Here is a 72,089-nt window from a genome sequence, read left to right as displayed (position 1 = left end):
GGATCAGTAGTTCCTATACATGTATTATCACAAAGTGACACCTTATGTGACATGAATCAACATAATTATTAAACACAATTAAGACACATTATTGTCATACAACTGCACTTAGATTGCCTGTTTCATTTTAGTTCTAATTATAGGTATGGTACCAATTTATGTCAGTTATAATATATGGAACATGAGTGCAGTGGTATGAGAGCCGATTAGCTGTGTCACTTCCTTTATGATTAAATATCTTTTAGGTATAGTACCTATACGTTTAATAAACAAGTTATCCACAATTCCTAAATGCGGCGCTTCATTTTTGCGTAAAAAAAAAATATATATATATATATATATATATATTCACTGAAAAAAACCATAGGTTTCACACCAGTTATAGTTAGGAATTAGCATTTAAAAAACCTATTAAATTCACTGAAAAAACCATAGGTTTCACACCAGTTATAATTAGCTGGAAATTTTACTGATATAAAACCATTGAAATTCCCACGTTATAGTTAGTCGGACTCACTATAACTTGCGCGTGCAATGCACTGCTGATGACATCACATATTACATCACTCATGACATGGTCAGTGACATCACTCATGACATCACTGATGACACCATCCTTGTGACACAGTCACAGACCTCCTCTCAGTGTAAAGTAACCCTTGAGACACATATTCAAAAATAGAAACTGAAATTTTTAAAAAATGGACATACCTATATCAGTTACAACAAGCAATTCTGTACTTCCACTATCTATGTACACATCCATTCATTCACCAACAGTTCTATATAGTCACTCATACATATACTCACTCATCATATGAAGAGATACACCTATACATCCTGTTACACACCGACATTCATCCAAAAGTTACTCACACACATATTCACACGTGCAAATAAACTATTGAACAACCATTTATTTGAATATAGAGTTATACACACACTTCCACCTTACTTCTATTGAAAATTACACATATTTATTCTCTTAAACAATCACTTATAGAAACACATACTTATTTAAACAGGAAATCTTACAATCTCTTACTCTCACATATACTCACTTATATACATCAATATTCATATATACTAGATTAAAACATATGTAGTTACTGATAAAGACACTAGTGAGACAGTCATTCACTCACTAACAAACACATATAGACACTCATCCACCCATACAGTCCTGTACATATGCTGTCTTCAAAACACATACAAACAAAGAGTCAGTCACTCATGCATCTATGTGCTAAGTAATACCCCCACCAAACCATATAGACACTCATACTGATACTAATAAAAATATCAAATAACCCATATACATACGCATGTAGCTACTTATCAACACATGTAGCCACTTATACACAAAGTGAAACACTAATATATGTATTTAAATATTTAAACATAACTCACTAATATTTATTTTTCAGAAAGACACATATTCACTGGATGGTGTCATCAGTGATGTCATGAGTGATGTCACTGACCATGTCATGAGTGGTGTAATATGTGATGTCATCAGCAGTGCATTGCACGCGCAAGTTATAGTGAGTCCGACTAACTATAACGTGGGAATTTCAATGGTTTTATATCAGTAAAATTTCCAGCTAACTATAACTGGTGTGAAACCTATGGTTTTTTCAGTGAATTTAATAGGTTTTTTAAATGCTAATTCCTAACTATAACTGGTGTGAAACCTATGGTTTTTTTCAGTGAATTTCAAAGTTTTTTTTAATGCTAATTCCTAACTATAAGTTTCACTTTATAAATAAGACTGTTAGCACTCTAGTTGTTCTTTTTAACACTCTGGTACATTCTGTCATTGGGCTACAGTTGGGCTACATCTAGTTGAATTTTGGGCTACATTTACAATTTTTGATCTCTGGTGGCCATCTTTGGGCCACATTGGGCTACTTTGGGCTACATTTGGGCTACATTTTGGCTCTAACATATATTAAGCCCAATGTAGCACAATACATATTTTTATAAAGTTAATTTTTTTACAAACCACTTCAGAATAGGGCTACCTGTCTCTACAATTATCCCATTTTTTTTTTTTTAATTTTTGGGGGGAGCGCTCCCGGAGCGCGCCCCGGAGTGCGCCCCGAAAAGCGTATTTCTGAAAAGCGCCCCCGGGCGCGCTCCGGGGAGCGTCTCGTAAGCGTCAATATCGCAAACGAAAACATGATCGTGACGTATCGCGTAGCCGCGACCGCGTGATACGCACGGCGTAAGCGCACCCGGAAGTACTCGAGCGAATACGATCGCACAACGTAAACTTCCGGCGCGCTTACGCTGCGCGACCCGGGCCGCGCCCCCGGGCGCGTAGCGTAAGCGCGTCGGGTCATGTGAGCAGAAAATAACACTTTTCATTGGTTCATAACAGTTTTAGTTTCATAATGATGAAGCCCCTGGTCTTGTGACCTGAAAATAACACTTCTCATTGGTTCAGGACAGTTTTTTTTTCTAAATGATGAAAGACCCCACCTTTTTTCCTTATTCTGACTTTGTCCTTTGACTGAGGAAGACCTGTTTGTTGCTCTCTCTACTTTTTTGCTCTAAATAATGGCTTCATTAGTAGCATCAGCTGGTGCATCTGCCCCACCACCACCACCACCACCACCAAGAGGACCAGCTCCAAATTATATTGGTGGTCAAGAACAGGAGGAGGAGGAAGAGGAAGAGGAGGAGGGGAGAAGAAGATGGCTGCCAGAAGAAAATACACCTTATAAACCCAAACCACACATTATTTGGCAGTTTTTTTCAATTCCAGAGGGGAAAAAAAAGGTGAATGCTCCCAAGGTGACTTGCCTCATCTGCAATGATGAACTTTCACGGGGCAACCCAAACAAGAAATATTCTTTTGGTAACTATACCATGATTCGGCACATGACAAGAAAGCATCCAAACAACTACTCTCGAGCAGAGTTCCGGGAACTGGCCAGTAACCTCCCCCAGTCATCAAGGACCCCCTCCCAAAGAAACCAACCCACTTCCTCGCAACCAGAAACATCTGAGGTGATGCCTTGCATTCAGCCGAGATTTGCTGATTTTAAAATTACTTGTACTGCTTGTGGCAAGCTTATCTCCTATGGGGAACAAAGTATTAAGCTCATCGTCCTTGCAGGTGATAATCACAAGTGCCCCAAAAAGAAATAATTTTTGGGGTTTTTTGTTTTTTTGCTCCAGTTGAGCCAGTTTCAATTCCCTTTTTTTGTTTCTCCCCCTAAAAAATACAAAAAAAAAATATAAAACTGTTTTGAAAAGCCAAAAAAAGTTCAAAAAGTTCAAAAAACACAAAAAAATATAAAACAACAAAAAGAAGAAAAAAAAAAGTTCTTTTTAGAACTACCTCCAATTTCTAAATAAAAACTTCATTTTTTTGAAAACTCTGTCATCTTTTTCCCTCATTTTACGCTCCCCGGTGCGCTACCTGGTGCGCGCACCGTGCGCTTCCCCCGCGCAAAACGAAAAAAAAAAAATATTTTAAATGCCCCGCGGGGCCCTTTTATAGCCCCCACATCAAACCTAGGGGGTCAAAGGGGTCTATCCCTGACGCCTTATGGTCAGTTCCCACTTTGTTTTAGCCGCCTCTTATGTCTCGATTTTACCGAGACACAAGATGGCGACCGCTCTGGACTGTTTGGAATGTTTACAGACACCCGAGAGCCAATCAGCTTTTCATGCGCACCTCGCGTATCGCGCCTGGAGCGCTCTCCGGTGCGCGCACCGGTGCGCTGCTATAGATATATATATTTTTTTGAACCTAAATTACTCAAAATCCACTGGAGCACATATCTTGAGACATAGCAAAGGCACATCGGGCTACCAGTCCCTACAATTTTGCCAAGTTTGGTGTAAATCCATTCAGCCGTTCGGGCTAAAAGTGAAATCGACCGCCCTATGGAAATTAACATGGGGAAAATGCGTTTTGGGACCCCCCTTTTATCTCGGCCCCCGCTTGACGAATCCCCCCCAAACTTTCAAGGAAGGACCGGAGCTCAACGAGGCCATTTTCAGGAAATTTTCAGGCAGATTCGTCAACCGGTGCCAAAGTTATTCCAAATAGAATTTTGAGATTTAACATTGAAAAAAATCCTAACTATAACTACCTACTGGCGACCGCCAGTAGGTATATATATATATATATATATATATATATATATATATATATATATATATATATATATATATATATATATATATATATATATATATATATATATATATATATATATATTCACTGAAAAACCCATAGGTTTCACACCAGTTATAGTTAGCTGGAAATTTTACTGTCATAAAACCATTGAAATTCCACATTATAGTTAGTTGGACTCACTATAACTTGCGCGTGTAATGCACTGCTGATGACATCACATATTACATCACTCATGACATGGTCAGTGACATCACTCATGACATCACTGATGACACCATCCAGTGAATGTGTGTCTTTCTGAAAAATAAATATGTTTTATATATGTATATGTAAAGGTCGATGGAAGAATAAATGTTAAAATAAGTGTCTTAATGGATGTTTTTAAAAAAAAAATGATTGGTTAACTGGCTTATTAAGTGTATCTTAGTGAATACATATAATAGCGAGTATTGTTTAAATATTTAAATATTTGTATCAGTGTTTCACTTTGTGTATAAGTGGCTGCATGGATTGGTGAGTAGCTACATGTGTGTGTATATGTGTTATTAGATGTCTTTTTTTGTATCAGTATGACTGTCTGTGTGGTTTGGTGGGGGTGTTACTTAGCATATAGATGCATCAATGACTGGCTCACTGTTTGTATGTGTTTTGAAGACAGCATATGTGCAGGACTGTATGGGTGGATGAGTGTGTATATGTGTGTGTTAGTGAATGAATGCCTGCCTCACTAGTGTCTTTATCAGTAATTACATATGTTTTAATATAGTATATGTGAGTATTTATGTATATAAGTGAGTATATGTGAGAGTGAGAGATTGTAAGAGTTCCTGTTTAAATAAGTATGTGTTTCTATAAGTGATTGTTTAAGAGAGTAAGTATGTGTAAGTTTCCTTAGAAGTAAGGTGGTAGTGTGTGCATATGCAAATAAATGGATGTTCAATAGTTTATTTGCATGTGTGAGTATGTGTGTGAGTAACTTTTGGATGACTGTCGGTGTGTAACAGGATGTATACGTGTTTCACTACATGAGATGAGTGAGTATATGTATGAGTGACTATATAGAACTGTTGGTGAAAGAGTGGATGTGTATATAGATGGTGGAATTACTGAATTGGTTGTTGTAACTGGTATGGGTATCTCCATTTTTTAAAATGTTTTAATTTATATTTTTCTTTTTGTGTTTCATGGGTTACATTACAGTGAAAGGAGGTCTGTCACTCTGTCACAAGGATGGTGTCATCAGTGATGTCATGAGTGATGTCACTGACCATGTCATGAGTGATGTAATATGTGACGTCATCAGCAGTGCATTACACGCGCAAGTTATAGTGAGTCCAACTAACTATAACGTGGAATTTCAATGGTTTTATGACAGTAAAATTTCCAGCTAACTATAACTGGTGTGAAACCTATGGTTTTTTCAGTGAATTTCATAGGTTTTTTAAATGCTAATTCCTAAATATAACTGGTGTGAAACCTATGGTTTTTTCAGTGAATTTCATATGTTTTTTTAATGCTAATTCCTAACTATAAGTCTCACTTTATAAGTAAGACTGTTAGAGCTCTAGTTGTTTAGAACACTCTGGTACATTCTGTCATTGGGCTACAGTTTGGCTACATCTGGCTGATATTTGGGCTTTTTTTTTGTTGTCTCTGGTGGCCATCTTTGGGCTACATTGGGCTACATTGGGCTACATTTGGGCTACATTTTGGCTCTAACATATATATAGCCCAATGTAGCACAATATATATTTTTTCAAAGTTAATTTTCGTAAAAACCACTTAAGAATACGGCTCCCAGTCCCTACAATTTTACCCAATTTTTTTATTTTTTATTTTTTGCTTTGGTGCGCTCCCGGTGCGCGCCCCGGGGAGCGCCCCGAAAAGCGTACTTTGAAAAAGCGCCCCGGGGCGCGCTCCGGGGAGCGTCCCGTAAGCGCCAATATCGCGAACGAAAACATGATCGTGACGTATCGCGTAGCGTGATACGCACGGCGCAAGAGCACCCGGAAGCACTCGTAAACTTCCGACGCGCTTACGCTACACGACCCGGAGCGCGCGTCGGGTCATGTGACCTGAAAATAACAATTTTCATTGGTTCATAATAGTTTTGGTTTCATAATGATGAAGCCTCTGGTCATGTGACCTGAAAATAACACTTTTCATTGGTTCAATTCTTTTTTTTTTCAAAAGGATGAAAGACCCCACCTTTTTTCCTTATTCTGACTTTGTCCTTTGACTTAGGAAGACCTGTTAGTAGCTCTTTCTACATTTTTGCTCAAAATAATGGCTTCAGTAGTAGCAGCAGCTGGTGCATCTGCACCACCACCACCACCACAACCACCAAAAGGACCTCCTCAAGATATCATTGGTGGTCTTCAAGAAGAGGAAGAGGAGGAGGAGGAAGAGGAGAGGACTTCAAGATGGCTTGAAGAACCCAATACCCCATACCAGCCCAAACCACACATTATTTGGGAGTTTTTTACTCTCCCAGAGGGGAAAAAAAAGTAAATGCACCCAAGGTCAATTGCAAAATTTGTGGCATGGAACTTTCCAGAGGAAACCCAAATAAAAAATATTCATTTGGAAACTACACAATGATACGCCACATGCAGCGCAAACATCCTGTGAACTATTCTGATGCAGAAATGAGGGAACTGGCCAGTAACCCTCCCCAATCAAGAACAAGAAGCTCAAAAAGGAAACAACCCACTGCGTCTGCACCAGAGGAAAATGAGACGATGCTGTGCATTCAGCCACGATTTGCAGATTTCCGAATTATCTGTAAATTTTGTGGGAAGACCATCTCCTACGGAGAACAGAGTGTAAAGCTCATCGTCCTTGCTGGGGACAACCATAAATGCCCCAATCAACCCTAATTTTTTTTTTTCTTTTAGTTTTTTGCTCCAGTTGAGCCATTTTCAATTCCCTGTTTTTTCGTTTTTCCCCATGAAAAATACAAAAAAAATCTAAAACTGTTCAGAAAATCCAAAAAAAGTACAAAATGTTCAAAAAACACAAAAAAATATAAAACAACAAAAAGAAGAAAAAAAACAGTTCTTTTTAGAACTACCTCCAATTTCTTTAAAAAGGCAACATTTTTTAAAAACTCTATCATTCATTTTTCCTCATGGTACGCTCCCCGGTCCGCTCCCCGGTGCGCGTACCGGGCACGCCCCCCGCGCCAAACCAACAAAAAAAATTATTTTTTGCCCCACGGGCCCTTTTAAAGCCCCCACATCAAACCTAGGGGGTCAGGGGGGATCTACCCTGCCCCCTTATGGTCATTTCCCCCTTTTTTTGGCCACCTCTTGTGTCTCGATACTACCGAGACACAAGATGGCGGCCGCTCCGGACTATTTCGAATGTTTACAGACACCCAAGAGCCAATCAGATTTCCGTGCGCACCTCGCGTGTCGCGCCCGGGGCGCTCCCCGGTGCGCGTACCGGGCGCGCTTACAGATATATATATTTTTAAATTACTCAAAATCCACTGGAGCACATATCTTGAGACATAGCAAAGGCACATCGGGCTACCAGTCCCTACAATTTTGCCAGATTTGGTTGAAATCCATTCAGCCGTTCGGGCTAAAAGTGAAATCGACCGCCCTATGGAAATTAACATGGGGAAAACACGTTTTGGGACCCCCCTTTTATCTCGGCCCCCACTTGACAAATCCCCCCCAAACTCTCAAGGAAGGACCGGAGCGCCGCGAGGCCATTTTGAGGAAATTTTCAGGCAGATTCGTCAACCGGCGCCAAAGTTATTCCAAATAGAATTTTGAGATTTAACATTGAAAAAAATCCTAACTATAACTACCTACTGGCGACCGCCAGTAGGTAATATATATATATATATATATATACATATATATATATATATCCTTTCCTTATTGTCAAATAATCACGCTCTCAGGAAATGACACCACAACCAGTAAGGAGTAGAAAAAGGTTGTTTACTTCACAACGCGTTTCACCACACACAGTGGCTTGCTCACGTGAGCAAATATATATAAACCCCAGATCTTCACCACTTCCGATGCTCAGTGAAATGAAGACAGGACCCCAGGCTGTCGCAAAGGCAGATTTATTAACCTCTCAACGGGCGACGCGTTTCGAGCAACGAGTGCTCTTGTTCATATATATATATATATATATATATATATATATATATATATATATATATATATATATATATATATATATATATATATATTGTTGCTTTTCTGGTTGTTGTAAATACCAAATAAAGCTTGCTGAACCGAACCAAACCGCCTTACAACCGAGTTCTAAACCAGGCTGTTAGCTACCTTGAGTAACCTCATCAGAACAGAAATATGGGGCTTGTTTGGAGCATATAATGACAACAGTCCAGGAGGACCACCAGAAACATTTGACACTGATCAATACCAATGGACTGAGATGCCAAGACATGACAAGAATTCTGGGCTAAAACAAGCCAAGTATTAGCAGGATGGAAATGAACATTAGTTTTAAAAAATAAAGTTTTTCCAACAGCTAAGACTGAATGCAGGTCTGTGAAATATTAGACTGATCTGCATAGGCAAGGTGCAAAGGAACACATTAAAAATTAAGCATATTTCTTAAGCAAATGAGGAAGACCATCTTCAAGGAAAAAGTTAACATATTGGTCCTTTTAAAATTTGAGCACAATATTCGCCAACAGAATCGTATTAAATAGAAACTGAAGCAATCGCTATTTTCAGACCAGTATAGGGAGATAGTCCTTCTTTCAGTAATTAATTTAGTATATATTGTTATGAGAAGCGCGAATATGAGATGCTGGCTAACTAGACAAGTGGGTATGGGGTATGAATGGGATCGCCCTCCATTTACCGGGCAACCTGGACCACCTGGCAGGGAATCAGGAAAAGCATGTGGGACTTGGAACTACTAGGTCTAACTTGGCATCTGATCTCTGATTCCACGGATATTTTCTGTCCGCTTTCAGGGGGAGCCGAATTAGTTGGTTTTACTGGGAATGTGCAGAGTAAACTTGGAAGCCTGAGGAGGTATCCCCCCAGAGATACCCCCTACCAGGCTCGGAAGGGGTTCGAAGAAGGTGGTGGTCTCAATCTTTCTATAATATACGTTTGATTTCTCTTCAATCATCTTGATTACTTCTTCTTCCCACTGAGCCTCCCTCGATTTCTGTTTTTCTTGGGATTCTTGGTATCAAAATCCAGGTCTGCGTACAGGATGTCACCCTGTGTAAAAAGATATTCACAATCATTTTTATTTTTATATAAACAAAAAGGTAATGTATTCAAGAAAGGTATGTTTACAAAACATAAGATTTATTGAGTGATTATCCCAAAATGGCACTGTTGACCCTCAACAAACACTACAGCTAAGTTACCTGTCTTTAAACACTTTTTGGCATGTTTGATATTTAAGCATATAAATCTATTACTAAAAGAGAAAACACAGCGCCTCCCAGACGGTGGAGAAAGAACGCTGTAATAAGAGAAAGAGATCCTTATTTAGTACTAGTTTGGGTACATTATTCACTATGATGGTTAAAATACCACATCGCTGACGATCATCGCCATCCCCAGCAGCATCACGCCCCCCTTGTGCACCTTCTTTGTCTCATCCCTGGTTCGAGCTCCATTCCGGAAATATCATTATTCAGAAAGGCTTACTGACCAGAGCCCTGAGTATATCACAGGATATGAGGTCACCTTGAAATCTGCCCCACCACAAGGCTGCTTTAGTATGTGTCCTCTTCAGTTGTGGCTAGTTGTTTACAGTGTGTATACTACGAGTATCTGCTTTACACATCTATGGATGAGAAGCTGGTGGTGTTTATGACTTTAATAAAATAGCCCTGTCCCTTTGTTCCTAGTCTTCTGCAGTCCCTCTCTCCCCTGTTTATGAAATAGGGAACATTACAAATAGAAATGTACTTTAATGCTGTTCATCAGTACTGCTGTGGCATCAGTGGAAGATGTTGAGCAACCCGCCCAGTATTTCCACGCAGCTTTGATCTTGCCACTGAGAACCTTCAACCAGAGATAAGCAGGAAGACCAGAAGCCCTTCATTTTGTATGCTTGGAGTGCCCTCTTGTTCCCTCTCCTATGTGTTGAAGGACCCGCTCACCTCATGGACGTGTATTTCGCTCGACCAGGCAGCAAGATGAGGTAGAACATCTCTTCAGTGGGATTTCTAAGTTAGCATTATGCAATATAGACTCTAGAGCATGGGTTAGAGAGAAAGGCCAGATTTCTTGTGAGTGAAAGACTTAAACCTTTGACAAACAACTGGGAAACAACCTGAAGCTAGTTTGATGCCCTCGGTTCAGTCCCCAAATCATCAAACGTCCTGGGGACCCATTGTTACGTTTGTTGGCCTCTACCAAAGGAGAGTATCCCTTTTGGTGCATTCATCTGAGTTACCATCTTCCATTAAAAAAGATGATTTTCATCATGATGCGGGCTTGAGTATTGCTCTTTCACCATGATTTCATGGTGCCCTGTTAGAAACCAGTCTTGACGTGAATCATCTGAGTCATGCGGTGCAGTACCTAATAATAACAAATGAGAGCAAGTGCCTTTACCAATGCTTCTTTATTGGGAGCCTTACAGTCTGGATTGAAAGGTGAATAGTTGCTACAACCAATTCTTGGTGGGCCAGGTGAATGGAAATAGTTATTTAAGGTACACCTTATTTGGTTTAGAATATGGTACATTAATATAATAAAGAAGAAAACCCTTTAAAGCAGCGTACCAGAAGCAAGTGCAGTTTTGAGCATTTTATGCATCTGCTCATTGCTTAGCTGCAAGTAGCCTATACTGAGTGTGACAAGGTCAGTCATTTGTGGCTTTTAGCTACCAGAACCTTGCATTTTGTGACTACGTTTTGCTTTTCACCATTGAAAGTATGCGTTTAAAAATCCCAGCACGTGAAATGCTGCTGTACAGATATCCAGCCCTGACTGGAAGGGTTGCACATGGCAAAGGGACTCTAGCATCTCCACATGTGTGCATGTATGTAAAATATTTATTTTTGCATTTTTGGCACTGTGTGTTTTCTGGGTGGATCGCTGCCACCTGTTCGGCAGCAGGTTGATTTAAATAATTCACCTACCTGGAATTAGCTTCCTGCCCCTCCAAAATACCTCAAGTATATTAGAAAAATGCTTTTCTATATAATTTGTGAGCAGCTTGTCCAATCATAGGGCCTGATTAGGATGTTGGAGGGACTGCCACCGATAGACTGTCGGTCCCACCGACATGTATCTGAGCGGTCCAACCGCCGCATTATGATGCGGTCGGTCGGACCGCATTGGTCGGAAGGACTGACCAATGCTTCTGACGGGCTCAAGGAGCCTGTCCGACCGTTGGTCGAGTCATAGTTCCAACAATAGGGGCGGTGCCTGCTCAGACAGCGCCGTAGGGGTTGCGATGTCCCTTTCCGACAGCCTTTCCATGGCGGTCCGACCACCATAGAAAGGCTATCAGAGAGGAACTCTGGGGGCCCCTAGCAGAAAGTGAGTGGAACACTCTTCATAGTGTGGGGACACGTGCGGGGATATCCCCCAAATTGTTCCTACTAGGTATAAATGAAGAATGGAATGGGTCCTGACATAAAAACTTTTTGGTGAGTTGGAGCTGCTTCATTGCAACAAGAGACATTACGAAGAACTGGAGTGCAAAGCATACCCCAAGCTTCTCGGAATGGATTAAAGAAATGGACTACTGTGCTGTGATGAATGGAGAGATTTATAGAGGATGAGGATGCCTGAATAAGCACCCTAAAATATGGGATTCATAGGGGGACTGCTATATTTTAGATATGGCATGATTTAAAGTGGGTGGTATTGTGTGGGAGATATATGGGACATCAAAAGTTTAATGATGCTGGTCAATTATCTTGTAAAGAAACTGGTTTGAGTAGTACTTTTAACCTCAATAAAACGTTTATGAAAAATCGCAGGACCCGATTCTGAGTCTGGCAGTCCACGGACCGCCAAACACCTAGGGGCACAGGGGTGGCTATCTCAGAACGCCTAATTACAATTCGGGCAGTCGGACCACCACAGCTCCACCACAGCCGCAAGGAAACCGCCATTCCTTGGAGTGTTGTGGCGGTCAGAAGGCCACAAAATTCCTGGCAGGACCGCCGCATCCTGCCAAGCATATTACGAGTTTCTTCTCCGCCTGCGGTGTCATGGAGGTTTCTCCTCCATGAACACCATGGCAGAGATTAAATAAAGGTGGCCCTGCAGGGCCCCTTGACCTCCTCTGCATGTGAATGCATGCACACAAGTTCCTGCATGGCATGCACTTTTCAGTCCATGCTGCGCAGGAACTTTTTTTGGCATTCCCATTGCGGTGACCATTTTCATGGCACTGCTGTGGGAACATAAAAGAAAAAAGCCTGTCAGACAGGAGGAACCTGTGGCGGACCCGGCATCGCACATCCAAAGTCATAATCAGGTCCTTTGTGTTTTCCTTTTGTCTTCTGGCATTTGCATTCTGACAATTATAATGGAAAAATCTGTGAAGTTACAGAAGAGAAAGGACAAAAAGTACTATATGTGCCATAGATCCTAATGCAGACATGGGAACTCTACAACTTGGTTTGCTAATAAAATACAGACAATATTGGGGAGGAGTTGGCTGCCACCAAGCAAAAATCAACCTGGACCTTATGACAAGTTAATCTGTAAATGTGTTGGTGTGCATGCGTGTTATATTGTGTGCTTATATGTGAATGCGTAAAAGAAAAACCAAAACTATTGTCTTTGATAATACTAGTTATAAGATACATTTCTGAGTGGCTATTGAGATTATTAACTGTTACTATTACATCATTCTATTTCTGAGTTCAAACCTACTTCCACCACTATGTGTGAGTTCTAAAAAAGAAATCTTGTAGCAGTCATATGTACTGGGCTTATCTTACCTGTGTGCCTTCTGTTTGAGATCCAGTTGCAAAAGACTTGCTCTGACAGGTTCCTGAAATAGAAAAACATTTTTGCTTTTAACAGGTTTTTTTTTTTACTGCGTCATGAGACAATGTATTTGGTTTCAATGTCGATGAGATATGCACATTGGTGGTAACATTAACCATCAAGTTAATGTCCATTCAGTCTGTTATAACTTGCATTTTTCAGGATTTTTCTTATAGCACATCAAAATGAAATTGATTGGAGAATAAAGCAGTTCCTCATGGGCTGTGTGTAAAAATGTGTGTAAAAATGTTGTCCACGAAAATTTCATTTTACCAAAATCTGGTTGTCAAAATATCAACAAAATGTCAACTTTATACACATCTATTTTAAAGGGCTAAAGCAGTGATTTCCAAAAATATTGTAGTTCAAAAGATGACATTGTATGGGTAAATATATTTATTTTATTGTAATTAACATTATTGTAAATTAAAGTTAAGTTAATTTATACTTTTATATTTTTAGAAAGTAACATATTTAATGTGTGTGTATATATATATATATATATATATATATATATATATATATATATATATATATATATATATATATATATATATATATAGATATGTATGCAAACAAGTCCGACTCTCAGCCGGCAGGCAGAAAAGGCACTCACTCAGGCAGTGATTTCGCTCATACCAACAGCTTTATTTTGCTTATCTCGTCATTAACCCAACACGTTTCGCCTTCAGCCGAAGGCTTGATCACGGGTGTTGAGCTCTAACATGCGCCTTCTTTTATGTTTAGTGCAAAATTTGAAAAAACAACCATAAGTGAATGCAAGTGCATTTTGGGTGGTATAGTTTTTCACGTCTTTCGACATTACAACTAAGCAAGGTGATGTTAAAGATGCTCTTTGCATACATAGTGCGTGGAAAGGGAATTGTTTGCAAAGTTACGGATGGTCTACACATTAATTCATGTGTTATATTTTTAAATCAATAAGTGTCTCTCTGGTGAGTTAGAGTTGCTTGACAGTTTTTTTCATGAGAGCGGATGATCATGTTCCAATTTATCTGTTCTCTCTGATGCAGACCTTTATATATTTCTTTCTGGCCAGTATAAGTGTTTTAGAGTACTCTGGTGAGCATGATATGTCCATCTATTGGCACTCGGCGCCCTGTGTGCCTTTTGAGTCTCCTGGGTGTTGATTTCTCTCTCTGGTGAGTGAATATGTATATCGGTCTGACAGTTTAGAGATGAACATGTAATTCTTCAGTTTGATTCAGACCTTGTGGCTCGAGTGTTCTGAAGGCAATGATATGCTTGGACTCTTTCTGTCTTAAGAGTTTTCTGCTGTCACCTCCTCTCTCGGATTCCGCTAGTTGGTCATTGCACAGTATCTCAGAGTTTCCCAATTATTATCATGGTATTGGCCAATAATCCAACGCGTTTCGCCTTCAGCCGAAGGCTTGATCACGGGTGTTGAGCTCTAACATGAGCCTTCTTTTATGTTTAGTGCAAAATTTGTTGGTATGAGCGAAATCACTGCCTGAGTGAGTGCCTTTTCTGCCTGCCGGCTGAGAGTCAGACTTGTTTGCATTTCATATCGACTGGTTCTGTCGATTTAAGGAAAGGAGCACCGCACATTACTGAGAGCGCCAGTGCTGCAAAACTGAACCACAACCGGATATATATATATATATATATATATATATATATATATATATATATATATATATATATATATATATATATATCATGTGAACAAGGGCTGCAAAGCCCGAAACGCGTCATGGTTGGTTGGTCCACACAAAACTGAAAAAATAAATCTTACCTGGAAAGAACTCGTGGTCTGTCTCCTGCTTCGCCGGTCCTGTTGGGATCGGAGGTGGTAATGCGGAGTTCCTGTTGATATATATATATATATATATATATATATATATATATATATATATATATATATATATAGCAGAGGTACTGCTGTCAGCTGGCAGTCCATCATTGTATGGAGAGATGTGGTTACTTAACTGGTGTCTCCGGTTCACGCTGCCTAGTGCGGCTGGAAGTAGGGGCACAGAGACTGTTGGACTAATATCTACACTGGGGTTTTACCTGACCTTACTTGGATCCAGCCTTCAATTCAAGACACGCATTCTAGCCAAACAATGCACTGCATGCTGGGAGTTGCAGTTTTTCACTCTGAACTGCCTGAGTGTTCCCGAAGCAAATGAGGTGCAGGTGCGCTCCAACTACTGTGAAGGGAAGAGCAGAACTATTTAAATGACACTGAATAGTTAAACCTTGGTACCCGAGGCATCAGAAGAAGGCCAAGCACCGAAACGCTTCATGCCCAAAGGGTGAATAAACAGCTGCTACAAATTGCCCTGCTGAGTCCCTCTCATTTTCTTTGACTAGAGGAGGTTTTGTGTGATATTTAGCGTGTAGGCATGACATGAAAGGGGGACCCTTCAGTTTAAGCTTCTTGGTCTATGACAAACAACAAGGAGGAGCTGAGGTATCAGATACCAAGAACCGCCACCTGACCCTTGAAAGCGGAGGTACTGCTGTCAGCTGGCAGTCCATCATTGTATGGAGAGACGCGGTTACTTAACCGGCGTCTCCGGTTCAAGCTGCCTAGGGAAAGTGCGGCTTGAAGTAGGGGCACAGAGACTGTTGGACTAATATCTACACTGGGGTTTTTCCTGACCTTGCTTGGATCCAGCCTTCAATTCACTTCGAGCACTGTCAAAATCGAGGCTCAAGGGACACGCATTCCAGCCAAACAACGCACTGCATGCTTGGATTTGCATTTTTTTACTCTTTGACTCCTAGCCATAATATGATAGATAATTGGAAATAAATTTCTTAAAAAACTGCTGTATGTAATTGCAGGTGTAGAATTTGTAATTCTTTCGTGACATACATGAACTTATAGTGATTGCGAGTCAAGTCTAAAGATGGCTGAAGTTTTGAAACATAATGTGTGGGTCCACTGAGTCCTTCGTCTATCTCTGTGTTTGAAATGTAATGAATTAAAAGACGTTGCCTGCGGTGTGTCGGTAACACCGAGGAAGGCAGACGCGTTTGTTCAGGAAATAAAGATCCATTCAACGCCACCCGAGAGTGCTTATTTTCTCCGCAGCAGGTGAAATTTGAGCTTTTATGTTAGAGGTAAGCATCGTCGCTTGACAGCACACGTCCGGGAGTGCTCCATTTTGATGCACTCGGAGCTTGAATATATATATATATATATATATATATATATATATATATATATATATATATATATATATATATATATATATATATATATATATATATATATATATATATATATATATAGTGGGGGGAGAGTAACTTGGCGGCCTCGGTGAACTTAGTGTGCATTCTGATTAAATATGCCGCAAAAGATCGGAGCAGATTACTAGAAGAAATTAAAACAATTGAATTGGAACTGTCAGCACGTCCTGAAACTGATGAAATAAAAAAACTATCCGACATAATGAATGATCGTTTAAGGAAGCATGAGAAACGAATTAAAATCCGCAAGGCAACTAAATTCACTCGTGATGCGAATGATTACCGCGATGGCAAAATCTTTACTTTCTCAAGAAAGTATGATCCAGTTAAGAGGCAGGCTTTCAGTAAAAAGAACACAAATACTAACGTAACTGCAATGCCTAGCACTAGCATGCAATCCAGCACGCAATCCAGGAATTTACTGACAAACTCTGAAAGTAATGAAACCATTGAAACAGTAAGCCTTGACTCAGATACGGATTCAATCAGAAGCGATTCCAGCAATAATTTAACCGCTTCATCTTCCTCATGTTCAGATTTAAACTTGGTAGGACTGGCAAAACTCAACTTGCAACAAGAGATGGATTTTGTTGTAGAGGAGAGATTACAGACTTTGTGGCCGAGGCAGCAATTAGCGCAAACAAACAAAGGAGGAACAAGCAGAGAAAAGAAAGGCGCCGCAAGCGGCAACAACGGCAACAGTGCCCAATCTCAAAACAAAAAGAAAAAAGCTTGGGTGAAACACCGTTAGTTGATAACTCCATAATAAACCTCTCCAATGTCACTCTCAGTAAGGCGGAAGAACAATTATTATCTTTGGGACTAAATTACTGTCCGGTCCAAAGTTTTAATTATGCCATGACTAGGGTTGACTTGTTTTGTTACATAAGAAAACTTAAATTGAGAAAACATTTTGCACTAAAATCTACCAAAGAGACCTCCTGTGCAAGTAATATCTCTGATGAGGTAGCTAATGACAACATCAATGCACTTGCAGCCTCTGACGTGCACACGTTCCTGGATATCAATGATTTAAACAGTTCCACCTATGACTCTGAAGTTGACCCTGATGTTCCTACACAAGCACGATTGAGTAAGATCTCTATCTTACAAAAGGGAGCAGGGCTAAGCCCGTTTAAAAGCAAATCTAAATACGTACCCTTGATGCCTAAAGATGCCATCGATGTGTTCCTTGACTGCATCACTAATGACCTTAAAAAACTGTACATACGGACCAACACTAAGTCCAAAAAGAAAATTACACATATGAAAAGAGAATATGTGAAGTTGATAAATAAACTTGGCGAAAATCATGAAATAGTGGTGAAAAAATCAGATAAAGGGGGTAATTTAGTCATCTGGCCTAAGCAGGACTGCATCTTAGAGGTCAAACGTCAGCTGAATGACCCCCTTTGCTATAAGATGTCTACCCAGAAAGAATATTCCAACGCCAAAGGTAAACTACAACAGATGTTAGCACAGTGGAAAAGAGAAGGACTCATTTCTTCTGAGGAATATAAGTTTATGCATATGGAATTTCCTATCATGCCAGCACTATATTTAATTCCCAAAATTCATAAAGGTGTAGTACCGGTGCCCGGCAGGCCAATAGTTTCTGCCATTAAAAGCATGGGTGAGAAGGTTGGTCAGTACATAGACTTTTTTCTTCAAGACTTTGTTAAGAATCTTTCTAGTTATGTACGCGACACCAGTGATTTTTTGGTTAAAATTGCAGACATTGAATGGGAGGAAAATATGTGGTTAATTTTGCTGGATGTTGAAGCGTTATATACTAGTATTGATCATGCCCAAGGCCTGAATGCTATCAAATTCTATCTAGCCAGGAGACCTATAGCTTATTATGAACATAACAACGTTATTTTGGGACTCATTGAGTGATGTTTGTATAATAACTATTTTACTTTTGGTAAAGACATCTATAGACAATTAAGAGGAGTAGCGATGGGGGCCTGTTTCTCCCCCAGTTACGCGTGCTTGCACGTCGGCTGGTGGGAGGAGCAGGTCCTCGCCGCACTACATTCGACCTGGATGAATAATCATGTAAAGTGTTATCTAAGATATATTGATGATATCTTTATTGCATGTAAAGGCACCAAAGACGAGGCACTACTATTTATTGAAAGTATTAATAACAACTCCATGAACCTTAACTTCACAGCACACATTGATAAACAAACTATGCAGTTCTTGGATGTAGAAGTCTATATTGCTAACTCCAAGTTAAATACCACTTTGCATAGGAAACTTACAGCCGGGAATGCTACCCTCCATGCGGCTAGCATGCACCCTAAACATACCATTGCAGGGATACCGTATGGGGAGATTCTCCGGCTCAAAAGAATATGTAGTTCTCCCTCTGATTATGAAAACTGCCTAACGGATCTGTTGGCACGTTTGAAGGTCAGGGGTTATTCTGACATCATTTTGAACCAGGCAGTTGAGAAGTCTAAACTCAGATCCAGACAGAGTCTTTTTCCCGAAACTTGGTCTGAATTAGATCAAGAGATTAGCCCTGGATCTCGAGAAGATTGCCCACGTATGATTACTGCCTTTAGTAGTGAGGACAGAAAATTGAAAGCAATATTAAAAAAGAACTGGCCTATTGTTCTAAGTGACCATGTTTTGAACACTAGGTTACCGGCCATCCCCACTATCACTTCCAGACGGGCCAGAAACATGGGCTTTGCTTTGGATAAAGCTGCCCCTGAATTAAAATCTAAAATTCCTTGGTTAAAACCGTTTAGGGGTTTTTTCAAGTGTTCTAGCTGCCGTGCATGTAGGTTCGGCATAAATACTTCGCACTACTCCACTTCTTTTGCTGTGGAGCCAAGACCGATCTTTGGCAATTTTAATTGCAAGAAAGACCATGCTGTTTATGTCCTGACGTGCACCTGTGGGTTAAGATATGTGGGAAGTACCAAGCTCCAGGTGCACGTCAGGATTCTGCAGCATCTACGCGCCATTTTGCACAATGACCCGGCCTACCCAGTGGCTCGCCATTTCAAGAGAATTCACTACAATGATCTCTCTTGTTTGAAATATTTTGTGGTTGGAGCCATACCCCTTCTTAAAAGAGGTGGGGACCGGGAATTACTATTAAGACAGCTTGAAACCAAAATGATTCTTGAACTGGATAGTCGTTGGCCCAATGGACTGAACAACATTGAGGAAATGCATAATTTTTATTATGATGCTTTGTCTTACCTTGTTGTTCTTTCCTTATAAGAGACAAGCACACTACATTAATTACTCAATTCCTCTTAGCTAGGTTCCCTATTTCGAGGTTGAGCTTGAGTCTGGATACTCTTACATTTACTTCCGTCCTCCTACTTCTACATTAAATACATACAGTACTTTTTGTATCTTTGTTTATCATGTATTTATTCCTCTATGGGTGTATTTTTAGCTATATATATGTGTATTTGTTTTATGTATTTTATACATATATATATTGCAATATGAAATGAGACTTGAGTTAATGGTTCGTATTTATTCCTTGATATTTTTCTATTGACTGTATAGTTAGTTATAGATGAATTCGTGATTATTTATTAAATTGTATTCTTAGGTATATATGTATATATCTTACTGTATATGTATATATATTTTTCTATTACGATTCAGGTGTATTTATTGGGCTTTTAACAACTTTTTGATATTTCTATACTATTTATTGTTAAGAGATGAATTGTACTCATGGATGATATACAGTCTACTGATCTCAGGGATCTGAGAAGTTTCTTATATCGTGATGTTTTTATCTCTTTTATGATGAATGGTATTGCACTTTATTTCTCGCACTCTTTGCACATACATTTTACTTTCACTTAGCACTTTATTGTCTACTACTGTTTTGAGCTAGATTTGCACACAATGTTAAGCCTATGAATTGCAACAGGCTTACTACAATGAGGCTGTATTAATTGGCACATTGTTTACATCTGAGGTATTTCTTATTATTGATTCTGTATTTATACAGTTAATTTCTTTTGAGTTTTATGTTGTGTATATATATATATAGATCATTAATACCTTTGTAGGATTTATGCCTAATATTTGGATTCATCCAGAAATACAATTTTGTGCTGATCATACTGCATTAACATTCAGTGGTAGTATTTTCTCACTGTTTACTTATCACATGATACATGATGTCACTGTGAGGGGGTGTCTCTCTAACTCTGCATAAAAAAGCATTTCGTCTATCTCCATGTTGCAGCGTGATCAAGGGCATAACTTGCCAGAAACGCGTAGCTGATCTCTGTGGATATAATGAACTACTTATGCTGATTCGTTTGTGGTCCGTCTCCCTTGTTTGCTGGTGTGCGAGGCTGTGACCTGAGACGCCTAGAAATTCGGAGGAGCTACATTGGTATATATATATATATATATATATATATATATATATATATATATATATATATATATATATTCGTCCCACATGTGCCACACAGAAACCGTTGAACTCATAATGACGGGTGCCTCCAACGTGAACATGGCCTCGCGAGTAAATTCAAACCACAAGTTCCATCGGAACGAACTGGAGCACTCATCAGGTTCTGCACAGGTAATTTATTTGACATCCAGCAAATGACTTTTGGGAATTCTCCCTTTCTCAATGCTGGTTAAAAATAGAGGATGTCACATTCAAGTTGTATACATCTTGAATAGCCCCCATTGGATAAACATATCTGGCAACTAAAAGAGGACTGCACCAATTCCTATCAAATACTTATTTTCAAGCTGCCATATTTGCCTGTGTTGTGAAATATTTGAAATCACAGTGGAAATGTCACATATTGCGTTACAGCCATGTCATTAATGATGTCACTGGTCATGTCATGAGTGATGTAATATGTGAGGTCATAAGAAGTGCATTACGGGGCCATGAGTTATAGTTAACTCAGGTATTTTAAATTTTACCTGCTAACTATAATGTCCTTGTAAGCTTTGTTTTTTTAAGTGAATTTATATGGTTTTTTAACTAGTGATCGCGTTTGCAGAGCTGTGAAGAAATGCGGCTTGGTCTCTGACCAGCTCTCAAGAATCCTGCTGTGTAGGACTTATAGGAGGTAGCAGGAGGGCTTCTTGGCACCTAAGGTCCCTCAGGAGTAACAAGGACTTTCCCCTACCACTTGAACAAGTGAGAGCATAATGATCTCTTGTGTTCAAAGTGGAACACACTGTTTTTTAAGCACCTGGGGGTCCCTGTGGGACACCTTCAATAGCCCTGAGGGGTCAGGGTGTTTTTACCCTGCCTCCTTTTCTTTTTTTAAAAAGTTTTTTCTTTTGACTCGGTTCAACTGAGTCACAAGATGGCTGCCAACACTTCCTGGTTTCAAGTGTTGGCAGCCAATCATATCTCAGGCACAATATCGGTAGGGTTCATGGATCCACAGCGGCCACTGTTGTATATCTGAGAAATCTTTAAATATCTCAGGAACTACTGAACGGGTTTACAGCATTTAACAAAAAGAGTGCTTTCTGGGCCAAGAGCTACCTTTCTGCCAAATTTGGTGTAATTGGGTTTTGGGACCCCCCCCCCCTTTTTCTCGGCCCCACTTAACAAGACAGCAGCTGACGTGACTGGCCCATTAGTTTTGAAAATTTAGCGAAGATTCGTCAAACTGCAACAAAGTCATTCGGAAATCAAAAAATGCTTTTCCCATGGAAACTAGGTCCTAACTATAACTACCTTCTGGCAACCTTAAGTAGGCTATATATATATATATATATATATATATATATATATATATATATATATATATATATATATATATATATATATATATATATATATATATATATATATATATATATATATATATATATATATATATATATATATATATATATATATATATATATATATATATATATATATATATATATATATATATATATATATATATATATATATATATGCAGTTCACTTCCTTCGAAAAACCGGGACACTCAGACTGCGGTGCACACCAGGGTCAAAGGCTCCCTGTCTGTATTACGTTTCACCACACGCTCAAGCCATAGCGTGAAATGCACTCGAAATCCAGTATTAATCACCATCAAATTACACCATCCAACAAAGTTCGTGGGTATTCAGTTTATTCCAGCATGGAAAGACAGTTCATGGAACTAAACCCCCAACGCGTTTCAGCGATTACTCGCCTTGGTCACGGGTCCGTATTACTGTCAACAATATTTTAAAATTTGCTGTTATTGTAAAACAAAAATGTAAATGGTCTTCAATATTTTTGTCCACAATATTTTTGTAGTCACAGTACTTTTAGCATTCATCATACTTGACAGAGGGCGTACAAAATTTAATTATAAAGGTTAGAGAAGAATAATGTGAGGAGGCAGCAAATTAGACTGTTTTTACGACATTTGTTTTTCACCGAACACAGGATAAGCCTTGCATAAGCCTTTTGCAGTAAAAGGCCTCAATACCCAGAAAGGGCCTAATTAGTAGGCTAATTTTTCTTCTTATGAGGTGAGTAACAGCTGTTATTTACAGCTGCAGAAGGATGACATGTGAGAGAACACTGCAGATATGTTTTTATTCACCCAGAGATTTTGACTGGTGAAAACAACCAACATTTCTGGATGAAACCCCGCAGCAAGGTGTGAAATTTCTGTGGGAATTGGCAATTCTGGTTCTGATTTCAGTGGTAACTCAAGCATTGAAATTTTGTAGCACCTGACCCCGTAATGTTTACTCTTACCCCTTGAATTGGAAACTCTGGATAGTGAACTTAATAGGAGAATTCCCAGGGCATTCAGATGAGGTCTAAAATGAGTCCCCTAAAATGTCACTTCTATGTAAAAAGCCTCAACCAAAATGTGAATGTTTGAAACACAGCTGCAAGGTGTTTAAGCATTGAGGGCTAGATGTAGGAAGCGTAATTCCGGTCGGTAACGGCCGAAATTACCGAATTTCGGCCGTTACCTACCGGAATTAGGCTACTGAGATGTAGGTGCCCAAATTGCTAATTCGGTAATTTACCGATTTGGTATTTTAAGGAATCGGTAAATTACTGATTCCTTAAAATACCGAATCAGTAAATTACCAAATTAGCAATGTAGGGAGCACTCAAATGAGTGCTTTTCCCTTTTTGGGATTCGTTATTTACCACCAACTACAAGTTGGTGGTAAATAAAGAAAAAACCCCAAAAAGCAATTTTTTGCAATTTGCTTCAGTGCCATGTTGCAGACATACATGCCCTTAGGGCATGTATGTCAGCAACATGTGCACCCATACACAATTGAGGGGTGCAACAGGGTTTCAAAGTGACACCCTGCCACCCTTCAATGTTTCCCCCAATTACCGAATCGGTATTTCCCGATTCGGTAATTGACATTCATTCCTATGGGCCTCCAAGCCCATAGGAATGAATGGCAATTACCGAATCGGTAAATACTGATTCGGTAATTACCGAAACTTACCGATTCGGTAATTTTTACGGTAAAATTACCTACATCCCATTTGCCTGTTCTTAAATACCGAATCGGTATGATTCGGTATTTAAGAATTGGTAATCTGGGATTACTTACATCTGGCCCAAAGTTTCTACAAATGTATGGTACATGGAACTGCTGTATTTTTTTTATTCAATTTACTTGTCAATTTCAAATATAGCCTAAAGAAGCTAGAGAAGACTACACATTGGATGTTAAAATGGAGGGGCGATTTGTCTCAAGGTTATGTATGGATTTTGATGATATACATAGAAAATAGTAAGTAGGTACCATATATTCAGAGATTGATATTGGGGTTAACAATGCCGGTTTGCTGCAGTGGTGCTGGTGAGGCCGGGGTCCATTACCTTTATCTGAAGTGTGGTGAAGCCTGTAGAAGGTAAATGCCAAAGTCAGCAGCAAGAGGAGGATCCCAGACACCAGGGGAGCAGTGCATTGACTGAAGTCAACATCGAAGAGAGCTGGGAAGGATACAGAAAATATGTTACGTCAAATTTTCCTCAATGTGCAAAAGCCTGACGCAGTCACCTCCGAAGTTCCTGATGGATTAGCAGGGTGATTGTTAATAGGGCTGGGCAATTTTATTTTTTACCCATGTGTAGTCTTGAAAAAATCCAAACATTTTTCCAGCATTTCTAATGTGTACTATTGTGTTTTTTTGCTTGAAATAGAAAATGTTTTGTTGGAACTGTAAAACTGGATGCGTGCCGCGGCTGCATGCTATGGGTGAGCCATTTTCACCTCTTGGCACTAGAAACTGAACATGCAATATAATGATGTACTAGATTGTCTGGTTTTGTAAATGAGTTACAGTGTTTACATGGACCGCCTACCATGCTTGGTACATTCCACAAGTTCTTTGGGTATTATGCATGGAAAGCAGTTTACAATGTTGCTCAAGGCCTTTAGGTAGCACAAACATGGCAGTGTACAGCTACTTCAGCTTTAGGGAGTTTAAACAAGTTGTTCTTAACTTGTGATCTTGGGACCCCTGGGCTCGCAACGGCTACTGGAGAGGTCTGCAACTGCTTAGTAAATGACGTTTTATCAAGCTAATAAAGTATATGTAAATGAAAAAGCAAAAGGTCAAATTGGAAACTTAAAAATGTATTAAGTAAATGGGAAGGATTTTCCAATTGGAGGTGAAAGATTAAGTTGGTGTCCTCAGATTGATTTGCGTGAGCAGTTCAAATGCATCACACAGAATATAGTATGGACAGGGAGTGTCCTCAGTTGAATTTAGAAAAGACCCAACCATCACATTAAAATTAAAGTTTTGATTGTTTATCTTTGTGAATTAAATAAAACATTTCATCATTATTTACCTATTTGTTTGATGAGTGCTTGTTTCTGTATTTTTGTGTATTGTTTTGATGTTCAAATCTCCAAATTGCTTAAGCCAAGGTCCCCTTCTTCCAGTAATGACTCAATGGGGATCCCTGGATACCAGTAATGATTAGTGGGGTTCACAGACTCCAGTAATGCGTGGGGATCCCCAGAAGTGAAAAGGTTAACAACTACTGCTCTAAACATTCAGCATTACAACAGGTAATAGCGACATTCGCAAATTACTAACAAGGAGTAGAAAAACAGAGTGAGCATCAAGTTGTGAGTGCATGGATGATCTGAGGCATGGGTTCTGAGTTCTTGAGAAGGTTCCTAGTTTAGCAACAGAATGTGAGAGAAGAAACAGCTCATGTTTAACCTTTAAATAAAAACATCTCTGAGAGATCAAACAGAATCTGAGAGAAGCAACAGCCCACGTGACAATGAAGAGCTCCAGGTAATAATCCGAAAAAGATAACATCTCTGGTAATGAATTAAAGTCAACTGGGTCATCAGTAACTTTTTCCTCTGGAGCACTACACACATTTCTGGAAATTACATCAGAATTTTTCATGAATAAGGAAATAAAATCTACCTCTGTAGTCTGCACTTCTCGTCACCACGCTCTGAGACGAATTGAACTGGACATTACAGGACACCTCTCCTCTGGTCCAGTTGTCCGGGGAGATGGAGATATGACTTATAAAGGTGAAGTCCCCATATGCGTCTCTGGTCAATCTTGTCTGCCCTTCAACTGAGTTCCCAGAAATGTTCCAGGACACCCAGACTGGTCCGGAAACAGCCCTGACCACACAGGCCAGGGGGACAGGACTGCGCAGCGCATTCTGCTTGGGTGGGGCGGCCACAAGTTCCACCAAGGTCCTTTCTGTGTAACTGTCTGTGAAGGGAAAAGGGAAACACATCATTACCGCATATTATCTGGCACAAAATACCTGCCAAAATGTAAAATTACACAGAATATAGTTAATGAAACAAACAAGCAATGGATAATGAGATCCCTTTAGAGGTGTCATTCACCTAAAGTTTACAGCAAACTCTGAGGGTGAGTTAGTGTTCAGCTGACAGAGTACTCCTTCACAAACATAATGGACTACCCTGTCCTTCAAAAAGACGGACCACCCACCCTATTTAGGGTTGGGATTGGGAACACTGCCATCTTTCTGTCGATGGGTCTACCGTCTGCTCCTTTCCTTGAAACCTTCCTCTGATTGCCCAAGGAGTAGGGTGCATCAGAGGAAGGGCATTACACTGCCCACCCTATTTTGGAGGGATTGTGTGAGGTACATTTTTTGTATCTGAAAAAAATAAATAATGACCTCACAGACCCAGGGAAAACCCTCCCTGGGAGTTGGGTTTATTAGTCTTCTGTTTTTGAATATCAAACTCCAAATTTGGAGAGTTGTTTTGGGAAAACAGAAGGTTGTAAAGCTTGGAAGACAGTCATCAAAACATAGGGCAGTCATCCATCAAACCTTGTACCTTGTTAGGAACCGCCATGAAGTACAGAGATCACTGATCAGGACCAGAGGTGAATTCTATTCTTGATGGACTGCAGCTTGTGAGGGTTACAGCCATAATGTGCTCCGTCACCCTGATGGGCAGAGTACCAGCTAGTAAACTCTAAACTATAGATCTACCCTCTGCCCCACATTTCAAAATCTCTCTCTCCTCAGCTTTGCTGACTGTCTTGCAAATGGCTTTCTATTCAGCCATTAACTCCCATTCTTAGTCTTGTAAGACCTTCGTGCCAGTGCTTTAGTTCGTGCTGGTACTGAACTACCGCTGAGGGAGAGGGGGAGGGGTCTTGTAGCTGTGAGGTTGATTACTACTGTAATATACACAATTAAAGGTACCTCACGGAAAATAATTATACCATTTTTGCCAATGAAGATCCAATCAGTTAATAAGATGATCTACAGAGTAGTTATCAATTATATACAACGATTTTATTTTTTAACATATATATTTTTTGTATAGTCTAACGATATCATATGTCACTGAGAATATATTCATACAAATTAGTAAATGAATTCAAAGGCTTTTTGGTACATGAAAGAGGTGTGAGCTGTAACCAATCTTTGGCAAGAATTGTATGATCATTTTAGGGAGGTACTTTTCATTGTGCATATTAGTACCGTGCTAACCTCTTCTGTTTCCTCAACTCGTCTCATTTTACATTTCCTTCCTACCAATGGATTCTTTCCAACCCACTGCTGTTTTGATATGAGTATTAAGAATGCCTTCTACTCCACGCCCCTTCCTCTACAATGTTGCATATAGTCCATGGGCTCGATGTTAGCCATATTGCATTTATTCTTGTATTTGTCTTTGAAATGCTACTACCCACTTGTGTATAAGACATATTCATATCTGCATTTGTCTACCCATGTTTAACGTATTGTGCAGGGCAAGTCTGTTTCCGTTGTGGGCCTGTTTCATTCTAAACAATAAGATAACCAAATTAACATATACGTCTGGGAAAGGTCAGTTTGCTTCGTGGGTCTCAGTGAATTAGCATAAATACTTTGAAGTTTACAGTATAAACTGGACCAGGGGACTGTTTCACATCTTGGCATATGACTTTTATTGTGATTTAACCTTTTCAGAAGCGGCAAATATAACTAAGGCCACGTTTAGATGCACCTTTCCAGTGTAAACATTGGTACAGAATTGAAGACCGATTTAGCAAAGTTTGGGGATGGATAAGACTATGTTAAAATTGTTTTCAAAGGTGTCTAGCTCTGGCTGTCTTGGAGGTATTATCATTTCAAAGAATAGGACCTGATTGCAAAAATAAATCCCTTGCATTCTTAGAACATGCAGTCCCTGACTGTGGACCTTTCAAAACACAGTTAACATCAAGAAACATCTCACAAGCCTACCGATTTCTTAGGAACCAATTTTTCTTATTATTACTGCGACAGCATCCTTTAGTTGTCTGCCAAGCAACACAATTATATTGGAAAGACCTATTTTATTTGTGAGCGGGACTGTTAAGAGTAGGAGACAGAGACAAGCGTAGGTTCAAGCTGGTATTTATTTCTGGAAGTAATCTCCGATTCAGCACCCACAGTCAGAGCCATCCAGTCCTGAGGAAGCCAACGTCCAAAGTGAAGTTCGAGGAATCCTCGCAACTGAAGGTCTGGATTCCAGAACCATGGCAGAGATCTCTCGTGCTTGCAAGCACGAGAGAACAAAGTAAATAATAAGCATATAACATCTTCCCCACTAAGAAGGGAAACAAGGAAAACATACAAAAGGAAACATAAGCAATAGCAATGAGCAAACAAAACTTTTATTGTGATTTAACCTTTTCAGAAGCGGCAAATATAACTAAGGCCACGTTTAGATGCACCTTTCCAGTGTAAACATTGGTACAGAATTGAAGACCGATTTAGCAAAGTTTGGGGATGGATAAGACTATGTTAAAATTGTTTTCAAAGGTGTCTAGCTCTGGCTGTCTTGGAGGTATTATCATTTCAAAGAATAGGACCTGATTGCAAAAATAAATCCCTTGCATTCTTAGAACATGCAGTCCCTGACTGTGGACCTTTCAAAACACAGTTAACATCAAGAAACATCTCACAAGCCTACCGATTTCTCAGGAACCAATTTTTCTTATTATTACTGCGACAGCATCCTTTAGTTGTCTGCCAAGCAACACAATTATATTGGAAAGACCTATTTTATTTGTGAGCGGGACTGTTAAGAGTAGGAGACAGAGACAAGCGTAGGTTCAAGCTGGTATTTATTTCTGGAAGTAATCTCCGATTCAGCACCCACAGTCAGAGCCATCCAGTCCTGAGGAAGCCAACGTCCAAAGTGAAGTTCGAGGAATCCTCGCAACTGAAGGTCTGGATTCCAGAACCATGGCAGAGATCTCTCGTGCTTGCAAGCACGAGAGAACAAAGTAAATAATAAGCATATAACATCTTCCCCACTAAGAAGGGAAACAAGGAAAACATACAAAAGGAAACATAAGCAATAGCAATGAGCAAACAAAAGTATTAGTAAAGTAATGCAGAATTATTCTAAAACATAGTCTCTCAATCTGCAGTATAACTGTTTTAAACGAAAAGCCCTTTTTGTAGCCACCTCAGAAGTTTCCTGTGGAAACGAATCGTGAGATAATGGTAACTCTGCGGGGACAGAGGACTGTGATAAAGCAGAGGTGGAAGGGAGAGAGTCTGGAGAAAATTGGGAAAGAGCGGAATCGGTAGCCTCAGAGGACGTAGAGGTTCCAGCAACTGGGTTGGAGAAGGAATCAGCAACTGGATTGGAAGAGGGTGGTTGAGCATAAAGGAAATCAAACCAATCACAATGCTCAGAATCTGAAGTGGCATGTTCCCTGATGACATGGGCTTGAAGTGGAGAAATCTTAACAAGAGCTCGCTTGTTCCACCACCCACTGTCATCAAGAAGGGCTGAGGTTTTACTAACTTGTGTGACCAAATTTGGAGAGGAAAATTTAGATCTCCCTTTTGACACTCTTTTGGGATTCTTGATAAGAACCATATCACCTTTTTGCAAAGGGTGATCAACAGAATGCTTACCTTCATCAAAACGTGATTTCATTGACAATTGTTTAGCACTCACATGATCTTGAACAGAAAAAGAAGAATCAGACAAATCACAATCCTTATGCAACCAACTAGGATTGAGAGCAGAATGAACTCCTCTTTTACGAAGTAAGCTAAAGGGTGAGACCCCAGTTGTGGAATGCGGGGAGGTATTGTAGGCCCACACTTTGTCATGAACGAAAGGCAAGGGGTCAAGCCTAGAAGAAATAGCAGTTTGAACACCCTCCTTAATAATGCGATTACATCTTTCTACTAGACCATTTGAGGATGGTGAGAACAAGGCAACTTTGTAATGAGAAATATCGTGACACTTGAGGAAAGAGCACATTTTCTGAGAGACAAAATGGGTTCCATTGTCAGTAACGATGGACTTGGGAAAGCCCTCGACGTCAAAAACAGACTGTAAAAATTTGATGGCATTGTCAGTAGAAGCAGAATTGCAAAAGGAATAATAGAGCCATTTAGAGTGATAATCAACAAGAAGGATAAGAAACTTGTGCTCTAAAGGCAAGACATCATATGGACCAGAAAAGTCCAAAGCTACTTTGTCCCATGGACCGGCTGGTAGAGGGACAGGGCATAAAGGTGTGGAAAGGGTTTTCCAATGCTTATCAGAGAGGATGCACTGAGTGCAATTGTCAATCATCTTTCTAATGTGAGAGTCCATGGAAGGCCACCAGTAGAATTGCTTGATGCGTTGACAGGTTTTAACAATACCAAGGTGACCCTGATGGGCAGAACGAATGATATGATCACGAACAGACTGAGGGGGAACAAATAAATCGTTGCGCATGACCATATCATTAACCAAAGAGAGTTCTTCTGAAACATTAGCAAAACCTTTAAGCTCAGAGGGTAAGGTTCTACGTTCAGGCCATTTGTTGATAATGAAATCCTTGACTTTGGAAAGAATAACATCATTTTTATAAGCTATATTCCATTCTGCTTCAGAAATAGGTTGACATTCAGCAACAGCATCAATGGTGGCAACAACACACTCAATATCATCATTAACAATAACATCATCAGTTAAAGACATTCTTGAGAGGCAATCGGCCCTGAAATTCTTACCCCCGGGAATGTGTTTGATGACAAAGTGAAATTCATGGAGTTTGGAAAGGAGACGAACAAGTCTGGCAGAAGCCCTATTAGAAGTACTGTCGGAAAGCATGTGCATAAGGGGTTTGTGGTCTGTGTAAATCTTGAACTCCCGACCCCAAATGTAGGATTTGAACTTTTGAATTACCCAAACGCAAGCCAGGGCTTCTCGTTCAATTGTGCTGTACCTGGTTTCAGCAGGAAGAAGTGTTCTGGATGCAAAGGCAACCGTGTGTTCCTTGCCCTCGACCCATTGTCCCAAGACGGCACCCAAACCGGTAAGGCTGGCATCTACAGTGATAAAACACTTGGAGCCGTCGCAAAAAGGATTTAAAGCAGGTGAGTCTTCAATGATTTTCTTGACTTGGTTAAAGACTTTTTGTAAGTCTTGAGACCAAACGAATTTTACACCCTTCCTCAAGAGAGTTCTTAAAGGTTCAACAATCTGTGCGTAACCATGAACGAACCTGGAGTAGTATTCGGATAAGCCCAAGAAGGAGCGGAGAGCATCACGATCCTTGGGAGGTTCAGCATCTCGAATGGCTTTAATTAAAGAGAACTTTGGTTTAATGCCATTGGGAGAAAGGGAGTGGCCCAAGTAATCTAACTCTTGAACACCAAATTTACACTTGTCGTGTCCAACGGTCATGCCGGCCTTTTCCAGGACTTGTAGTACAGTATTAAGAGTGTGATTATGCTGAAAAGATTCGTTGGCGTAGACCAAGATGTCATCTTGATACGCCTGTACGCCAGGGATGTCTTGAAACAGGTTGTCCATTAGTTTTTGGAAAATGCTGGCTGCAGAGGCCAAGCCAAAGGGAAGCCTAAGGTACTTGAAAGCACCAAAGGGGGTGATAAATGTTGTTAACTCCTGGGATCTGAGAGACAAGGGAATCTGGTGATAAGCATATCTGAGGTCAAGGAGGGAGAAGAATTTAGCCCCACCCAAATTAGCCAATAGGTCATGAATTTTGGGAAGGGGGTGGCAATCTACGATGATATTGTTATTAAGGGAGCGTAAATCGGCACACAATCTCACCTCTCCAGTTTTCTTGAGAACTAAGACAATGGGGGAAACCCATTCGGACGAGTCGCAGGGAGCAATGATTCCTTCATCGCAGAGGTTCTTCAGAACGCTTTTAAGTTCGTCTCTAGCGCTCAAGGGAAGGGGACGGACTTTGTGGACAACCGGCTGAGCATTGGGTTTGAGTCGAATTTCATGCTTGAAACCGAGCACTGTACCAACCTTATTTTTAAATAAGTTTGGGAAGGAACTCAGCAAGGTGTCTATTTTGACTATGGGAAAGGAAAGATCTGAAATATCGAAGTCCCCAGCATCATGACTAGTATAATAGTCATGAGGAATATCCCCTAAGGCAATGGGTTGATCAGAACCAGGCTTGAGGATCAAACCCATTCTGGCTAAATCAAACCAACCTACGACATACCTGCCCTTGAGGGCAACATAAACTTTGGTGAAAGTGTATCTGCCTAGGCAAGCAATGTTGGAATAAAAGAAGCCCAACATATCGATGTCCTTTTCGCCAAATGCTTTGAGATGGAGATCTGACTTGGAAAGAACAACTTTACTCCAATTAGCATAAAAGGTAAGGTCAGATAAAATGGTGATTGTAATTGTAATTGTAATTGTAAAAGTACTTGTAAAGCGCGTTTGCTGCCCGAAAGTGTCCAAGCGCTGAGTAGAAGCAGGGAGTACCTGGAGGGGATCTAGGGGGAGTCGGATTTAGCGTAGAGTAGGGTCTTTAGACTTTTACGGAATGAAAGGAGGTCTGGGTTGGACCGAAGTGAGATGGGGAGAGCATTCCAGAGCTTGGCGGTGTTCAAGGAGAACATCCTGCCCCCAGACCTGGCTCGCTTCACTCTGGGAACAACAGCGAGGAACGCCTCTGTCGACCGGAGGTTCCTGTTAGGTTGGTAAGGAATGGGGGGGTACCAGAATCTAAGGTGATGGGGGAACCAGAATCTGCTTTGACCTGGATTGTAATTGTACCAATCAACAATTCACACAAGGGACTCTTAATTTTAGTAAATTCAAGAGAATCACATTCAATTGACAACATAACATCATTAAGTCTGGTGGAACAAGACTCTACATTTTCTTGAAATTCAATATTATTGACTTTAGCGAATCTTTTGCGACCCCTGCAAACAGAAGGAAAATGACCAATTTTCTTGCAGGAGGAGCATTTCTTGCCAGAAGCGGGACACATGGGAGAATTGCCAAGATGATTCCTAGATCCGCATCTGTAGCAAGTGAGAGGTTTCCTATTTGGTTGTTTTGAAGAATTGTTAACAAGGTCAATGGAAGTGAAACCAGAAGCTTGTTCGACCAAATGAACAGAAGGTTGAGATGTGCTTTCTTGTAGAATCTTAGAGGAATAAGTTGCACGTTCAATCCCCTTGGCGATATCAATTGTTTCAGTTAAAGAAGGGTTTTTGCAACTTAATAAACGTTCCTGGATTTTTTTTGAAAAACAAGCAAAAATAAATTGATCTCTGATAGAGGTATCTGTGCTAGCACCAAAGTCGGAAGTAGAAGCTAGGATTCTGAGTTGAGCAATATAGTCTTCTACGCTCTCATCAATGCTCTGTTTACGTTTGAAAAAATTATGACGTTCCAATACAATACTGGGCTCATCGCCATATTGTTTGTTGAGGCGAGCAATGGCTTCTTGGTAAACATTCCAGTTGTCACCAGACTCACCAGCAGGAGAAGAAATATGGGGTAGGTTTTCAAAAACTTGTTGAGCGGCAACCCCCAAACAACCATAAAGAATGGCAACCTTGCGAGGAGGATCATATTTGGTGGCATCGATGGCTACCAAATAGTTCTCAAAGCCTTTGAGCCAGTTGCGCCAAGCAATAGTAGGTTTTCCAGGAGTTTGGAGGAAAGGAGCTGGTGTTTGGAACTGTTGAGAAGAAGCCATGGTGAGATGAGAAGACTAAAATAAAATATGATAGAGTTAAAAATGTTAATGAATGAAATGTTAATGAACAGTAAAGCGTGCCTACCGCTGTTGATAATAAATGACTTTAAAATGAGAAAGTCAATTAAACGTGGTAGGCAGTAAAGCGTGCCTATCGCTGCGGTTGATAGATGACCTTGGAATGAAGAGGTCAAATAAACATGGTAGGCAATGAAGCGTGCCTATCGCTGTAGTTGAAAATAAAAATGAAACACGGTAAAATGTGCTTAATGCTGTTGATAATAAATGACTTTAAAATGAGAAAGTCAAATAAACATGGTAGGCAGTAAAGCGTGCCTATCGCTGTGGTTGATAGATGACTTTGGAATGAAGAGGTTAAATAAACGTGGTAGGCAATAAAGCGTGCCTATCGCTGTAGTTGAAAATAAAATGAAACACGGCAAAACGTGCTTAATGCTGCACTGTAATGCCAGGCGAAGGCTTGGAAGGTCGTCGAAAATGGCCGCCAGCGTCGTCGTCAAGGATACGGTACGACGTGATTTTCCAAGGGCGGTGGGCTTGTCTTGAGAACGTAGCGTAGCGCGCGTGAAGCAGCGCGAGCAAAAGTTAGAATGTTGCGCGCGTGACTGGGCGCGCGTAGCAACTGGCATGAACAAGCAGCGCCAGAAAAAGGGGAGAAATCCACGCCGGGGGCCAGGTGATGGATGGGAGAATGTCCAAAAGTATACGACCTGGACTGGAGTTGAGTTGGACTGGAGGCTGGTTCATTGTTGAAGACGAAAGGTGATCGAGTCTTGGTGAGTCCTGAAAGCTTGACTGGCGGTGGGTGCGGAGAAAATCCCGATAGTCGCCAAAGATGTTAAGAGTAGGAGCCAGAGACAAGCGTAGGTTCAAGCTGGTATTTATTTCTGGAAGTAATCTCCGATTCAAGCACCCACAACCAGAGCCATCCAGTCGTGAGGAAGCCAACGTCCAAAGTGACGTTCGAGGAATCCTCGCAACTGAAGGTCTGGATTCCAAAACCATGGCAGAGATCTCTCGTGCTTGCAAGCACGAGAGAACAAAGTAAATAATAAGCATATAACAGGGACTCAGCCAGACTACCAGAAGCCCTCCTGGACTTCCAGACCCACACTGCACCATTGTTAGAGAAGGCGGGACCTCAGGGCTATAAAGTGCATGCTTGATTCTCACAGCGTGGGACAGAAGCCGGAACTAACAGGGGCCGTGATGGACTTTCAGGCTCACAGTGCATCATTATTGGCGGAGGCAGGACCTCTACGCTAAAAAGGCCGTATTTGAATCCTAGATTAAAACTGGCCAAGACGTGCCCTACTGGGCCCATCAGAGACAGGAGGAGACAGGGCTCAGCGACAGCCACCCCTCTGAGATCTTGGTTTTTGGACTTTTCATTTAATCTAATATATCTTTTACATTTTATAAGAAGTTTTTGTGAGGTCAACAAGGGTAAGAGAAAGTGTACAAGTCTTACTGGTGGTAATGACTGTGCAGCTGCTTCTTCGATAGCTCATTTTTTGAGAGACGTGATGGGAATAATGAACAATGAAATTGCCAGTGTCAAGGAGAGACTCGAGGTAGCACAGAGTGTGTGTATGATGCCCTTTAAACCTCCATCCACTAATAAGACTCTAGTTGTGTAACAAAAGCAAGTTGATGTTATTGAAGTACATTTGAACAAGCCTTGTGTCTCAAATGCAGCTATGTCTATCACCAGTATTACTCCCTCCTCATTAATCCACTTGCCACCAGCACAAACGCAAAAAGAAGATGCAAGAGTTACGCAGCAATAAATGTGAGTGGTTCGGTTAATTCTCTAAGTGCAGAGGACGTTTTGGCTTTATAAGAAAAGAAGACATTTCTACTTTGCTATCTGAGAAATTAAATACCTCTCTACCATCTTTGGAGGATCCCATAATGAATATCTTTCATCCAGTAGCTATTAGATTGAAGTCTCTTGAAACTTCCTTATTTAAATTGGTAGAGTGTAATAACAGCTCTAAAGGTAATCCCTTAAGTGACATAACAAATTACACAAATAGGGATCCGATGGAGAGGGTGAAGCTATAGCAAGCTGTTAGAACTTATGATGAGCAGGAAAGATCACATAGTGGAGAATACAGGGTGCGAGGTCCAGAAGTGTATAAACCTGCATCTGTATTTCCTTTAGAAGCACCTGTTGGTCTGACTCCTACCCATTCCCGCCCAACACTTGTGGCACTGTCATTGCCATTAACTTCTGAGGCTACACTTTATTCGTGGTGTTAAATAATGTCCCTCCCCACTATTTCAACCAGCCTGAGAATTGGGATGAATTGAGAAACATGCCTGCACTAAAGGGTTTAGGATGTACACCTCGTCTCCTTGATGTTATATTTATGTTGCAACGGTTACCTTGCATGGGGTGGGGAAATACAACCTGTCCTGGTGACTGTGTGGTAGAGAACTTTAGAAGTCCTACTCCGGCAGGTCATATTATGCCCTGATTGAATCCCTCTGCTTTACATTATAGCATGAGATTAAAGTTCTTTATGTTGTTTTATTTTTAGAGACCTGCTGATTTTAGAAAACTGGGACCAGTAGCTTCTCTGGTGAAGATGGCCGTGGTTATGGAACAAGTATACAATGTTTGATCCTGTAATAGATTTACTCCTCTTGATCGTATTAAAGAACTCAATTGACAAAGTGCATTGAAGACCAGGAAAGCCAGGATCTGATTGAAAAGGTAGGGATGCTTGCTATTAGCCTTTGAGGCCAAAAATAACAGCGCCTTTAATATTAATTCTGTGTTTTTTCAAGGAATTAACTACTTCTTCAGTTGAGGCTTTGATCCCAGCTTTGGAGTGGATGAGGCATTTTAGCAGCATTTATCATCAGTCACCAGAGGGGATTCCCGCCATAGTAGACAGGGATTCCATTTAAGAGTTTAGGTACTGTTCCATCTCATTTGAGTTGACTGATGTGTGCTCAGTTGTTAAAAAGAGTAAACTTGGTAAAGCCCAAGGCTCAGACGTGTCTTGATGAACATGTAAAAATAGAAAATGGATCTTTGGAGTCCCATTTAATTCATGTTTTAACAGTGCTAGAAGACAGCGATTTTCCATCTACGTGGTTGCAGTCCATTGTAATCCAAATCTTTAATAAAGGGAATAGAGCGGATCCCAAATGGTGCCGACCTATCTCTTTATTAGATTCTACAGTAAAGATGATAGAGAGAATATTACTGGAAAGAGTAGAATTTTGGGCGGAGGGAAATTCTAACCTTTGGATGCTCAATCTGGTTTCCATAAGAGATTGGGTACAGTACTAGTGTTTACATTTGTATATTTGAATCTGTAAGTACACTGTGAACAGGAAGTGGTTTGTTCATCTGGGCTTTATGGGCATTTGCCGCGCATTTGACTGTGTTTACTACACAGTTATGGGCCACTGTGAGTTCTTTAGGCCAATTTTTATATCAAATGTATACCAAACGATAGCTAAGGTCCATTTTTTTCCTAATGGTAAGTGTACAGATGCCTTTAAGATCAAAATGGGAGTTAAACAGTGGGTTGTGTTTGCTTCCTTTATATTTACACTGTCTAATAATGATCTAGAGAAGTAATTGGTTGATGTTTGTTCAGATATGCTACAGTTTGCTGCTCGTCCAATACCTGTTTTACTCCTTGCGGATGGCGCAATTTTAATGGAGGGAACAGGATGTTGCTTAAAAAAATTTATTGATTCCTTTATACTTATTGTGCACCAACTGGGCATTACAACTAATGTAAGTATACCCCTCACAATGATTTGTGAACAGGGGGTTGCAAAGTCACAACCTCATACCATTTGTGGTGTTCAGATTACCAAAGTATGTACTTTTCCGTAGTTGGGGTTCCAAATTGATTCTCTTGGCAAGTAGGTCCTTTTGAGGAACATCAGGAATCAGCAGTTTTGAAATCAATAAAGGAAGTGTTTAAGTTTGCCAAAAAATTGGGCTCCAAACCGCTCAGGGAGATGAGCCCTATTTAAAGGAGTAAGGTTCTTTCTATTGCTCGGTGTGACGCTGGTCTATGAGGCTAAGTAGATTGTGGTGCAAGAACATTAAATGCCTTCTTGAGAAGGCCACTGGCCATCCCGCACAGATGCTCAACTTATCTTTGTCACAGGGAACAGCGCTTAGCCTTTTCAGAGGACATGATTTAACTAATCTTTTACTCTTGTGGCATTCAATATGGTCCAAACCAGAGACTACCTTCTATAGGGCTGTATTTCGTGATTATTACTCAGTTATTGCTGCAAGAATAACCCCATATTTTCAGGGGCGGGGGAATGAGAGAAGGAAGACCCAGCTAAGTCTGCATTCTCCCAAACTATTACCACAAGTAGCTTAATAGTGGCTCAATATTAGAGACTTTATGTTCCTGATTCCTGATTTCTGGACTAAACCATATTCCTCCAGCTGCCTTTTGTGTAGCTCTAACAGGACCTTTAGACTATTCTTAAAAATTGACGGGGTGACCCCAACTCTCCCCTGCCACCTTCCCCAGGGGGCCAAGCTTCATCATCGGTCATCCCGCCCTCGCCAAAGAATCTTCTTTTGGCGGGGGCCCTAAAACCTATTGAGGGCACTTGCAGGAATAAGGGTTGAAGGATCTAGGCAAGGCAGTAAGCATAAAAATCCCTATCATGTTCCCAAAGAAAATATCCCTTTTATTAGTGGGGTGGTGAAGAGATAGTTAAACTCACTATGGGATTTACTAGGAGACTCTTATTACTCCTACATCCAGCAGGTCAACATGTTTCAGCCCTATCCAATGGCCTGTGTAGGTACGGGGATTTTCGTATATCAAGTCCCTGACTTCAATCATACAAGAGCAGCACTCAATCAATACCCATGTAATGTTTCAGCCGGTAAGAGAATTAATCGCTTCTCATTCAGTCTGTATGAGGTCCTGTCCATATATATATAAAAGATAAGATAAACCAAAAATCTGAATATTGAAATAAACTCAGAGGGAGACTATGCCCCTCAAAATAGCATGCTGTGTCAACTGTGTCTACACTGTAATCATAGTAAACCACCTTTTTTCACAAAACTAAATGTGGTATCCACTGCAAATCACGCTGTGATTAAATTTGCATGTATATACAATGCACACCTGCTCATTCATCATCTTACCCTCACTTTTGGGAGCTCCAGGGCTCATGGAGGAGTGAACTAAGAGGGCCTTATGTGCCTTATGTGGGGGAGATTATGGATTATAAACAAAACTCCACAATTAAATTCACAGGGTGCCTGGCATAGGGGAATTCACTTACTTCTTCAAAGGTCTCTCCCTGCATCTTAGACCTACTAAGCATTCCTTTCTCCTACCGGCAATAACCAGGAATGTAGTTTGAGGGCTTTAAGAGTATATGCGTGTTGCATGTAAAGGCCAGTTCATTATTTATAATTCTCAATGAGTCATGGGAATCGTGGTCCTAATGGGAGGCTTTTGAGTGGTGCCCACATATTGTGGGTGGCAATCCTAGAGAAAATGGACAGCAGGGTGCTGTGTAGTGCGTCTTACTCGTGATCTGCACTAGAATCATGAGAGTTGATGTCCAGTGATGTAGAGCGCATGCTATGCCCCTATGTTTAATTGAACAACTCTTAGGGGCAGATTTACAAGTCGCTTGCGACACGTTTGGTCCGCCGTTGCGTCACCTCTGTGACGCAGCGGCGGCGTAAATCATGCACCACGTTGCAACTTATTTACAACGTGACACATCTAGGCAGATGCATCACGTTGTAAAGCACTGCTTCACATGAAACCTGCCTCAGCTTTCATGTGGGCGTTACATCGCAGCGTGGGCGTTCCGTTGCAGGAAAGCCTTGTAAAACTGACTCAGTGAAATCTACAAGATTTCACTGAGTCAGTTTTACGACGACACTGCGTCAAACCCTTACGCCTGCTTGAAGCAGGGGTAAGGAGTGACGTACCACGTTAAGTATGTGCATTGCTGGAGTTGCGTCGCAATTGCTACATGACTCCAGCAATGCACCGTCCTTTCGCCACAAGATGCGTCACGCATCTGCCTCTCCTTGTGCCACGGTGCGCCACATTGTAAATCCGACGCATCTATGGCGGCGCAAGGGAAGAATTGCGTGTCTCATCTATTCTGGCGCATCCCTGCTCATTTGCAGAGATGCGCAAGACATTGTAAATATGCCCCCTAATACGGAAAACATATCCAGATAAAAAGCAGATTATGTTGAATAATTATTACTATTTATATAAATTTCCCATGGGGAACGGTCTTTCATTCATCAAATTGATTACATGTTAATTAGTCCCAGACTGCTACTCGAGGACAGATTATTTAATTCCAATATTGGGAATTTAACAAACTGAGTAGTATAACTTTAGCAGACCTATGATCAAGTCCTTGTGTGAGAGATAGCGATTCAAAAAGATCTGTTAGGCATAGTGAATATGGTTGTGAACTACAGTAAATTTCTCTACGGGGAAGCATCTGTTTGTTTGTTTAATTAGCCGTGCTCAACAATGACCTATTTCCTAAACAATAGTCATTTAAAACCCAGACAGACCAAAATCACAGACCTTGAATGCGGAACTAAAATTATATTTGTCCATATTCAAGTCACCCATGCAAACAGGCCGCTCGCTTGAAAACTAACTTGGAGCCAGGCTATGTCGTTGTTTAGGCCACCTATATTTGTTTTCAAAAGATACTCCCAACATTGTTCCCTGTTAAAAAGTTTCTGAGTAATATTGTGGTTTAGTCTCAGATCTATATTTTCTAATACTACCCATTCTAGGTCCTTATCTGAAAGTTTTTGTTCTATATAGTATGTAGTCATACATGTAATACTTTTCTTACATCTGATATTTACCTATTTTGATGCATATCTTCCGTGTGGTCATGTCTATATACCTTAGTGTACAGGGCATGTTTATCATATAGATAACATTTTCACTAATGCAGTTTGCGTGGTGCTTCGCCACTCACGGATACTGCGTTCCGATGTCTCTGTCCTTCTATACCTTGGAAAATGGACAAATTGAACAATGTCCACACTGGAAATGTCCCTGCACTGTGGGTAGGTCCCATAACGTGTTTTGTCCAGGTGTTGTTAATGCTGGTGGCCTATTACATGAGTGGGCAAGCATCTCTCTCAAGTTGGTACTCCTTTTGAAAGAGAAGAGAGGGACTGGCCAGTTATTCCCTGGTTTTTGTCAAATGTTTCAGTATTTTGTGACAATTCTCTTAACTAAATTAAAAATAGTAGTACATGTAGTTACACATGTAAGTATACAGGAAAACCTCATGTTAGTATAAAAGTCAGATTTATGGTTAGTCTGAGTGAGTTAGGGCAAGTGTTAGGGCTAGAGTGACTGTTCATTTTAGGGCAAGAAAAAGGAATAGAGTACCGGTTTTACGAAGGTTATGATGTATGGCTAGGGTAAAGGTTTGGGTTTTTTAACCCAAAAGAGAGTGGCATGGTACAGATGACGGCCATTGAGCCCCTGAAAGTACCACTGCTCCTTTCTGGTAATAAAATCACGCATAGAAGGCACAGCCCGGGGTGAGTGCCTTATACCGATCGGTGTATCTACAAGTTATTACGCTGCGCAGAAACTCCCAACAGAGCTCCTGCCAAGGGGCAACATTTGCATCTGGAGAAACAATGGGCCCTGTAAATGTGCCGCAAAGGGGTTTCAGAACAAAAATCTGATTACGAACCTGGCTCCTCACTTCGCTACTGAGGGGCCCTGCGCTGCAGGAAACCAGAGGAGCCGGTTACATGCATGATGTATCTTTCATTGAGAATTCACCACACGGCAATGAAGGTAAGACTGCTCCTCATGCAGGCACCTGATCCCATTGGAGACGCGCGGGTCTTAGCAACAGGGGTGAGGGGTCTACATGTGCCATTGTGCAGTCAAGGCATAAACTATGCATACCCAGTTTGGCCCTGATCCCGTATGGCCGAGATACCCGCCACCCCCTCTCAACACAATCAATCCCCAAAAGGAGGGAAACCGGAAACAGTTCTTGAAGTTTTTGGAAGTGGGATGGAGTGACCATCCCGGCCGTATTTATTAAAACAAAATTAAAACATTAAACGTTTCATGTTATGTACAATTTCATTACCATATTTACGATGTTTGGCTAACCTTAACAGATTCTCTAATACAGAGGTTCTCCTAGCCGAACTAGCATCCTACAAGACATTTCTTGACATATTGAAATTGTACAACCTAACGTTTAAGGGCCAACGGCAAGATCATAACCGGTGTCAAGATCCCTAACCAGACTTACCCCTCCCACTTGGGCTGGGCGACAGCACGGAGGCGTACCTCAAGTGCAACTATTACCAATTTCCCTTGACTTGACGGGGGCACCTAAAGACTCGACGCCAGTTAAAGGTCGTTCGAATACTCGTGTGAGGTATCTAGAAGGTACCGTAGACCTTATCCCAACCCCACACTACTTACCGCATCTGCCGTCGCAGATGTCACTGGCCCCGGGAAATTCCCCAGGAGGGGGCTGTAACCCCTCCTACAAAGGAAGGGGCCTTGACCGCCTTTCCTTTACTTCCGGCGACCCATCCTTAGAAGGGACCGCCTCCCCATTGAGGGGCCAATGGCCACCTCTCCCGAGCGCTCCCATCCGTGTTGGGTGACGCCCACTCATAGGGATCTACTAATTAGTGCTCACCGATCATGACCTTACCGCCTACCAAAATAAATACGACAGTGCAAATTAACCTACGAATACATTGGCCACTATGACCGAAAGGGCATGCATTAAAAATTCAACATTACACTGAATATCTTTAATGGAAAACATACTCAAAGCAACCATTCTTTATTAACTCATCAACATGGCACTACAACCTGTATACGAAAACCGAAGCAAAAATTAATCAACTTTATTATACACAACTGGCTGTCTTCAGGGGCTGGTGGGTGGGTCAAAATTGGCTCTTTGTTCTGTCCCGAGCTCACGTGCAGCGAGGAGGTGCAGCTTCAGAGCACAAGAACAAGAGGATGTCTTCTGGTCTTGCGTCCCTTTTTATCCGTCTTCAGGGCGGGCGTATACCCGCCCCTGCCTGCCCCGAGGGCGTGGCTGGCTGCGTCGGTGTCTAGGCCAGCCCACTCTAGGGCGGGAACGAGCGCGCCCCAGCTACGCCGCTTCGGGCATACCAGCTGAGGCGCGCCTCCCGCCCAAAAATGGCTTCCCGGGGGGATCGAGGCACTCGGCCATACGTTCGGGGGGACCGAGTTGGTCGCCCCTTTCCATATGGCCGAGATACCCGCCACCCCCTCTCAACACAATCAATCCCCAAAAGGAGGGAAACCGGAAACAGTTCTTGAAGTTTTTGGAAGTGGGATGGAGTGACCATCCCGGCCGTATTTATTAAAACAAAATTAAAACATTAAACGTTTCATGTTATGTACAATTTCATTACCATATTTACGATGTTTGGCTAACCTTAACAGATTCTCTAATACAGAGGTTCTCCTAGCCGAACTAGCATCCTACAAGACATTTCTTGACATATTGAAATTGTACAACCTAACGTTTAAGGGCCAACGGCAAGATCATAACCGGTGTCAAGATCCCTAACCAGACTTACCCCTCCCACTTGGGCTGGGCGACAGCACGGAGGCGTACCTCAAGTGCAACTATTACCAATTTCCCTTGACTTGACGGGGGCACCTAAAGACTCGACGCCAGTTAAAGGTCGTTCGAATACTCGTGTGAGGTATCTAGAAGGTACCGTAGACCTTATCCCAACCCCACACTACTTACCGCATCTGCCGTCGCAGATGTCACTGGCCCCGGGAAATTCCCCAGGAGGGGGCTGTAACCCCTCCTACAAAGGAAGGGGCCTTGACCGCCTTTCCTTTACTTCCGGCGACCCATCCTTAGAAGGGACCGCCTCCCCATTGAGGGGCCAATGGCCACCTCTCCCGAGCGCTCCCATCCGTGTTGGGTGACGCCCACTCATAGGGATCTACTAATTAGTGCTCACCGATCATGACCTTACCGCCACAGGCCCGGATAGTTGACCGGCTATCCGGGCCCCCCACAAAACTCCTAGCTAAAGGTCATGTTCCAACGTTTTTAACCATGCTAAGAAGTCCCCTATGAGTAACTCATTTCCCACCCGGGACAAATGCACACCATCCCCTAGATACATACTGTCATCATTAATACAACCGTGCGAGATAGAATGCAATGTCCTGGAACGAAACAACCTACTCACTTTGTTATTAAGTTTTCTAACAGAATGGTTCAAAGCCGGGATCGAAACAGCCCCCCGCCACACTTTTCGTGGGATCATATGAGACCACGCAATTATGCACCCCGGAACTTTCCTCGCCAACCAACTTACAGTGGAAAGCATTGCCTCCAGGAGAAGTCGTCTACCGGTGGTGACCAAATCATTGCCCCCTAAATGTACTATGACTATAGACGGCGGTGACCTCGTCCGCCCTAACAAACCCTCAAAGAATGCCTGAAACTGGTCAATACAGAGACCGCCCCTTCCGTAGAAGGACATTCTGTACCCGTATTCCCCAGCTACGTGAATCATGTCACCTGCTTCGAATACGTCAGCGGCACGCCTCACGTATGAGTGGCCCACGACCCACACCTCCTTTCTCACAGCCGGTGATGTCAGACCGCTGGCCTGGTGTTGGGTCGACTGCATAGTCCGCCCCGCCTCGAAGGCTTGCGTAACTGAAAACCAAACAAAAGACAAGAAGCGTGAGTACATTATTACAGCTTCACAACATGTGCAACCGCACATACCTCTTATAACAATTGGAGGACCAACGCCCCACTCGTTTTACTTGTTCCACATTAAGACCCCTGGCTGTAGCTTCAGTGGCAGCCCCTATCCGAAAGGAATGGGTCCCAAACTCACCCGGGTCCAAGCCCGCTGCGGTAATTGACATCGCGAGCACCCGCTGAAACTGAAACTTCGTCAGTGGGGTGGCGTCCGCGTGTCTCAACAATGTCCCCCCCCATGATGCCACCCTTTGTGCTAGGTAATCTTCTAAACACTTCACCGGACACATGGGAGACCCTGAAATCCTGCGAATGACTATGCAGTCACCCACCCCACCTTGATCGGTTTTTGACTTGACAAAGGATACAGTCATCGTCTCACCCCTGATCTGAACGTGTTCCCGGCACAACCCCCCCACCACATCCCGCTTGTTCCTTGCTACCAGCTCACTTATCCTCATTGCCCCGTGAAATGCAAGCGTAAAAGCAGCTCGGAACAAACAGGCCTCGAACTGAGACGAGCATGTGGCGGGGAGTGTGGCCAGCAACTGGGACAACCTATCCAGACCTATCGGGCGCCTCTCATCTACTTTGCGACCCTCAAGGCGTTGCCACCCACGCAGCGCTTTCTGTACCACAAAAGACGCTGTCGGGTCCTGGATATTATGCGCCCTGGCAACAAAGGAAATGGCAGCGCGATGCCTCTGGGCTGTAGCCACCGACTTCCCAGCCTTACGCAAGGACATCAGAAAATGTACTACCCAATCCTCATGCCCCCAAAGCCCCCCTCTCTCAGTCCCCAAAAAGGCTAAATAAGCCCGAAACGCCCCTTCGTATGCCTTCCTCGTCCTTGGTGCTAGACTCTCTCCCACGAGGTAACGAAGTTCGGGGCACCGAGAGACCAGAGAGCTTCGGGAAAGGGTGCTGGCTCTGGGTCCGCTGAGGGAAGGAAACCCAAGAAAGCCTGCATTTGAAAACGAGACAGTGCATCAGCAGCCTGATTCATCACCCCTGGGACATGTTTTGCTCTGAATACCACGTTCAGTTGCATACACAGTAAGACAATTTCTTTAAGCAGCCTTAAAATCATTTTGCAACGTGCTGCCTGACTATTGATGCATTCTACAACGGTCATATTGTCAGACCAAAATATGACAGAGTGATTTTTGAATCCATCGGGCCAGGTTCTGAGGGCCACCAAAATGGGAAAAAGTTCAAGGAAAGCAATATTGCTCGTCAGCCCCTCTTCATGCCACCATGTTGGCCACCTTTGTGCCGACCATTTTGTGCCGAAGATGGCGCCGAAACCCATGCTTCCCGCTGAATCTGTCCATAGACCAAGCTCTTCAGAGGACAAGGCCGGTTTGTTCCAGACGACTCGACCATTGAAATCCGCCAAAAATGCTAACCAAATACGCATGTCTTGGCGGACCTCGGCCGATAATCTCGTGCGATGATGACCCTCTCTTAGGCCAGCCATCGCCTGGGCAATTGAACGGGAGAAGGGGCGGGCCATCGGGATCACCCTTAGGGCAAAATTCAACTTCCCCACCAATTGCTGCAATTGATGCAGCGTAACTTTAGATGCAATAATACACATTTGCAGGGCTGCCCTGAATTTCGACACTTTTGCAGCTGGTAAACGAAAACAACCCTCACTAGAGTCCAACTCGATCCCGAGAAACTCGAGGCAAGTCGTGGGACCCACCGTTTTACCTGGTGCCAATGGCACGCCAAATTGATTCATTAAAACACAAAATTCAGTCAAGGCCCGGGCACATTCATCATCCCCAGCGGCCCCAAGGAACAGAAAGTCATCCAGGTAATGCATCACATTCCGAAAACCCGTTTTCTTCGTGTAAACCCATTGTAGAAAACTACTGAATTTCTCGAAATATGCACAAGATATAGAGCACCCCATCGGCATACACCTGTCCATGTAATACGAACCTTGAAACATGAATCCCAAAAGACGTTGGTCTTCCGGGTATACCGGGAGCAAACGGAACGCTGACTCGATATCTGATTTCGCCATCAGCGTCCCGGGCCCCAGGCGATTCAAAATGGCTACGGCCTCATCGAATGATGCGTACCGCACCGAACATATCTCTGGATCAATTGCGTCGTTCACAGAAAGGCCATGAGGCGCTGATAAATTGTGAATCAATCGAAACTCACCTGGGTCCTTCTTGGGGACCACCCCTAAAGGAGAACAAACAAAATTCTGTACCGGGGGAACACTAAACGGGCCGGCAACCCGACCTCGGGTAACCTCTTTCCGGATCTTATCCTGTACTACAGTCGTATGCTGCAAGACGGAAAGTTGGTTTTTGCACGTCCCGACACCCTGAAAGTCCCCCACCGGGATGCGGAAACCGTATGAAAAACCGTTTCGTAGCACCCCAGCGGAAGTACGATCCGGGTATTCGCTGAGCCAGGGAATCATTGCCAGGGTATCAATCGGGGTTGGTAAAGGCGCCCCTCGGACTATATTAGACCTGTTTGGCGCCTCCTCTACCCCCATTTTCACCCGATTTGGCTCTGCACGAGGACTCAGGATGGGGTGCCCCACAACCACTACATTCGTGTTTGAATTTACAAGATCCCGGGGGCCTAGTACATTTACTTCTGTTAAAATTGAAACAGAAACCCCTCTTCCCTGTAATTCCGGCGGGTCTCGGATAATCGTCTGTACCCGTACCCGACCGAAAGGGCGTCCCCCCATTTTGGCGGGAGGACTCACCAACAGAACTCCCCACCAACGGCACTTTCAACATCCCCGACTCTTTCATTTTATTCCATGTCAAAGAATCGTAACAGTCCCAGGTTAAACTTTTGTTATGCTCCATCGCTTTCCTGAAAAGGTTGTCATAACAGAACCATTGGTTACCTTGGTGCGATGTCGAGTACCCCATAATCCGTGACTGATATACTGGAAATTCAGGGAGCAATTCAGGCCTACGTTCCCCCAAAATTGACGTAAAAATTCCCCAAGCATTACCCCAGTTACCAATATTCTCATTCACTTTAAAGGCGGCCATTTTTGCGCGCCAAACACTTGGGTGCATCAGATCCTTTTGGCCCTTAACAGTTTCCACCTCATAATGATCAACGAGCAAGGAGAAAATGTTTACGTATTCCCCCGCCCAAATCTTTTCCTTTATTGCCAAAGGAACATGTTGCCCCAACTTTTCTCTACGAGAGGGTGTTGACTCATCCCTTGCGATCGGCAATGGCCGCTTACCTGCACCGGACGCTGCCTCCGCCACTCGTGGCTTGTCTATCACCGCATCCGACGCGGGCACCTTGGCTGTATCACGTTTCTCGCGCAACTGTTTAATGAGTGCTTGCGCTTCGGCAGCCGTGGCGCCCTCGCTGCTGTCCCCCAACCACGCCGCTAACTGTGCCGCCAACTCGGGAGGCATATCTTCAGTGGATGTCGGGGTGACTACTACGGGGATCGGATTCCCCTCCTTCGGTACCGGGACCGGTACCGGGGCTGGCGCCTCGAGCGGGGAACAGGGAACCGGGACGTCTCCCCCGACCGGCCCCCTTCTCGGCCTCTTTGGCTTCCCTCCGGCCGGTGGACGCCCCGATCCCTCCTCACCGTCTCGCTCCGCCAACCGTTTCTTAATTTCGGACATGTCCTTCATGAGGGCCCGAACCAACTGGTCGGTCGACATTCTCTTCGCGCCTTTCTTGGGCATCTTTTCAGACGAAGTATCTAGAAGACAAAAAGAGGAATTAAAACGCTCAAAATTGGCTCTTTGTTCTGTCCCGAGCTCACGTGCAGCGAGGAGGTGCAGCTTCAGAGCACAAGAACAAGAGGATGTCTTCTGGTCTTGCGTCCCTTTTTATCCGTCTTCAGGGCGGGCGTATACCCGCCCCTGCCTGCCCCGAGGGCGTGGCTGGCTGCGTCGGTGTCTAGGCCAGCCCACTCTAGGGCGGGAACGAGCACGCCCCAGCTACGCCGCTTCGGGCATACCAGCTGAGGCGCGCCTCCCGCCCAAAAATGGCTTCCCGGGGGGATCGAGGCACTCGGCCATACGTTCGGGGGGACCGAGTTGGTCGCCCCTTTCCAGATTGTGTGCAGGTGCTGTGCAGTGCAACAAGGCGGAAATCAGAGTCTCTGTAGGTATTGGGGGAGATTTACAAGCCCCGTGTACTACTTTTGCGTCGCTGTTGCGTCACTTCTGTGACGCAGCGGCGGCAAAAAGCTAGTGCCATGCTGCGGGGGATTTACAACGTGACGCATGTAGGGAGATGCGTCACGTTCTAAAGCCCTGCGCTACATGAAACCTGCGTCAGGTTTCATGTGGGTGTTTCGGCGCAGGGGGAGGGGGGCGTTCCGGTGCAGGAACACCTCGGAAAAGTGCCTGAGTGAAATCTACAAGATTTCACTCAGTCACTTTTCCGACCCGCTGCGTAAAAATTCTACGCCTGCTTGGAGCAGGCGTAAGGTGTGACGCACCACGTGCAAGATAGTCCGGGTTGACACAGTACTGGAGTTGCGTCGCGCCTGCAACGCAACTCCAGCACTGCGCCAACGTTGCGACGGCAGATGCAACACTCCCCTGCATTTCCTTGCGCCATGATGCGCCGCATTGTAAATATGGCGCATCCATGGTGGCGCAAGGATTGTGATACGTGTCTCAAGTTTCCTGGCGCATCCCTGCTGATTTGAAGGGATGCGCCTGGAATTGTAAATCTGCCACATTGTGTGTTAGATGCAGGCTGTATTATGTGTTGGATGCAGGCTGTATTGTGTGTTGGATGCAGGCTGTATTGTGTGTTGGATGCAGGCTGAAACACATCTACTCCCTGAGGACATTCACCCGCCCAGCCACGCCGGCACCGCCTGTGACACGGGATGACCTCAGAAGCACCTAGGCCTTACCTGCCCCCATCCTATCTGGAAGAGGGTTAGTAGACACCACCCTTGAGACTTGAAAGCTGGGCCCAGACTGGTTTAATAATACCAGAGAGTGCAAATGGAAGTGTGCTGTCAGGGAAAGCCACTGTTAGTGCGGCATGTACAGTGACACCGGGCATAGATGGGTGAGAATCTCACTGCACCCAACTATGGCTGTCTAGTACCACTGAATCAGAGGGCAGTCACTCCTTTTAATGGCACATGGAACCCTTGCTACGTCGCTATCTGCGGCTCAACTCTATTTTGTTCCTTCCATGAATGATGAAGCCTGAAGCCCTGGACACATTTGTTCTCCAAAGTCATCAGCTGGACCAATGCTTTTTGATTGGGTAGAGACAGCTCAGACTCACTCTCATGAATATCTTAAAAGAGCATAAGAGTTCTGGTAAGGGTTCAAAATATACACTGCGGAGCAGGCCCTCCAAAGTAATGCTTGTAGAGGTATGACGTTGTTTGTAAAGGGACTACCACGCCAAGCCCTGCACATGTAGTTAATATAAATGTGTTGTTTTCAAATATTGGCCAGATTTTGAAAATAAAAATTAAAACGCAGGCAACAATGTAGCTTGTTTGAAAAGGACAAAAATATAGCAATGACTTTGGAATTAGGGTGCCTAGACTCTTTGGCAGTGTGTCACCCCATATGATGTGCTTGTTGTCAATGATTTAGCCCATGGAAACACTAACCCCTCTCCCCCTTCGGTTTCTGCCCCACCCTCCAATATGGGATAAGCTGCCTCGACCTCACTCTCATCTGCCAGTGTGAGGCAACAACAGTGATAAAATCACAACCATCATAGCTGGACCAGAAAGAGCCAGTGAGATCACACCACAGAGCCCTCATAATACCCAAGAAGCAGAGGACAGGGAGGCGGGGAGGCTCCCACAGCAGCAAAACAGTGAGAGGGCTGCTCTTAACCTAAATACATCCACACTCTGCAACCCTTTTCAGATACAGCAGCTACAGCTAAAATAAAAAATGCAATAGGTACAAACAACAGAGACAGTGCACCTTGGATGCTCCTAGGCTATTTGGAAATACTTTAAAGTTTACTCTGTAAAGAAAACTAACGTTTTTATGTACAGGTGATTGTTAGATAATCTTGACTCGTCCCAGCCTTTTTTGCACAGTACCACAGGCTGAGTGTCAGCTGCTTGAAGTTGAAAACTGACAGGCAGCATAAGTACATACATCTTTGAGTTAAAATAATTAGCAGCAGGTTGTCTGCTGAAGTTGTTTAATGTTGTCAGTCTGTGTGTGACAGCACTGCTGATGCGGCTGGAAGAAACACTTCAATGACCTTTTAGGGCTCTTTCCCCGTGTGATCTTCCACCGCGGAAGGTAAGCAGGAAGCCTGACTTGTAAATCGGAGTGTGCCTTGTCTCTTCTTTTAACTTTGTCTCCACGGACGATAAAATGTGAAGGAATGTGAATATAATCGAATGCATTTTCTAATGTTAAGTACACACCTCATTTAAAGCGATGTGAAACCCCGGGTCTGCTATGCACTTCAGAAAATAAAGAAAACAATGTATATATATATATATATATATATATATATATATATTTCAGAGCAGAGATCCAGAGAACAGGAAATCAGGCGAGCCCACAAGATACCCCCTTTTGTAAATCGATTTTGGCCACTATAGGTGTGGCAGGGTATACTCAGACATGAGTCCCTTTCTCACTGCTCCATCAGGATTCAAGCAAGCCGGGCCGAAGAGGCTGAAATGCCAGAAACCGGTCCCCGGTAGCTTGTCTCCTTTCTGGTAAAGAATTGGCTTGGTAGTTTAGTCTGCCCTGTTCCCATGATGCACTGGGCCAGGGACAGACTGATTTGCATATAGCCAGGTTCTGAGCTGGGATGGGGCAGTGAGATAAATAACGGTGATGGATCAAGCCCTGATCTTTGGACTGGGTAAGAGTGGTCTGCTCAATTCAGACACTCTGTTCATCACCACCCCCTTTTGTAAATCGATTTTGGCCACTATAGGTGTGGCAGGGTATACTCAGACATGAGTCCCTTTCTCACTGCTCCATCAGGATTCAAGCAAGCCGGGCCGAAGAGGCTGAAATGCCAGAAACCGGTCCCCGGTAGCTTGTCTCCTTTCTGGTAAAGAATTGGCTTGGTAGTTTAGTCTGCCCTGTTCCCATGATGCACTGGGCCAGGGACAGACTGATTTGCATATAGCCAGGTTCTGAGCTGGGATGGGGCAGTGAGATAAATAACGGTGATGGATCAAGCCCTGATCTTTGGACTGGGTAAGAGTGGTCTGCTCAATTCAGACACTCTGTTCATCACCACCCCCTTTTGTAAATCGACAAGATAGATGCAGCAGGTAAGTTTATTCCTGGGAGAAAATATATATATATTTCACAACAAGCAGCCCAGAGATGAAGCCGCACTCTTTAACAGGTAAGTAACACTACTTTATTTCATGCACATGCGGTTTCCCAACTCGTATTCAGTCTCATCAGCCTGACGCGTTTCGAAGCACTTTCAACTTCTTCCTCAGAGGCTGTGTTAGAAACCTGTTTGACCATCCTGCATCTTGCCCCCACGTGTTCTATGGTTTGCTTTGGCTTCGGCTGTGCCAATTTGAATAATTCCATACTAACACTGCACGCTGGTAGATGCAGTCAATTTGGAAATAATTATTACACTCCAGTGGGTTTAGGCTTCTGGCACCCATGTCGAGACACAATTCTTGCCCTCCAGTGGGCTCCGGGATGGTAAAGCGGATGTAAACTAAGCCACCTGCTGCGCCCAAACAAGAATCGGATTGTGCCATTCCTGCGGGTCCTTTAAAAGTTTTGTCGGTGGTGCGTCGCTTTCTATATATATATATATATATACATATATAGATATAGAAGTAGATATATGTGGGTATTTATATGTATGTATGTATACATATGTATACATATATATACATCTTGAGATGTACATATAGATATGAGAGTGTAAAACAATTACATATTTTTCCCATTGTGTTTCATTCTTTTCTATTAGACTATAATAATTATGACATCATTGAATTATAATTATCAAAATCAAAATGAAGAGAGAGGAAAAAGTTGAAGCCAGTTCACTTCCCCTGGGGTTATATGCATATATCCAAGGGAACTAGCTTGATGAGAAAATACCGGAATATGTTGACCACTTTCTAGCCCCCATCGCACAAAGTTTAAACTCCTACATACGCGCTACGGGAGATTTTTTAAGAATCCTTACTGGAATAAGCTGGAGCCCGGATTACATCATGGCTACAATAGATGTGGTCTCGCTCTATACGTCAATTGAGCATAACATAGGGTTGAAGGCATGTGCATATTTTTTACAACAGAGAAACATATCTGAATTGGAGCACCCAAAAATGTTATTGACAATGATAGAACTGTGCTTAACAAGTAACGTCTTCTTCTTTAATCATGACCTATATCGGCAAGAGTGCGTAACTGCCATGGGCATTTCCTTTTCGCCAAACTACGCGAATATCGTGATGGGGTGGTGGGAAAAGGAAAGAGCCTGGAACACACAAAACCAGAATCAGATGAACAGTATAATTTTATGGGTCAGATTTATTGACGACTCGTTTATAATTTGGAACGGTTCTGAGGAAAACTTTTGGGAATATTTTAACATATTGAATGAAAATACCTTAGGCTCAAGGTTCACATGCACTACAAGCAAATGAGGCATTGCTTACCTTGACACCTGGATATATACAGAGGGGGATCAAATTAATTCCGCCTTGTACCGAAAGGAAACGTCAACGAATAGCATATTACATGGTAGAAGTTTTCACCCCAAGTCTCTTTTAGAAAGTATTCCTTACGGAGAATTCACCAGAATGAAACAAAATTGCTCAACAGAAGACGACACAAGACAGAGAATAAAGGAAACATCACTAAGATTAAGATCAAGAGGATACAATGAGACCACATTATGCAAAGGCAGACAAAAACTACAAAAGAAAACAAGAACAGAAACTCTGATCACCAGAAATCCCCCACATATCCACCTCTCATTTTTAACTACTGCTGAGGGCCCATACATTAAAATAGCCTTTTGTGGTAAATTGAGACCCTACGGACAGCTTTTTAAATCACATTCATTTCACCTTCACTGCACACTCACTGCACAAAACCATCTCCGCTGTATCCAGGCGTTGAATCGCACCCAATGTGCACTCAGTACCTTGGGTGGGACCCGATTATGATCCATATCACCAACTAGGTTGGTGAGTGAGGGTCTTTTTAAACAACGAATGTGTTGTCCCGCAAACACACACTAGGAGCTTCTATATGGTAGCTAGTTCCCTTTGATATATGCATCATTGAACTATACCAATCGACTCACTTTGATATATCAGAGAACACAAAAAGTGTGGCTCGTGAAAATCACAAGGTACCTTACCTCCCACTATGAGTGTGACTCCGCTGGAAAAATTCAGCTTGTTCAGTACTGGATAAGCGCAGTAGTACACACCGCTCTCATTCCGCTGCGTACTGTTGATTTCCAGGGTTGCGCGACGGGATTCAGATCTACAGTGATTATGGCTGAGATACCCGCCACCCCCTCTCAACACAATCCCCAAGGATGGGAAACCGGAAACAGTTCTGAAGTTTTTGGAAGACGGGAGGGAGTGACCCTCCCGGCCGTATTTATTAAAATATGAAACAAAATGAAAACATTAAATCAACAGTTTCATATTATGTACAATTTCATTACCACATTGCGATGTTTGGCTAACCTTAACATATCCTCTAATACAAAGGTTCTCCTAGCCGAACTAACATCCTACAAAACATTTACTTGAAATTTTGAAATTGTACATCCTAACGTTTAAGGGCCAACGGCAAGGTCGTAACCGGTGTCAAGATCCCTAACCCAGACATATCCCCCTCCCTTGTGAGGGGCGGCACGGAGGCATACCTCAAGTGCAACTACCAATTTCCCTTGACTTGACGGGGGCCCCAAAAAAACTCGACGCCACTTAAAGGTCGTACGAGGCTCGTGTGAGGTATCTAGAAGGTAGCGTAGACCCCCCCCACACCCCACACAACTTACCACATCTGCCGTCGCAGACGTCCTGGCCCCGGGAAATTCACCAGGAGGGGGCTGTAACCCCTCCTACCCATGAAGGGGCCTTGACCGCCTTCCCTTTCCTTTCGGCGACCCATCCTTAGAAGGGACCGCCTCCCCGTTGAGGGGCCAATGGCCACCTCCCCCGAGCGCCCCCATCCGTAATGGGTAACGCCCACTCATAGGGATCTTCCAATTAGTGCTCACCGATCATGACCTTACCGCCACAGGTCCGGATAGTTGACCGGCTATCCGGACCCCCCACCACACTCCTATCTAAAGGTCATGTTTTAACGTCTTTAGCCAAGCTATGAAGTCTCCTATGAGTAACTCATTCCCCACCCGAGACAAATGAACACCGTCCCCCAAATACATACTGTCATCATTAATACACCCATGCGAAATAGAATGCAGTGCATTGGACCGGAACAACCTACTCACTTTGTTATTAATTTTTCTCACAGAGTGATTTAAATCAGAAACAGAAAAAGCCCCCCGCCACACTTTTCGTGGGATCATATGGGACCACGCAATTGTGCACCCTGGAACTCTCCTCGCTAACCAACTTACAGTGGAAAGCATCGCCTCCAGGAGAAGTCGTCTACCAGTGGTGACCAAATCATTGCCCCCAAGATGTACTATGACTACAGACGGCGGTGACCTCGTCCGCCCTAGCAAACCCTCGAAAAATGTTTGAAACTGGTCAATACAGAGACCGCCCTTTCCGTAGAAGGACACACTGTACCCGTATTCCCCAGCCACGTGCACCATGTCACCTGCCTTGAATACGTCCGCGGCACGCCTCACGTATGAGTGGCCCACGACCCACACCTCCTTTTTCACAGCCGGTGATGTCTGACCGCTGTCCCGGTGTTGGGTCGACTGCATAGTCCGCCCCGCCTCGTAGGCTTGCGTAACTGAAAACCAAACAAAACAAGAAGCGTGAGTACATCATTACAGCTTCACAACATGTGCAAACGCACATACCTTTTATAACAATTGGAGGACCAACGCCCCACACGTTTAACTTGTTCTACATTCAGACCCCTGGCTGTAGCCTCTGTAGCAGCCCCTATCCGAAAGGAATGGGTCCCAAACTCGCCCGGGTTCAAGCCCGCAGCTGTAATCGACATCGCAAGCACCCGCTGAAACTGAAACCTTGTCAGTGGGGTGGCGTCCGCGTGTCTCAACAAGGTCCCCCCCCATGATGCCACCCTTCGTGTTAAATAATCCTCTAAACACTTCACTGGGCACATGGACGACCCGGGAATCCTGCGTATAATTATGCAGTCGCCCATCCCGCTCTGATCAGTCTTGGACCTTACAAACGAGACAGTCATTGTCTCCCCTCTGATTTGAACGTGCTCTGCGCACAGCCCTCCCGTAACATCCTGCTTGTTCCTCGCCACTAATTCGCTTACCCGCATAGCCCCATGAAATGCCAGCGTAAAAGCGGCTCGGAATAACACTGTCTCAAAGTGAGATGAACATGTTGTAGGGAGTCTGGATAATAACTGGGCCAACCTATCCAAACCTATCGGGCGCCTCTCGTCTACTCTGCGACCCTCAAGGCGTTGCCACCCACGTAGCGCTTTTTGCACAACGAAAGACGCTGTCGGGTCCTGGATCCCATGAGCCCTAGCAACAAAGGAAATGGCCGCCCGATGCCTCTGGGCCGTGGCCACCGATTTCCCTGCCAGATGTAAAGACATCAGAAAGTTCACTACCCATTCCTCCTGGCCCCAAAGCTCCTCACTAGCAGTCCCCAAAAAGGCTAAATAGGACCGGAACGCCCCTTCATATGCCTTCCTCGTCCTGGGTGCTAAACTCTCTCCCACGAGGTTACGAAGTATGGGGCACCGAGAGACCAGAGAGCTTCGGGAAAGGGTGCCGGCTCCGGGTCCGCTGTGGGAAGAAAACCCCAGAAGGCCTGCATACGAAAACGAGAAAGGGCATCAGCCGCCTGGTTCATTACCCCCGGGACATGTCTTGCTTTGAATAGCACATTCAATTGCATACACAGTAATACGATTTCTTTAAGCAGTCTCAAAATCCATTTGCATCGTGCTGCCTGGCTATTGATACACTCAACCACGGTCATATTGTCAGACCAAAATACCACAGAGTGATCTCTGAACCCTTCGGGCCACGTTCTCAGGGCCACAAAAATGGGGAAAAGTTCCAGGAAAGCAATGTTACTTGTCAGTCCACTGTCATGCCACCATGCCGGCCATTTTTGTGCAGACCATCGAGTGCCGAAAATGGCACCAAAACCTATGCTCCCTGCCGAATCTGTCCACAGCCCCAGCTCCTCAGAGGACACGGCCGGTTTGTTCCAGACGACTCGACCGTTGAAATCCGCCAGAAATGCCAACCAAATGCGCATATCCTGGCGGACCTCTGCCGAGAGCCTTGTGCGATGATGGCCCTCCTTCAGTCCGACCATGGCTTGAGCGATCGAACGGGAAAAAGGGCGGGCCATTGGTATGACTCTTAGGGCAAAATTCAACTGTCCCACTAACTGCTGTAATTGATGCAGCTTAACCTTAGATTCGCTCATACACATTTGCAGGGATGCCCTGAACTTTAACACTTTATCACCTGGTAAACGGAAACAACCTTCTCCGGAGTCTAACTCGATCCCCAGAAACTCGAGGCAAGTCGAAGGACCCACAGTCTTACCTGGTGCCAGTGGCACGCCGAACTGATTCATTAAAACACAAAATGCGGCCAAAGCCTGCCCACATTCCGGATCCCCGGCTGCCCCCAGGAACAAAAAATCATCTAGATAATGCATCACATGTTGGAAACCCGTCTTCTTTGTGAAGACCCATTGTAGGAAACTACTGAATTTCTCGAAATAGGCACAAGATATAGAGCATCCCATCGGCATACACCTATCCATGTAATATTGACCCTGAAACATGAATCCCAGGAGACGCTGATCGTCTGGATGTACCGGGAGCAACCGGAACGCTGACTCGATATCAGATTTTGCCATCAGCGCACCGGGCCCCAGGCGATTCAAAATGGCTACGGCCTCATCGAAGGATGCGTACCGTACTGAACACATTTCCGGGTCTATCGCTTCGTTTACGGAAAGACCACGTGGGGCTGACAAATTATGTATCAGCCGAAATTCACCCGGGTCCTTCTTGGGAACCACCCCTAAAGGAGAACAAACAAAGTTAGCAACCGGGGGTACACTAAACGGACCGGCGACTCGACCTCGAGTAACCTCCTTCCGGATCTTTTCCTGTACCACGGTCGCATGCTGCAAGACCGATATCTGATTTTTGCATCTTTCCACACCCTGAAAGTCCCCCACTGGGATGCGGAAACCATATGAAAACCCGTTCCGCACCACCCCAGCGGAAGCACGATCCGGGTATTCGCTGAGCCAGGGAATCATTGCCAAGGTATCAATCGGGGTAGGTAAAGGCGCCCCTCGGACTATGTTAGACCTGTTTGGCACCTCCTCTACCCCCGTTATCACCCGTTTTGGCTCTGCACATGGACTCAGGATGGGATGATTGCCCACACCCACTACATTCGTGTCTAAATTTGCACGACCCCTGGGGCCTAGTACATTTGCCCCTGTTAAAGTTCCAACAAACCCTCTTTTTACCTGCATTGCCGGTAGGCCTCGAGTGATTGTCGGTACCCGTACCTGAGCGAAAGGGCGTCCCCGCATACTGACGGGAGGATTCGCCCACGTTGCTCCCTACCAATGGCAATTTCAACATACCAGTATCCTTCATTTTGGACCAGGACACAGAATCATAACAATCCCAAGTTAAGTTTTTATCATGTTCTTTTGCTTTTCTAAAAATATTATCATAGCAGAACCAATGATTACCCTCGTGTGATACAGAGTACCCCATGATTCGTGACTGATAAATCGGCAATTCGGGTAGCAATTCGGGCCTTCGTTCTCCCAAGATCGATGTGAAAACCCCCCATGCCTTGCCCCAATTGCCAATGTTCTCATTTACCTTAAAGGCGGCCATCTTTGCGCGCCAAACACTCGGATGCATGAGGTCCTTCTGACCCTTAACATGCTCCATCTCATAATGATCAGTAAGCAACGAGAAGATGTTTACATACTCCCCTGCCCATATCTTTTCTTTAATAGCTAACGGGACATGCTGGCCCAACTTCTCCCTTCGAGAGGGTGCCGACTCCTCCCTCGCAATCGGCAATGGCCGCTTACCTGCACCGGACGCTGTCTCTGCGACTAAAACCGTCCCCCGTGGCTTCTCTGCGGCCGCAGCCGGCGTGGATACCGTCGCTGCTTCCCGAGTTTCACGCAGTTGCTTCATCAACACCTGCGCATCGACAGCCGTGGTGCCCTCGCTACCTTTACCCAACCACGCTGCTAATTGTGCCGCCAGCTCGGGCGGCATATCTTCCCCGGACACGGGGGTGACCACAACGGGAATCGGATTCCCTTCCTCCGGCACGGGAGTGGGTGCTTCAAGCGGGACACTGGGACTCGGGATGTCTCCCCCAGCTGCTCCCCTCCTGGGCCTCTTGCCTTTTCCTTCCGGGGCTGTTCCCGCCAAAGGACGTTTCGGCCCCCCTTCCTCGTCTTTATCCATTCGCCTCTTTAGGTCGGTCACCTCTTTCATGAGAACACGCAGCATCTGGTCGGTAGTCATTCGCTTTCCCACCTTCCTCGGCATTCCCCAACAGAATATCTGAAAAACAAACAAGAACGATTACAACGCTCAAAATTGGCTCTTCGTTCCGTCTCGAGCTCACGTGCAGCAAGGAGGTGGAGCTTCAGAGCACAGGAACAAGAGGATGCCTTCTGGTCTTGCTTCTCCTTTTATCCGTCTTCAGGGCGGGCGTAAACCCGCCCCTGCCTGCCCCAAGGGCGTGGCCAGCCGCGTTTAGTGTCTAGGCCAACCCACTCGAGGGCGGGAAAAGGCGCGCCCCGGCTACGCCGCTTCGGGCATACCAGCCGAGACTCGCCTCCCGCCCAAGATGGCTTCCCGGGGGGATCGTGGTACTCTGCCATACGTTCGGGGGGACCGATTGGTCGCCCCTTTCCAATCTTCCTTCAATCTTGTTATCCTGACAGGTCTCAATAAATGTGACAGTCTCCTCTGCTCCCCTCCAGAACCAGAGGACTCTGTGTCCTCCGTCCCGGTTATCTGCAGTTAAAAAGCAGGAGATCTTGGCGGTATCATTGACGGTAATGAACTGGTACCGCTCCATCTGGTACAGGCACAAAAGGACTCCCAACACTGTGAAAAGAAAACAGAACATATAATCTTAATATTGTGCCCTCAATACCCTTCCCACAAATGGGCAGTCCATTCATTCCATAGGTCCAAACTTATCCATGGCTTTCATTAAAGGGATAAACTGCACAGATTTCCACTGCTGTGAAATTATGCACCACAATTCCAAATTACAAGATTGTGTTGGTGCTGATGCAATTTTGCATTGACATTGGCAGCAAAACCTGCGACCAAAAACTGGAAGTTTCATTTTTTTGTTCTGGTTGGTGTCAAGCAGCGCAAAAGGTAATGCAAATTTGTACAGCTGCATTTTTTGTAATCTGGAAATGTTAATGAGATATATGTAATTCGACTCAGTATCTCTGTAGCTAGAATTAAAAATGTTCTAAACCATTGTGGCGTATCTCTTTCCCCAATCCCTATTGTACACAGTTCATTTCATTACATGAAACAGACGGATACACAGCATTTAACGTTTTTATAAATAACCATAAACATATTGAAGCACACTTTTCAATCATACCTCTTCATCTAACAGGTATGAAAAAATAAAAGATTAACAGTTATTTGAAAACAAATATAAAAACAGAAAACTGTAAGTTTGAATATGTATAAACAAAACAGCGTTAGGTTTCAATTCCCATCCATGCTACAGTTCCATCTATTGTCCTGGTATTGGTGAATGTAAAGTTTACCATTTGAAAGGAAGATGCAATATCTGAACCCCTTCTCAGCTGGTCTTGTGTCCATTCTGCTCCTTGTACAGCTGCTCTCAGGTCGCACCCACCACTTGTGAAGCATCAGTCGCAAATAAGGATGAAAACCCTCTGCACGAGATAAAAAGTAGAGAACCACAGGGGCAGGAAATACATTACTGCCATCAAGAACCTCCGAGTACTTAAACGCATGCCTGGAAAAATTCTCTGGGGCGAAACATGTATCGCAGTTTGTACTCTGTAAGACTTATATAGGTTACCAGTAAAAACTAACAAAATGAAAATTGAACCCATGTATCAGTTCCAATTGTATTCTTTATCTTCTAGATCAGACGGCCATGACAGTAAATGTTTCTAAAATATGCATTTTTTGTAAAGCAAAAAAAATCCGTGTGTGATGTGCATCACTCATGTATGGTGAATAACAATGCACATGTGGTATCTAAAGAAATAAGGAGTCTTATTTAATTCACCCTTCTGCGAGCAATGTGGAAAATCTCATGCTTATTAACGGATTAAAAATGAAGTTCAACATCTTCCATATATGCATTCATATTAGATCAAAATCCATATACAGTTTCTTTCTGAGTTATTCCTATTTACCACACTTTTTTTTTCTTACAGAATAAAAGACCAGCTTAAATTGATTATCATGTGATTTACTTTATATTCTTTGTTTTAAATATGTATATGTATATATATTACCTACTGGCGGTCGCCAGTAGGTATATATAGTTAGGATTTTTTCTCTATGGGATTTTTGAAAATTCTATGTCTAATAACTTTGGCGTTTGTGGACGGAATTGGCTAAAATTTTCAGGAAAAAAGCACATTTTGTTTCTGAGCAGCCCCGGAAAAGTTGGGGGGGGTTCGTCAAGGGGGGCCCGAGAAAAAAGGGGGGTCCCAAAACGCGTTTTTCCCATGTTAATTTCCATAGGGCGGTTGGCCTCACTTTTAGCTCGAACGGCTGAATGGATTTGCACGAAACTTGGCAAAATTGTAGGGACTGTTAGCCCGATGTGCCTTTGCTAGGTCTCAATATATGTGCTCCAGTGGATTTTGATAAATTAACGTTCAAAAAAATATATATATCTGTGACAGCTCTCCGGGTAGCGCTCCGGTTCGCGTACTTGACGCGTAACGGAACTTCGCGAAGCGAAGCTGATTGGCTCTCCGGTGTCTGTCAACATTCTAAACAGTCCAGAGCGGCCACCATCTTGTCTCTCGGTAGGATCGAGAGACAAGAGGAGGCCAAAACGAAGGGGAAATGACCATAAGGGGGCATAGTAGATCCTCCCTGACCCCCTAGGTTTGATGTGGAGGCTTTAAAAGGGCCCCGCGGGGCAAAAAAAAAATATTTCGTTTTTTGCGTGGGGTGCGCCCGGTACACGCACCGGAAAGCGGTCCGGGGAGCGTACTATGAGGAAACAAGAATGATAGACTTTTTTAATATTGTATGTTTATTGATAATATAGTTGGAGAAAGGAAGTAACTATGAGCAAAATTACTGTGTAACATAAAAAAGTTGCACAGTATACTATAAGTCTGACTTTACATTATAATCAATTTGGTACTAGTTTATGAATTACATATAAAAATGATTAAAGACTCGCACAATTTTTGATTATTAAATATAAATTAATTTTTCTGATTCTTTTTCAAAATTTAATAGACTGTCTAACATTTGACTGTCCGAAATGTCCTCTTGTTGAGTGAACATAACTTCCCACATTATATCGTCCTCATAATGAAGTAACAAATCCACAGATTCTACACATTGTAGAAGTTCTTGGTCTCGTGATTCGTCCATGAATTCCAAGTCAATGCGTTCAATGATTTCCTCATTTCAAAGGAAACATTCTGTTCTCCTTCCATTTTTGTGCTGAAATTTGCATAAAAAATAAATATATCAGTAGAGATAGGGCAATGTTGGGTTTAAGTTCAGACAGGTACTTCTGAGTTTATAACAGAGAAGTTATCTATGGGCACTGTATGGTTTCAGGCGTGAAGTAGTACTATTAAAAAGTGCCTGCGAAAAAGCCTAAGTAAATTCATAATTATAACACAGAAACGTAAATCAATCCATAATTATAATAAACAAGTCTTTCTCAATGTCTAACTCTTACAGAGGGATAGTATATAACTATCTGAAAATGTTTTCCAAATTAATTTAAATTGCATAACATAGTTCTCCGGTCAAATTTATAAAATAACATCTTACCTTTTAAAAACAAGTTTAAGTTGTCAGTGAAAATGCTCTTGCAATGTACTTCAGGAAGTAGTAGTCAAAATGGCTGTGTTTTTCTCTCTTTCTTTATATATATTCAGGTACATAATCAATCAAATGTCAGGTAAAAAAAGTAGAAAATGAAAGTAACATTTTAATTGGTTGTCAATTCCAACACTTCAGATGTGTTTTGTGAAGTAATTTACCTCAGGGAATTTAGAGAGGTCTACATGCATAGTATTATTTATACGAACATATGGCCAGTATGTCATTTTAATGTTCCAACGATGTAGGCCTGATGGAACTAAATTGACAACTTTAATTAATAATTTTGTGGCTTCGCAGTTGTCAATATCAGGAAGGACTTTTGTAACTAGAGCAATTATATATCATGACGGTCCATCAACAACTTCAGGACATTACACTGCTTATTTAAAATCTGGAAACGGCTGGTCATTCTGCAATGATTCTGTTTTAACTTTCAAAAACAGATTGTCTTTCCACCTTCAAAATTCTTACCTGGTGTTTTTACAACCAAAATTTTAGGGATGGAATCTTGGGATTTGTTCTGAGGAATTTTAAGAGGTTATAATGGCTCCTACTCTATATGGCCTTGTGGATAATTGTAGTACAGAGCGAAAACTGTTTGTGTTAATAAGCTAATTCAAGCAGTAGATCAAAACAAGGAGTAGAGGAAATGTAAGTCTGCAATGCTGTCCACATTATTTATAGAAACTTATGGGTGAAATGTCATTTTACAATTTCAACTACATAAACTGGATAAAAATAAGTTGTCAAGCCTAATTAAAAATGTTTTGGCTACATAGTCATCGATTTCAGGAAGAACATTTGTAACTGCAGCTATTATATGTTATGATGGTCCTTTGACAACATCAGGATATTACACAGCTTATTTGAAATATAAAAAAAGGCTAGTCTTTCGTCAATGATTACCATTTTAGTATGAAGCAATGTTGCCTTTTGACTTGTTTTCAGAAGTGAGAATTTAGGGTAGGTAACTGGATTATAATGATTGTAGGGGTTGCTGTAATTTAGTGTGCTGTTTTAAATTGCTTTGTATGTCTCATTTTTCTTTAAACAATGGAGCTTATCTTTCAGAAAGTGTCGGGCAGAAAATAGTAACAGCACAACAGAGTATAAGCTGTTCATAGGACATCCTTTGACGTCATAGAAAGTAAGTTACTTTTGAGGAGTTCTGATTTCAGATTGATTATATTTTATTGGTTTTTTAAACACAATCATTTTGATTGTGTTTTTTTTCCCCGCTGTTATATGATGAATACCTTTAACTCACTGTTTTCAGTGAAATTTGATATATTCTGAGAACAGCATAAATAAACCATTAAATATGTTTTATTAATTTTGTACTTTGAATTGTGATTTTTAATATGTATTCATCTTGTCTCATGCTCACTCATCTTTTACTACCTTCTATTAATTTAAATTTTTTTGTTCTTTCTTACACAGATTAAAAGTATAAAAATAACAAGTGACTAAATTAACGACAATTATAAGGTAAGTGTTTAGTACTGTTTACGTTACATCTCTATCACATTTAACTTTTATTAGTTCCACTGCTTCATTTCTTTAACCCTCAGTTTTTTGCCTTTGCTACTTCCCTTATTTCTTTTTCTATTACTTACTTATACTACTCTTTCCACTCCTTTTCTCAGTTCCTCTTTCAACAGTATCTGTGTGTTACTCCCTCTATTTGTCTTTCTTTTAACATTACTCTCTGTTTACTTACTCTTCTTTTTAAAAAAAAAAAAATTTTTAGTTCGCTTCCGGGTCGCGTACCGGCGCACGAACCGGGAAGCGAATCAAAAGAAATAGAGGTTGCCAGAATGCTAAACATTCTAGCAATTTCTTATAAAGGGGAGGTAGTTCTGAAAATAACTTTTTTTTATTATTTTTTTTATATTATATTTTTTTATTATTTTTCTGAACATTTTTATAGTTTTTTTGTATTTTTTGAAAGGTTTTATATTTTTTTTGTTTTTTTTCAGGGGGAAGAACGAAAAACAGGCATTAGAAACAGCTCAACAGGAGCAAAAAAAAAAAAATCACTTTCTGGGGCGTTTTGAGCACTTGTGATTTTCATATGCTCTGTTCATTAATGTTACGCTCATCTCGCCGTAACAAAGCAAACCCCCACAATAAATGCACACCAGCTTGATATGTTGAAAATTAGTTTGAATAGTGGGGACCGTCTCCCTCGCCTCTGGTCCTGAAAGACTTTCATGGGTGGAGGTGGTGGCCACAAGAGTTGGTGGATTTTCACGTAGGTTACGCACCTCCGCCATACTATAATTTATTGGATGCCACCTTTGCATGTGGCGATGCATAGTATAGTTACCAAAGCTATACTTTTTATCCGTGCCTCGAGACAGAGGTTCTTTACATATCAGGCATGTAACATAACGTGCATTCACCTTTTTTTGGCCTGCAGGAAATGAAAAAAACTGCCAAATAAAATTGTCCTTGCGGTGTGATTTCCGGGGCTCTTCAGGGAAAAATTCTATTTGATGTACATCTTGTTCTTCTTCTTCTTCCTCTTCTTCAGGGTTGGGAATAAACTGGGGAGGTGGTCCATCCTTCCTAGGAGGTTGTGGTGGTGGTGGGGGTCCACCAGCTGCAGCTACAATTGAAGCCATCTTCCAATAATGAAAATAGTTCTTCCTCTCACAAAGTTGAAAGTCAGAGTGAGAAAAATAGGAGGGGGCTTTCATCATTTTGGGAAAAAAAATGTTCTAAACCAATGAAAAGTGTTATTTTTAGGTCACATGACCTAGGTTTACATCATTCAGAAACCAAAAGTGAAATCAACCAATAAAAAGTGTTATTTTCAAGTCACATGACCTGTTACGCTTACGTTACGCGTCCCGCTACGCGCCCCGGATCGCTTCCGGGTAGCTGCGCTTCGCGCCTCGGTTCGCGTTCCAGAACGCTTCCGGGTGCGCTAACGCGGCGCGTCATAAGACGCATTACGCGGTAACGCGATACGTCGCGCTTACGCGACGCGTCACGATGTCGTTTTCTAACGCGGTGGTTGCGCTAATGGAACGTTTACCGGTTCGCGGACCGGGTCGCGGAACCATATTAAGCTAACAAATAAATATAAAAATAATATTACAAAAATATAAAATATATTTTTGAATTAGAATAAGAATACATTTTACAGCTTTTGATGTTTGCTATTAAAAAACCATTGAAAATCACTGAAAAAACCATAGGTTATAGACCATATATAGTTAGGAATTAGCATTTACAAAACCTTGAAAATTCACTGAAAAAACCATAGGTTATAGACCATATATAGTTAGGGATTAGCATTCACAAAACCTTATTTTACTCGCACAAAACCAATGAAATTCCATATATAGTTAGTTGCACTAACTATATATTTCGCGCACCCGCAATCCACTGCTGATGATGTCACATATTACATCATTCATGACATGGTCAGTGACATCACTGATGACATCACTGATGACATCATCCAGTGACTGTGTGTTTCTGTAAAGTTTAAATATGTTTTACATATTGAAGAATGAGTGGATGTATAAGTGTCTGGATGAAGGATTTAGTAGGTGCGTGACTGACTGTATGAGTGAGTGAATAAATGTGTCGTACTAAATGCATGGGTTAGTGGCTAAACTGTCTGAATGTGTGCATCAGTATGTCTGTTGTGGTGTAAACTGCTGCATGTGTTGATCATTAGCTATACGAGAGGCTATATGTGTTATTGATTGGTTGCTCAAGTATTTGTATGGGAGATTGAGTGTGTGTGGTGGTGGCTGGGAGGTGTGTGACTCTGTGCAGAGATGTGTGAGCAGTTGATTCACTAGGTGTATGAGTTCAAGAGTGCATGTGGAAACAGCTGCATGGGCGGTTGACTGTATGCATGAGTGTATTGATGAGTGAATGGATATCTGAATGCTACATGTCATAGTAAGTACATATGTAAAACACAGTACATGTGAGAGTTGGCATATATAAATAACTGTGCATGAGAGCCAGTGAATGTGTGAGTGACTGTAAGGATCATTGTGAACTTGTATCAGGGATTGTATAAGAGAGTAAATATGTGTTACTATATGTTTGAATAAGTAAGGTGTGTATAACTGTATAGTTGAGGAAATGGAGGTGAGATTGTTTCTTTGCATGACTGACTAGGTGTGTGAGTAACTCCATGGATTAGTGACAGTGTGTGAGTGTCTGTATACACTGAGTGTATCTAAGGTTATATTAGAGTCTGAAGAGGTTCATCGTATTAGCACAAGAATGATGTCATCAGTGATGTGATCAATGATGTCAAATGAGATGTCATTTGAGATGTCATCAGTGATGTCATTTGAGATGTCATCACTGATGTCATCAGTGATGTCACTGACCATGTCATGAATGATGTAATATGTGACATCATCAGCAGTGGATTGCGGGTGCGCGAAATATATAGTTAGTGCAACTAACTATATATGGAATTTCATTGGTTTTGTGCGAGTAAAATAAGGTTTTGTGAATGCTAATCCCTAACTATATATGGTCTATAACCTATGGTTTTTTCAGTGAATTTTCAAGGTTTTGTAAATGCTAATTCCTAACTATATATGGTCTATAACCTATGGTTTTTTCAGTGAATATATATATATATTTCTACCACAACTGCTCCTCAATAAGAACCCCCGAGCCCTGCAGGGTGGGTCGGTGTTACGGGCATGGCGCACCCCCTCTTTATATCCAAAAACAACCTCCTTCCTCCAAGGTAAGTTTCACCAACACCTGCTGCAAGTTGTTTCAAGCGCTTTTGTTTTGCACAAAGCATGTACAAAGGTAGAAAAGAACACTCCTGTTTGTAATTGTGCACTCTGAAAGAGGATTGAACCGTGTCTTTCAAAAGCGTAAGGACAAAAACAATTAGATCAAATTAATATTGCTTGTCTTAGGTTGAAACGTCGACTCTACCTTCCGGCCCAGCTCAAAACTCTGCGCGAGAAAAATAAACTTGGATTAGCAGCAGAGTTATTGTTTCCAGTCTGGCCTTTCCCTCCCCCTGTACATATTTTAACCACATTGTACATATTGCGCAATCAATTGTACCACTGAGCACTACATGTCACTTGATCACTATTCACCTTGTAATTTCACTTGTTGTTGACAGCCCTTTCATTGAGTATGGGTAACAGATAAATGACGTAATTTATATAAAAAACAACTGTTTTCCCATCACATTGTTTCGTTTTTGTGTTCCTTTTGATCCAATTGTTTTTGTCCTTACGCTTGAAGATTGCATATAAGTAATGGTGGAATTGATTTTTTGTGGAAAGAAATGAAGTGTGCGTACCTGACAGAATCATTGCTTTTTATTCACTGCCTCACGGCAATGGCCTGGCAGGAGAGGGGATAAAGCAAAAAAACACAGCTGCTGGGCCATCCATGGGGGTGGGAGGGCTAAGGTGAAGATGTTGGGAGTTCCCAACATCGCCTGGCCCCCACAGTGAGACCCATTCTTCCTCACCCACTATGCCCTGAATGATAAGGGCTGTGGACGAGGTGTTAATGCAAACACTGTTTCTGGGCTGCGTGGGCCCCAGGGGGGCCGAGGTAAAAATGGCTCAAAGGCCTGAGCAACACCTGGCCCCCAGGGAGGCCAATTCTGGAACACAATAATCTCTCCCCAGCCCACCATCAGCGTGATTGTTTGGCAGGGCAGGGGGTCAAGGAGAGGCCACAGCTGATTATTGATGAACGGCCGCCCAGCAAAGCTGCTTTTATCTCCCTGTCAGTGCTCTCTGTGGACTGTAAAGGGGGAAAAACGGGCCACAGAGTGCACTGAGACACCGGCCCTTTGGCCCATGCCCAAGTGCCCGCAGTGCCAATCCGCCCCTGTTGAGAACCCTGTGCAAAGAGGTAAAAGGTTGTCACTGGTTAAAGTGTGAAAAATGCACACCAAACAGTACTTATTACAATATAAAGAAAGCAATGGTTTTGAAATTGGAATCGAGAGAAAAATCCCATTGCTTTATCTTTAAAAACATGAACACTCTTGTTTGTAAATGTGCACTCTGAAAGAGGATGGAACTGTGTCTTTAAAAACATGTGGTTAACCAAAAAACAGAGACATTCGCCTGTGATCAAGGCTCAAGGGAGCAGAAACGCATTGGGTTCTTTTTTACCTGTGTAAATGCTTTGTGCAAAATAAAAGCGCTTGAAACAACTTGCAGCCGGTGTTGGTGAACCTTACCTTGAAGGAAGGAGGTTGTTTTTGGATGTATATATATATATGTATATCTCACATGAGACCACCGTCTGTAGCAAAGACCATCCAGCACTCCAGGGGGGTAATAATCACTCGGATTTATTTAGTTTTTAATGACATCTATTTAAAAAAATTAATAATCACTTGGATTTATTTAGTTTTGAACGACAACATCTACGCATTTAGGTGGCTTGCTGCCACCTTGTTCACGATGTAGAAGCGCCATTTTTTCTCCATTAAAATACTCATTACAAACACTGACAAAAGTGAAGGACAACAGTTTGTTCAACGGAAAGGAGATTATTACACTGTCACAATGGGCGCCATCTTAGAACTTGTTAGGCTACCAGTAATACATGGTAATCTGCCTCTTTCCAATTTTGCATTTGAAATAAGAGCCAATTTTAAACAATTCAAAAGATTTTTTTCTTCACATCTAGAAATGTTACATTTATACGCTCAATCTAAGAATGTTATATTTTTTTAAAGCAGCAAAATTAATTACTTGCATTCAATTACAAAATACCATAATTTTTCCTTCTTTTCTATTTCAGAGAGAGCCATGTGGCTGTTGTTGCTTATTTCCCTAGGTGACAAATAATATTCTTTACTAGATGTACCACAATTCTTAACATCTTAAAGTGCAAGTGCTTGTTTTAGACGTTCACTTTCTAAACAACAAATCAACAAAAAAATGCTAGTGCTTTTGTCGATACAGTACACTGTCTCTTAGTAGAAAAATGCTAGTGCTTAAGTGTACTGGTTACAATTTCCTTTCAATTGATACCAGTATACTTATCTACAGTACATGATCATCATAAAGTGCAAGTGCCTTCATGTATATATATAAACCACAATAAATATCTTCATATTCTTTACAAAATACACTTTAAAATATAAAATTATATCTTTTACATAAAAAAGTATTATTTTCCCATATTCATTTCCTCTCATTTCACAGAGAATTACTAAAAGAGTTTTCCACTACCTCATCCTATATATAAAGTGCTAAGTCTATAAAACAGTTTTTTTAATCTAGTTTTTCTTTCCCTATTTCCTTCATTCTTAATCCAAACATTTTAAAATTTCAACATAAGACTTGAAAATTGGTACTTAAATGTGCTTGCTCATTCTTATTTCATTACTACTGTTCAGTTCTGTCTATATGTATCTGTGTATATATTATGTATATAAATGAATATGGGGATATATGTGTGTATATATATATATATATATTTCTTTTTTTATTTGAATCACTACCTCCCGACATTGACAAATGCGTGTAGCCGAAACGCGTCTGTCTGGGCATTTTTTTGTGGAATAAAATATCTGGAAATTACCTCCTTGTGTGCGCTTCACTTTATGATCCAGTGGAGAAAGGAGCGATGTACAGGCTGTTTCATGCTGGGTGCTGAAGAGGCCACACGGCCAAAATGCATACGCCCGCGTCCCTTTGCCTTAACTGCAATAAAGAGTCTCCAAAGTATTTCCCCTATGCGGCCTCTGAGTTTCTTTTGAAGGTGTTTGGGACATATATATACATATACATATTCATGGACACTGACACAGGCAAAAGCGGCAAAAATCCTCCAAACGCCCAGGCACAACCTATAGTATTGGATGAAACAAAGAAACTACTTATTGAATTGGAAAAACTTCGCAAAAAAGAGACCGGGAAATGGTGGGAAGTAAAATCCCTCACGAGGTACCTGGAAGTGGGGAGAATCCCCAGAGGGCTCAGAATCCTAGTAGCCCCCACATATGAAGACCCTGACCCGGAAATGTTACAAATGTGGGCAGACAATGGCGCTAAATCCTCAGAGAACATGCTAAAAATCTTAATTCAGTTTGCAGGAAGCGATAGACAAAAAATGATATCTCGCATCAATGAAATAATGCAACAACTTGAACTGAAACCGAATCAAGAAGAAATTACCAAAAGTCTAAATGAAATCAAAGAAAGAGTTCTCAAACATGAAACTGAAATCAAGGAACATAAGGCGATAAAATTTCAGCGGGATCGCAATGACTACATGTGCGGAAGAATCTATACTTTCGCTAAAAAGTACGACCAAATAAGAAAGCAACCGCCTAAATCACAGTCAAGTGGGGCAAACATAACAGTGGAACAAAGTGAAAACGAAATCAGCTCAGAGTACGAACCCGATGCTGAAAGCAACCATAGCACGGGCACAGTGGGCCCTCCACCAACTCCTGCACAAGAGCTGGCTTTTTTACGAATACAGCACCTCAGAACCCTGCGGCCACGCTTCCCTTCGAAACAAGAATTGGGAGTAGACAAAGGGAAAACACACAACAAAAATCAAAAACAACAACAAAAAGCCGGAGAAGAAAAAACAGACAGTGGAGAAAAACAAAGCCAAAATCGACAGCAGAACAAACCACAAAACAGACGCTACAGACGCCGATAATGGAAGTACAAAATGAAATAGATAACACAGTCATTAATCTCACAGACATGGAATTTAATGCACAAGAACTTGAAATTTTATCCCTGGGATTAACATATTGTCCCAACACAAACTTTGATTATACCCAGACTCGCATTGATCTGTTTCAGTATGTTCGAAAGCTCAAACTGCAAAAGTATTTTATAAACGTAAAAAAACGCCCAACAACTGCAATACAAATGGAAAACTCCGACCGGAATTTGTCAGTGGCTAATATGGAGGCTTTGCAAAACTTAATTGACTTGGAACAAGAAATAGTAGGCGATGGGATAACACCAAGTGGAGCAGCCATCGCGTCAGACCTCAACATCTACGAGTCAGTCAAAACAACTTTCAAACCCAAATCACAGTTTTTGCCTGTAATGCCCAAAGACAATCTGGATTTATTCTCAGACAATGTCATCAAAGACCTAAAAGAACTGTCCTTGAAAAGTACCAAAGAGTATTGGAAAGAAAATGAAGACCA

At 42.4% G+C, this 72,089-nt stretch overlaps 1 protein-coding gene across 1 annotated transcript; it reads right to left on the bottom strand.

Annotated features, from left to right (window-relative positions):
* Window positions 1-18,414: 18,414 nt before the first annotated feature.
* On the bottom strand, window positions 18,415-60,679 carry LOC147673685 (uncharacterized). The gene is made up of 6 exons (XM_086945521.1): window positions 60,625-60,679; window positions 59,765-59,932; window positions 54,012-54,164; window positions 25,800-26,102; window positions 24,226-24,339; window positions 18,415-18,425 (listed from the first exon to the last, which is right to left on the bottom strand). The coding sequence occupies exons 1-6, from the start codon at window positions 60,677-60,679 to the stop codon at window positions 18,415-18,417; spliced, it is 804 nt and encodes a 267-aa protein (XP_086801647.1).
* Between the last annotated feature and the right edge of the window lie 11,410 nt (window positions 60,680-72,089).

Source organism: Lissotriton vulgaris, chromosome 12 (assembly GCF_964263255.1).
Source record: "Lissotriton vulgaris chromosome 12, aLisVul1.2, whole genome shotgun sequence".
Taxonomy (NCBI): Eukaryota; Metazoa; Chordata; class Amphibia; order Caudata; family Salamandridae; genus Lissotriton; species Lissotriton vulgaris.
This window is presented reverse-complemented; position numbering and strand designations above follow the sequence as displayed.

What these genes read in the sequence shown, in the direction of transcription:
- LOC147673685 (XM_086945521.1), bottom strand. Translation starts at nt 60,679, where the DNA reads ATGGACACAAGACCAGCTGAGAAGGGGTTCAGATATTGCATCTTCCTT. An exon ending in TGTCACATTTATTGAGACCT is followed by an intron (nt 54,165 to 59,764) that starts GTCAGGATAACA and finishes GAGGGGGTGGCG; the next exon opens with GGTATCTCAGCCATAATCAC. An exon ending in GAGAAGTGCAGACTACAGAG is followed by an intron (nt 24,340 to 25,799) that starts GTAGATTTTATT and finishes TATCCTTCCCAG; the next exon opens with CTCTCTTCGATGTTGACTTC.